Raw genomic sequence first — 72,089 nt, 5'->3', positions numbered from 1 at the left:
GTATTGATTGAGCTCATATTCATCTGCAGCCTGGTTTTCCTGTAGCTTGTATTATATCAATTAAATGTGTGATGCCAACTCTTCCAACAAGATTTAAAGAGAAGTAGCTTGTAGAGAATGGGGGTGGGGTGGGGAGGGAGTTAGTTTGAGGAATGAGTAGGCAGACAAAATGCTACTTGGAGAGGGTTACAGGGTGACAGTGCCCTTCTCTTCTCCCTAATCATCATGAGTTTTTTAGGGGGAGGGACTTCAGACCCTGTTCCTGAAATGTTAGGACTAGCTTGGGCCACTCTATACCTATGCAGTCTCTTCCTGACTCTGTTATCTGCAGAGTCTGGGAGATATTGAGTATGCCCTACATTTGCCTAATGTTATCATTGATCCTGGTGTGAGGTGGATAAAGACTCTGTCTCTTAATAAGAGGGGAGGGCTATATTGGCACCAGCCTTACCTTCCTAAAGATCACTTGGTCCCACAGTCATGGAACCAGGCCATGGAGCAGATCTTCATAACGTGGCTTCACAAGATTTGGCCACAATATCTCTCTTCCACTACTAATTTCTATGAAGTGGTTGAGACCAGTTACTACTTTTTGATATTCTGATTAATTTGAGCTAGATTTTTCTCCTGTTCATGTCAAAATAAATCCAGGGTTCTGTGATTACATTTGAATCCTTACAGAGCTTGAGGCAGATGAAACAGATTAAAAGAGCTGGATCCTCGGCTGTTGTAAACTGGCATCGCTCCACTGACTTCCCAGGGTTGCCGTGCCTCAGCATTCCTACAAGTCAAGTGGCCACAGACCAGTGAGAGCAGCGTGACATCTGGGGCTCATGTGGCCTATGTTTGTTATTCTGATATTTGATTTTTCTTTCTACTTGCCCTATATAAATACTGAAAAGAATATTTTAAGTTGTCCTACTTAGAGAGCAGACCAGAAAACTGCCTTTTCCTTTGACTTCTGCTTTACAACACAAGGCTCTGACTGCTGCCCCTTTTTGTTCTTATTAGAGAATTTTCCTCTTCTTGCTTCTACTAATATATTGAACTTCAGTATAATATTGCAGAGCTATGCCAGGCAAATAAGTTTCTTTAACCTATTCTGGTGCTGTCACCACGTTGAAGGCCTATGATGCACTTGCAGAAGATGACTCAGATCAATTTGAATCAAGGGGCAAAAGAAACTAAATGTTGATTTAAAAGATCAGTACTGTGATGAAGGGTTTACAGTTTCTCTATTTTTTACTATATTGTCAAGGTTCTAATGAAGCTTTTTTTTCCCTAGTTTCAACTGTCTTTCTGAGACTCAAGACAAAAATTGCTGGTACTACTAGGCTTATGCTATGATTGTAAATTGCTACCACTTTACATTTGCTCATATTCTTATATCATCAATCACCCTCTCTGATTTAGCCCCAGCTGAGCTGGGCCTTCTGGGAGAAAGTGCAAAGGAGTGGATAACTCCTTCAGAGCCACGTGCTTTCTGGATCAAACTGGAGAGAGGAAGCTTCATCAGGTAAAATAGTTCTCATGGGTATACCTACACGGCGATGTAAGCCTGTGCTTGAGCTTGGGCTCAAGGCTATGCCTACACTACAATTGCACTAACCCAGGACTCAGTTCCAGAAGAAAAGCAAAAGTCCAAGCAAAAGTCAAGCCGGGACCCAGGGTTCATACCCTATTGCTTTGCAGTATAGATGCAGCCCCACTTGACTCATGTCCCAGGAGTCTGCCAGAAATATCCTATAATTCCACGGGACAACTTCCTTAGTCTTTTCTATCTCAACAATTTGCAATCCACTGTATTGAAAACCGAATACACCCCACTCCTTGGCAAACAGCAGCAGCTCAGGTCAGCATTAACACATTCTCTTCTGATCACTGGTCTGCAAGCACTCTCTCAGAGAGCCTGAGTTCACAATGGAGAACGAATCGATTGAGCCTTTTGCATATTGAGCTGCTTCATGGTCATGGCAGGACAGCCAAATTTTGGTGAATCTGGGGTGCCTGGGCAGTAAAACTGTGGACTTCAGTAAAAACACCAGGAATGACCACACACACTAGCAGATAGCTCAAAAGCTGACAAGTGATCAGTGCAGGGAGCGTATAAACAGGCTGAGGAGAGAGTACTGGACAAGGGTCCAGGGACAAGAACCGCACCTTGGGCAACTCACCAACAACATGCCCATTCTATGATGACTTTGACCAGGCCAACTTGGTCAGCTGGGATGGTGACCCGCTGGCCCCTGAACCCAGCATGGTAACGGATGGCAGCCAGCAGCAGGCTCCCCGTGAGTGACTTTTTTTTTTTTTTTTTTTTTTTAATGAAAACAGTGTCAGACCAGGCTGTGGATCAGGATCAACAGCATATTCTCGGCTCCTATTTGGAAAAGCTGTTTGATTTTTCTCACCCCGCACCTGCTCCACGCTCCTCCCTACCCTGCAAGAAACAACCCACTGCTGAGACTGCAGAAAACTCAATGGAGACAGAAGCTACCTCAGATCCGGTAAGTATATGACTCAAAATTACAGTTTATTACAGTAATGGGAGGGATTTCTGCTTTAAGCAGCAATACAAAAATGATAAGCCCTGGCTACCAGCCTTTGGCCACTAATGGTAGATTGTATCATAGGGTGTAGGCTTCCTCTCCTATTCTCCCTCCCCCTTCCCCCAGTGTTGTTCAAAATGGTGACTTGGAATTTTAAACATTCATAAACAGCTGTAACAGTTATTTTACCTGTCAAGTCACAGAGGTTTGCTAGGGTCGTTCATGTTTCCCTTTCAATAATAAATTTGCCACTCTCTAATAACTCCTCCTGGGTCTAGGGAACCTCCTGTAAACAATTAACTGAGTGTGTGTATGTGTGCATGGGGGGATGGGACGGAGAGTGTTTTATTTCCAAATCTAGTCTCTTTAAGTTAGAGGTAGTCCATGCAGTCTGTGGGTCATAAAATCATTTCTCCAAAGTACAAGTGGTGTGTCAGTCTTTTCCCAAACTGTGCTGGGTGCAGAGTGGGAGAAAGCTGCAGATTTCAGCATTTTTTTGCATGTAGCAATAAGAGGGAAAGCTATGTGTGAGCTAACACAGCATCATGTTAATTCCCTCATGGATTCTGACCCAATCCTGGCTGCTGATAGCTGCAAACTTTTTCTGAAGCAGGAACTCCAGGTAGTCTCATTGCAGGGAGGCCTGGGAAATATGCCTTTCCCTGTATAGCTGGCTAGTCCACTCCACCCATATGTGTGCTGTTTGGTCACTATATGTTTGAATACTTCAGTTGCAGACAGTGCAGATTTCCCTCCAGCAGCTAGGAATAACTTCTCCCTCTGCCAATAGGGCACCACAAGAACAGTTCTGTCTTCCAGAATATGCAAAGCCTGAAATGACAGAAAAAGCCTTTTGCAGCAAGGGCACTACACAATATGGCAGTTAGTTATGAAATGTTTTTGAAACAAAATTATTATTTTAAACTGCCTCCGCAGTCTGTAACTGCGATTAACTGGGCTGTGTACAGAGACAATATGATTGTTCTGTTTAGAAATGTTCCATTTTATGCCCTTAAGATTCCACAAAAATTAATTCTGTCCTCGTCCACTGAGCTAGTTTGGACAGTAACCCTGTTTCTTGTACTGTTTCAGGACCCTAAACCTATACTGCCTGCTGTTCTTCAGGAACTCGATCCCTGGCCCAAGGTACCTTCATGGACTGTTCCAAAAAGAAGTGTTTCCATGATGTCGTTATGGTCCATTACCCAAAGAAGAGGGACAAAAGACTGGAATGACGGCATGCTGATGGGCAGGAGGAAAGGCTGAGATTCGCCACCCAGGACAGGGTTTCAGAATGGGAGCAGGCACTTGCAAAGCAGTTCCTGGGATAGGAATCATGGCTAGGGAGGAGGACAGAACTCAACAGAGAGAACTGTTTCAGCAACTCCTGTCCATAATGGCTTCAAGAGTCCCATCTCCTGCTGCCTCCCTAGCACCATGGCATGATCACCTTGCAACATACCCGCAGTCCAGCACAGGTGTTCAGGACAACTCCATGTTGGGGTGCCCCATGCATTTAGAACTCATGAGCTGGGCCATTTAGCTGGGCCAGGCAACTAAACTTCATGCAGTCTTCTTTCTTCAACTCCTCTCTGGTGGCAACGTTCCCTGCCCACCCCCCAACACCAAGTGAAATGTAAAGAAGGGAAAGGAGAACATGGGGTTAGGGGACACATAGTGTTATGGGGATTGTTGTGTATTAACTATTTCTTGCACTTTTCTTTGTGTGTGTGGTTTTGTAATCACAGCTGCCCTGCCCAACACTGTGTGAGTGTATTACTGTTTTTAAGACCTGCTCACAAATAAAATGTGTTTATGCTTTCAAGAAAGTTTATTGCTCTTACTGCATCACATCATACAATCATAACTGTGAGATGATAAAGCTAAAAACATGTTGAGGAGCAATGAATCATTAGTAAGCAAACAGTATTCCTCTATTTAGCTAGGTACATTTCAATAAATTCAATCTGTATACCCATTCTGCACCCATCCACCAAAATTCATTATTCACTATGTCATTCAGACTTACACTGAGTGGCAATCAAGCCCACCCCAAAAATGAGCCACTTTTTCCCCACAGTCACATTCCTACAGCTACTATTCCCCCTTTCTCATTGGGCCATGCAAATCCATAATGTGAGAACACAAAGAATCCCTGACTTCTGCTCTCTGGCTGCAACCAGCTCCAGCAGTGCTAGCTGCACTATCTGGCTGAGGGGACCGATTCACTAGCCCCTCACTGTCACAGGTCCATTCAGAGTGAAATGGCTCACCTCTGGCTTCACAAAGGTTGTGAAGGGTGCAGCAAGCCACAGTAATGTGGATAGCATTCATGACCCCAGCATCCAAATGGGTTTGTAGACACCTCCAACGTGATTTTAATCTGCCAAAAGCACATTTAATAACCATTCTGCACCTGCAGAGAATGTAACCGAAACCATCTTTTGCCAGGGCCTCTGAAATCAGGGTATGGTCTCATAAGTGAAGGCAAAAGGGGGTAGAGAGAGTCCCCCAGAATAACGGTGGGAACAGACATCATTTATGACAGCAGTCAAATTTGTGGTGTGTGTGGCGGGGTAGGGATTCTGGGATATGAGTACTTTGACTCAGGTCTGCACACTCCAGTGTGGATGCCAGAGCCCCAGGTGTAAGCACAGGTTAGATAAGTCTTGACGTAGGGTTAAAATACAGCGTAGACACTCAAGCCCAGGGTTCCCTAAAATAGGTCAGCTGACTCGAGTCCCACTAACCCTGGGCTTATGTTGCAGTGTAGACATACCCTTAGATTCAGGGGCTGATCTAAGCACTTTTCGCCCTTTCAGTTAGGAATCCCTGCCCCTTCTCCCTTGCCCCCAATTTAGCTGATCTGCAGCCAAAGTATATTACTCAGTTATTCAATGAATCTCTTATATTGGGCAAAACAAATAAGCAAGTAATCCTGAAATATATATATATATTAAAAAAAAAAAAAAGCTCTTTTTCCTCTAGGCTGTAGGGGAGGGCTGGACAGAGAACTTTTCTTCAATTTAGAGAAGGGAAAGAGAAGAAAAGTGAACTAACTGAATACAAATACTTGCAAAGGTTCCAAGAGCAGGAGAGGTAATGAATGAAATTAGTTGGGCAGGCACATCCCCAGGGTTGTGTTGGTGGCATGGTAGGATTTTCTAAAATGCCCAAGTGGTTTAGGAACATAAACCTAATTGAATATCAGCTTTTTTCAATGGGATTTCACAGATTTTAAGAAGTGATCATGATGGTCATCTAGTCTGACCTCCTGCGTACTGCATGCCATTGAGTCTCACCCAAAAATGCCTGCATCAAGCCCATAACATGTGAATTTGTATTCATAAATCACTTACAGCCAGATTTTTTTATTTAGGCAGGTAGGTGAGGGGTTTTTGTTTGTTTGTTTGTTTTGTTTTTGAAAATCCCACTAGGCCCCCTAAATACCTTTAAAAAATCTGGTCCTTAGGCACTCTTGAAAAATATTACCATGTACTCCTTCAGGAGTTCTACTGTAAGGAATCCCTATTAAAAACACATGCACCAACAAGAGGATGGCAAGATATCGCTTTTTTTCTCATCATGGAACTTTCCTCAGAGACCTTCCTCTTACAACTCCAGGGAACTAAAGGAGCAAAACCAAACACATACAACATGTTCTCTTAAAAGGATAAAACCCACCCTCTCAGTGGTCTTGGTAAAATCACTAGTTGGTTAGTCTTATGTTGGTTTCTAATGGTGCCAAATGTGGGAGTAATTTTTGTTGCAGAGTCCTCTATCGGGCAGCCTTTTTAGCAAAGATGCCAAAGACTGAACTAGCACTTTTACTCTGGTGGTTCCTTTAATCATGAAGAAATTTGAAGGGGGAGAAGCAGAGATTGTTGCATTCTTTATCCCACTGCCTCATGTTCTGTAGATAAAGGGTTTTGTTCTTGGCCGTCAGTCTGACATATTTCCTGAATGAGCACAGATTCACTTAAAATGTGGGAGAATGCATATTGTATTATATTTTTTTAAAAACAGTGACGCTGCAGAGATGTGTCCATTTCAAATGGAGATAGGTGAGCAATAAATTACAGCAGCCTCAATTTTCTTGAACACAGAGCTTCATGTTTAACTCTTAGTTCAATAAATGAGGCATATTAATGAAAAGTAGGCCTTTGTGGTACATTGCATTATAATATAAAACTACAGTGAGTCACGACTCCTAAAATACTGCAAATATTTAGTTAAGTAAAAGAATAATTGAGGGAGTAGTTTTGACTAAACTGTCACAAAGAGTGTCTGCAATACTCCTGGATTAATCAGCTAACCTTTTCCACGTAGGTCCACTATAGTTTGGCAAGAGTGCTTCTGAAGAAAGGCTCAACAAGATCTCTCATGTTGACTCTTTTACATCATCATTAACAGTGCTGTTTCCTTTCTTGATGTAACAATATGCTTTTCGGATCCACGCAACTCATGAAATTCAAGCCAAAGCTGTTTTATGGGATCCTTTATTCTGGGGTGGGGAGAGTGCACAAAGAGTAGGTTTGGGTAACATAGCACTTTTGTGATAGATCCAAGTGGCTGCAGTTACTTTTACATCATCTCCTCCTTCATCTCAAACACTATCTGTAAGCATAAGAATAAAATTTAAAAAGACAAATCTGGATGTACAGTAATGTGGATTTAAAGTGTTTTTACTTATATACAAGCTCAGCTAGGTGTGCTTAACCATCTGTTCAACTATTGCTTTAACAATGTGCTAGTTGTCAACATTCAGCTAGGTCTCTCAGAATGATTCTGTAAGCAATTTAAAGACCACTTAAGAGAGAGACTTTTGTAGCCCTCTGGTGGAATGCAATTTTACTTTTCCCCATCCCTATTTATCATGATCTAGAGTCAGTAAAGTTATGGTAGAGAGGCTCTGTATGTTAGCAAAGAGCACTGTAGTGAGGATAGCGGGATGAACTCAATTGAGCATCAGTACAATGGGTAGATTGCAACAACAGTAACTATTTAATCACTTCCTGAGAGAGTCTCTTAGGCGCTATTGTCACAGCCTCCCTATTGAAGCTAAACAAAGTGGGGTGGGGACACTGGATCAATTTGCTACTTTCAGAATAGGAATTCATAGCCCTGTCCCATGGGTATTTTTAATTTGTGGTGTTTTTCTCTGATGAACACATATAGTGTTTTGAGTCTCTGCCCAATCTCCTTTGTAGTTAGTGCCTGCCACATTTCCAAGAGGCTTGCTTAACTAGCTTTTTGCCTGGTTGCTCTGGTATGCACATATTCCAGAGTTGGTTGCTACAGTATCTGACACTACATCTAATGCCTCTTCTGCTTGCAAGAGCTTTATGAATGTGTGTGGTGTTATACCACTGGTGTATGCAGCTTATTTGATCTTGGTGTGCTTCCTGCAACTGTTTCCTGGAGATGTTTATCTTCATGCATTTCAATGTGGCAGTAGCTGTGCATTGCTCTCCCTCTTTTCCAAGTAGCTCATCAATTTTCCTTGATTTCTTTTTGTGTGTGCAGCAGGGGTCAATCTGGCTCAGTGTATTTTGTAGACGTGCTGTGCTGGATATGGGATAGGGAGGGCAGAGAAAGAGGTTTTAAGCAGATAGTTTAGTCAAGACTGAAATCACCCTGTGTTCAAAATCACTGAGATATGTCCATGTGCATTTTAACGTTCAGCTCTGTTTAAATGTAAAAGGTAGAGCTGCAGGATCTGCACAAGGGAGAGCCCTAAACTGGTCCTCTATCTTACTTTATCATGCAGCAAAAAGTCAGCAAATGCACTTTAAAATTGAAATATGGTTCAGCCAAAGGCGCTCGACAATAATCACAATATAAGTTGTTTCTTTGTCTTTTTGTTAATCTTTGATGTCGTGGGCCAAGAAACATAGAATTAGCCTTAAAAAAGCCACTTCCTCTCTTAGGACTTAATTCTTCCCTTGGTTACACATGTGTGTCTCATTGACTTCTCCGGTTGTTATGCAAGTGGAATCAAGGTCAGAACATGACCTGTAGATTTTGAAAACAAAAGTGGAGTTTCATCTGTGTTCATATCCTTTTAAACTAATACTTTGGAACTACAAGATACTGTTATCCATAAGGATGTTTTGTAGTCTGTACGCTCCCTTGCTGGCACTGCTGTAACTTCCCTAGATTTCCCACAATATCCTTATCTGACCACTAGGTGTCACTGAAAGACTGAAGTAAATATCTGAGATAAATGTATATGAATTTCTCTCAGAATCTGTGGGTGTTCTTTATTTAAGGTGGCCCAGAAGAGTTTAAGAAAGGTGACATTACCCAGCAAGTATGTATGCATAATAATAATAAAAGCCAAGCGAGACGTTATTTTTGCCTCACTAGGTGTACTTGTATTGTTCTATATAAAATATTTTTATGAGCAGTTTGTTAATATGTATTAAAATTATAGCTATTTCCTCTTTCTCTCATCTACACAACACCCAGTGTAATACACAGCTGTGATACTTTATTGCTTTGCACACACACTCGCACGTACATTAAACATCCAATGTAAAGCAGTGCTCTACTGCTTCCTATTGCTATCGCTGTATTGCTAGCCCAGAACTTCCAAGGTTCTGAATACTTCCTGAAAGGTGGCGAGTACCCTCAGCTCTCACTGAAATGAAATGAGAGGTAAGGGTGCTCAGAAGATGCACGTTCAAGCTTTCATATTCCTCAGTAAACTGGACTAAACTCTAATGCACGGTCCCTGGATTGTGTGGCATCCTGGTACGACAGACTGGAATACCTGGTATAAAAAGATAAAACACACAAGCCTGAAATTCTGTGGCAGCTTCTTTTAAGTTAAAAAGGGAGTGATTAATTGAATTAAATATGGCAAAAGGATAATATCCATATTGTAGCCCAATGTTTTTTCTATATAATTGAATTTTATGGTGGGCCATCATTTCTGGTTTAATATCCCATGGATAGTTGTAAATGTATAACAGAATTATAGACGGTGTTGGAAGGAAGCTAAGTGATTCTGGAAGCAAGGCAGGAGATGATCGGGACTGTTGACACTGGGTAGGTGTCAAAGGCAATTTGGGATTATGTAATTTTTGGCTAAAATGATCAGCATTGCCATAGAATTAAAAAATACACAAGGTCCTAGTCAGAGTAAAAACAGAAAACACTAGACAAATGTTTTCTTACTTGTTCCACAAAACAATTTCTTTCAATTACATGTCTGGATATTTTCACTGTTTATAAAATGGATATGGCAAGATTTGAATATTTTATATTTGAAATCTCACTTGAGTACATGAACCTTGATAGCGTGGAGCTGCTCTTAGAGTGGGGATTTATTTGATCTCAGTCTAGTTTTATGATTTTTTTCTCTTCTGTTAATATTGTTCAACCTAGTAAGACTAATATCCAAGCACTTCTGAGTTATGGATTTTTCTTCTACGATTTTAAATGTAACATTTTCATTAGCCTGAACTTAGAGTTTTGCCACTAGAGGCCCTTCTATCCTAACAAGATAGTGGAACCATTTTACAGCTGCTGCATCTGTATATAGGGAACAATCATGTACCCATTGCAAAACAATGATGAAATTTCCATTGACTTTAGTGGTGTAGAATCCAGGCCTGTAGGCCAGAAAGATAACTTCTAGGTAGCCTAAGTTAAGAATCAAGATTACTTTATATATCCTTGACAATGATATATTGGTACTGAAGTTAAGAGGAATGTTTTACTGTAGAAGGCTACATTTAAAATCTAGTGCTTGGTAATATAATTCTTCTTAGGCCCCAATTTAAGAAAGCACTTACACACATGCTTAATTTCATTGACTTGAGTGGAATTTAGGCACATGGTTAAGCATCCTTCCTGAACACTGATGGTTCTGTTAATTACATAAGTGAGTTCTGAAAAAATCTTTGTATAAATGCTTTTTTATTCAGTCAATAAAATGCAGTTATTGCTAATAGGCAGAACTGTCTCTTCTCTTCTGCTGTCATAGGAAAATAGGATTTGGGATGTCTTTTATATGTAATCTGGTTTCAAATGTTTTAGGACTATCTGTAAAATCTAGTCTCTTTCAATATTAAGGATTACAGAAAATTGGGATCACTGCACATTTAGAGAAAGGATTTTATTAGAGCTGAACAGAACACATTTCAAATTAGATTTGTGTAGTGGCAAAGTACTGGAAGTTTGGCAAACGTGTGTATAAAGCTTACAGACTGGAAAACTAATAAACATTTTGAGTTAGGCATCCTTTAGGCCTAATATTTCCTCAAATATTTAAAATAAGTAGCAATAAGAATGTTATTAAAACCCAACTTTTTATTTCTGGTTAATATTTTAGCTCAGAATGTGAGAAAAAGAACTGAAATCTTACTGCAGTGAAGAAAATGAGGACTAAGTATGCAAAAATGATAGTTAATGTTAATGTTGTGCAAACTATATAGAACCTTTACCTTTAAACCACTGCAGTACATACTTATTGCTCTTACCTCTTTTTTTATTTACGTTTTGTAAAAGACAGTGCACACCTGTGTATTAGGGGACAGGGGGATTGGGAGGATCAACAACTAAAAATGTTGGCTGCTATAATTTGTGCGAGAAATTGTGAAGATTTTTCTAGCTGTAGAGTTTGGCTTTAACTTTTTGTTGATGAGATATTCAGTTTGAAGGGTTTTTCCTGTTTCCCATATTGGTCTGTGAGTGGGTGTTGGGATGGGGAGGTACTGAGCACCAAAATCCAGTCATGTTGCATGCTCCCTTCCATATCACAGCACCGATATCTGCTGATAATGGCACAGGAGGCTGTGAAGAAGGAAGTTAGGCAGTATATTCCTCTGGCACCACACATCAGCCCTCAGCTTCTCCATATCCACATATGGTCTCAGCATCAAGCGGTGACATGGGGAGTGTGACTATAGAGCAGGAGAGGAGTCAGGAGCCAGATGTTCTATTGCCTTCCCACAGTTGACTTCTTTGGAGAGTCATTTGTGGCCTACTGGGTACAGGACTGAACTGAACAGGAGGCCTGTCTTGCCATTGACCTGCTGTGTAACCTTGGGCAAATCACTTCACTTCTCTGTACTATTTTCCTTCCCACCATTTGTCTGTCTTGTCCCCTGCCTTGAAGAGCTCACAATGTATTTGTGAAGTGTATAACACAATGTAACCGTAGGTGCTATATTTATACATATAAAAACAAAGTAAATGTGGCTCCAAGGGGGTCACGTACACAAGGGGAGTCCATTTGCAGTGGTGAGTAGGTTGAACCTATGCCATGAGCAAGAGAAGCTGCCTTTTCCCCCTTCTTCATATATGTAAATGCCACAGTTTCAGGAAGATTGTGGACTGCATTGGCAGGTTCAGAAAGCACCATTTTTTAAAATTATACCCTGATGGAAAAGTCCTACAGTTTTGCATGGAGAATTATATTTTTCTATAGGTTTCATCATCACCTAGAATTTAATGGACAATTATATCCCTGAGCTAGGATTCTAGAAAGGATTCTTTAGGGGTTTTAGTAGTCTACTACTAAAATTTTCTATAAAGGCAAGATGTGTGAACTCTTCAGGGCAGGGATTATGTCTTCACTTATTTTATATGTCTATAACTTAAGATTGACAACATTCATCCTTCTGATATACTACTTCATAGGTTGTGAAGAAAGAATGCACATTGTTTAAAAACAAAACTGAAAAAATAAAGGCCTATGATATCTCTGACATATAGATACAGAAGCTATCAGAACACTGTTTCTTAGCTAATAACTTCCACTCTGGCAGTAAAGCCATGGCAATCAGAATGGATGAACAACATACTATATGGACACCACAGTATTATGCACCAACAGTTTTTACAGTTGATAATCAAATGTGCAAGTTAAAGGCTTGGATTCTCACATTCACTAAGGTTATGTCTACACTGGAATCAGAGATATGATTGTAGTACATGTAGGCATACCAGAACTAACTTTGATTTACCTAGTTTGAACACCAATCAGTGTCAAGCTTCGGCATTATGGACTAGCTGCTCAAGTATGCACCCAGAGTTCCATGCTGCCACAGCTTCATAGCTATTCTTATTTGTGCTAGCTAGATGAAAAGTAGCTTAGCTATGTTTACACGTGCTGCAGTTGCACATTTGATTGTAGTGTAGACATAACCTAACATCCCTCTCCTCTTCTCTGGCTTAAAGGAGGCACAAATTCACAGGCAAAAAAACTTCCTTAGCACAGTTAGCTGCCTGGTGTTATAGTCATATAGCTTAACGCCAGAAGGGACCACTAGATCATCTCATCTGACCTTTTGTCTAGCACAGGTCACCAGCATCATCCAGCACCCGCACATGAAACCCAAAAACCAAAATGAGACCAAAGTACTATAACCCACAGGTGACTAGACTGCTATGTGCCACAGGCAGAGAATAGGAGAGACCAAAGTGCACCGGTGCTTGTGGTTCCTGCAATGGCAGGGAAAGGGAAATGATTAATTGAGATATACCCAAATAATCCTGGGAAGTGACCCACACGCTTCAGAGGAAGGTAAAAAAAAAACCAAAGTTACTGCCAATCTGACTTGAAGGAAAATTCCTTCCTGACCCCACATATGGCCATCGGTTAGAACCAGCCAGCCAAGCACCTGAGAGAGAGAATGCTTGGTGCCACCTCAGAGCCCTGACCGTTCCTGCCCAGTGACCCATTTCCAGCCGTGGCCATCCCTGATGCTCCAAAGTGAGGTGATTTAAAGAAAAAATCCTCCCAGAATACATGGAGGGGAGGGGGAGATCACTTCCTGACCCCTACTAGTGGCTGGCTGAAACACTGAAGCATGAGCTTTAGGAACATAAAACATAAACCAGAAGTATGTCCCAGTGCTGCTTCTATCTATCACAAGCAACCTCATCATACAACTGCATTTGCAAATTTGTCTAGCTCTCTTAAAACTAAATTGTTTGCCCCCCCACAACTCTTATTCGGAGGCTCAGAACCTCACCTTTCTGATGGTTAAACCTTCTTCTAATTTCCAGCGTGAATTTGTGCAAAGGGATATAAGGTTGCCATGGTCTTGTGCCAGCATTGTCCTTTAGCTTAAATAGTTCTTTGCTGTCCTGGGCATTTACCCCTCCCTCAATGTAATTATAGAGAACAATCATATCCCCTTTCAGCCCTCTTTTTGCTAGATTAAACAAGCCAAGCTCTTCCATTCTCCTAAGGAAGGCTCTCCATTCCCCTGATCCTCCTAGTAGCTCTTCTCTGCATCTGCTCCAGTTTAAATTCATTTTCCCTAAACTATGGTGACCAGAACCATACATTGTATTCCAAAAGCAGTTTTACCAATACCAGTGGTTCTCAACCAGGAGTATGGCGTATCCCTGGGGATATTTAGAGGTTTTCCAGGGGGTACATCTACTCATCTAGATATTTGCCTAGTTTTACAACAGGCTACATAAAAAGCACTAGCGAAGTCAGTACAAACTAAAATTTCATTCATTCAGACAATGACTTGTTTAAACTGCTCTATATAGTATACACTGATATGTAAGTACAATATTTATATTCCAATCAATTTATCTTATAATTATATGGTAAACGTTGGAAAGTAAGCAATTTTTCAGTAACAGTGTGCTGTGACACTTTTGTATTTTTATGTCTGATTTTGTTTTTAAGTGAGGTGAAACTTAGGGCATGCAAGACAAATCAGACTCCTGAAAGGGATACAGTTGTCTGGAAAGGTTGAGAGCCACTGCCTTATACAATGGCATTAATACTTCTCTATGTTTACTGGAAATACCTCGCCTAATAGATCCTGGGCTCATATTTGCCTTTTTCACAGTCGCATCTCATTGGTGGCTCATAGTCATCTTATTATTGATCCACACACCCATGGTTCTCTCCTTTTCTGTGATTTTTTTGACACAGACAGATTTCTGTTTTGTCCATAGTATCACTTGTATTTCCTTACAGCTTTCTGCTTCATTGATATACAATGCTACCCCATCACTTTTACCTCTTTATTCCTCTCTCCTAAACAGCACATATCCTTCAGTACCCGGATTCCAGTCACAGGTGCTCTTCCACCATGTTTCTGTAATCCCTATTATATGTGGTTTAACCTCCTATACCAATTCCTCCATTTTATTTTCTGGATTCAGTGGTTGCATCTCCGTGGTTTCCCTTGGACCTCCCTGAAGTTTTCTAGCTTGTAGCATTCCATTATCCCTGACCATATCTTCATTTAGCTGATTTTCCTCCTCCTGTGTATTGATCTGAGGTGTGGAGAGTTCATGAGTCTCTCTCAACCGTCTCCCCTGACCTCTTAGTTTTAAAATCCTTTGTATTAATTGTGACAGCCTTGATCCCAGAAGGCTAATACTCCCAGTTACTCAAGTGGAGTCCATCAGCTGAGAAGAGTTGTCTTTCTGTAAATGCCTCCCAATGGTCGATCATCCCGAAACCTTCCTCATGATACCAGTCCTTGAGCCATCTGTTGTCTTGTCTTTCCAGAACTTGGAGCTGGCAGTAGATATTGGAACTAAATAAAATTTGATCTGTCCCTAAGAAATCTGACCATTTCCTGTGTCGTCCTATTAGGAGCACCTGAGTACTGAATGCTTCTGAAAATCTGACCAATTAACTCTTTTACATTAAAAGAAGCAGGACGGTCCAGTAATTAGGGTACAATTCCTTGCACTACCAAGAAGTTCCAGTGTGATCTTGGGCAAGTCCCTTAGTCTTTCTGAGCCTCAGTTCCCCATCTGTGAAATGTGGATAACGACACTTCACAACCCTGTGACGTAGGGAGAATAAACACATTAAAAATTATGAGGTGCTCAGATACTGTTTAAATAGGGATCTTTTATTGTTTACTCCATGGGGCAAACATGTTTTGGAAACCATAAATTCTCTATTAAGATTTGTCAGCTTGTCTCAAATAAAAAGAAAACTTTCCACACTGTGGTTCCTACAAAGGATGACCTCATGAATACCAACTTGAGTGCTCCCATATTTTTGGAAAGAATTGAGGGATATCTAGAACATACAAAACTAGTAAAAACATTAGAGGCCTAAGGCATGAGTCTCCATCATATGTAATGATTGCCCTGCAGGAACATTCAGTGGTGCCTCTGCCTCTAAGAAGTGCCAAAGCCTTAAAGGATTTATTTCTGTGGTTTTAGTCTCAGTTGGATCATATACAATATGCCAACACTACAGTTACACATAGCATACAGAAACAAATGTATTTTAGGCCACATTGATTCTGTCATGTTGTGAAAACAAATCTGAAACTGAAAGTCCTATTAATTCATGTTTTATTATTAACTATTATTATTTATTTATTATTATTACTATTAGTATTAGTATTATTGTATGGAAGTTACCGGGGGTAGAGTTAGGGGGAGAAGTTCGGGGTTTTTTTTTACTTTCAATGACTCAAAAGCACAGATTCATCCAGCTGTTTTCTAAAGCATCAGCATTTAATAAATACTTTGGGGTCTTATTAGTATGATGATATTCTGGTGATGCAGAATCAACAACACTTTATTATGGTGATTAAATTAAACTGCTTTTCATGCAAAGCCTCATTCAGTGAAGTTCTCTGGTTCAAAGATTAAATTCAGCCTGAGCAATGATAGTACAGTACATGCACAGGAACAAAATGCAAGGACTGCAGGACATTTTCTAAACTGAACTTAGTCCTAAAAAATATTTTAATATAAAAACCATTGTGTGGCTTGCAGCTTTCCCATTGCTAAATAACCATGTTATAGGCAAGATGAGAAACATAAGTTTTCACTGCTTCTGCTTGTAGCTTCTATCTTATATGGGTTATTTATACTGCCCTCATCACTGTACTATATGAGTATCTTTCAGCAGTGCATTAAGCAATGTGATGGACATCTATCATGTGTGGTTCATTCTCTCTCATATCCTCTCCCCAGAAGTAGAACTGTGTGTGTAGATTCATGTTTAGTTTTGTTTAGAATGTGTATGGCACTCTGTGGTTATATAAGAGAGGACAAGCTGAAGAAGGGTGGGCACCTTGCACTTGGAGTAGAAGGTAGTGAGGTTAGTCAAGGTCCTTAGTTTCTGTTGAAGTTCATTCCACAGTTTTGGACCAGCCCTCAAGGAATCTTTTATTTGTAGAAAGAAATGCAGCCACAGATGAAAGTCCATTAGAATCCTGGCAGAGGTGTCTTGGTTTTCACTGAAAGATCTGTAGCCCAAAAATGCATTACCCTATTCCAAAATTGGAACCAGTAGGAAGCAATGGAAAAAAGTTACCTGGAATGTCCAAGAAGAAACAGCCCAACTGATGCCCATTGGGATTACGGAGGTGTAAAAACAGTGCAAAAATTGATCATTATTTGTAATGCTTAGTTTTTGTCAACTGCCTATTTTCTGGAAGAGAAAAGCAATAGTTATATCTCAAACTTGCATAATAACTATAGTTAGCTATATATTCTGGCCAAGATTTTCAAGTGGGAGCCTAATTTTAGGCTGCTAAATCTATATTTGTGTATTGAAATAATAGGCCTGATTTTTGAAAGTGTTAATCAGTCTTTGAGTTCAGTGGGACTTACTGGATCCTCAGTACTTTTGCAGATTGGGTCATTTTTCAGGTACCCAACCTAACTTTAGGCTTCCAGATGTGAAGTCTTGGACTCCATCAGTAGTGATTGCATTTCTCTTGTAGAAAAATGTAAAATCAAATGATTCCATAGATGTAGATATTTATCTTAGTGCTCGTTTTATACTATTAACTTTTACATTTTCCAAGTTTTTCTTTCCTGAGTTGTTCAATGAGTTTAATTGGACCTTACGTAACACAAAACATGTACAGCAAACCCGCAAATAGTGTGGAGATAACTACTGGCATTCATGTGGTCACTTACGGTTTGAAGAAATAAATCTTTTAATTAAATTCAAAGGATTTTCCAAATGGGAAACAAGAACACACATATTGGTAATTAAAAAAAGATCAGGGAGATAGGACCAGCTAGCCTCAAAATGCAAATTTTTAGGCAGACCAGAAAAGCAGCTTAGGTTTTGGGATACTGCACCTTAATACATAACCCTGTTTAATAATATGAGCTCCAAAAATGATTTTTCAGCAGCTTTCTAATACGACATTAATTACACATTTTTAATCATGAAACTTGAATAAGAAAGTTTATGTCTTAGGTTCTATTCGGCTTCAAAGTACTCTCTATTCATAAATTAACTAATTATAGTAATGCGGATTACCTTTTAAAATGATTTATTGCTAGAACAGATTCACCTTTAAAAACAGATCTACCTCCTGAGAAATAACCTGTGTGAAAAATAATGGATTCTTGTTAGCAATCCTTTAATTTTGGTGAGCAATAAGACAGACATTAGGACTGTACCAAAGTAGGTCTTAGGTCACTTGATCCCCTCCACAGGAGTGAGATGCTTGATATCTGCCTGAGACACTCCAACTGCTAGTGTATCTGGAATCGCCACCTAAACTGGGAGATTTGGTAAATTTAGTGCTGTTTTGTTAGTAAAGTAATATTAACACAAAGTGCCACAGGTTTCAAGGGATACAGTGCCATCTCCCAACTCCTGGCCCCACACATAGGGTGTGTCAAGAGTGTAATCTTGGGGTGTGATTCCAGCTCGTGTAGATGTACGTGAGCCAGCTTTAATCGAGCTAGCAAGGGTATCAATAGCAGTGAACCTGCAGGAGCATGGGCTAGCCATGAAAGTAATTACCCAGGGTTCTGGCCAGGCTTGTACAGCCCACGCTGAAATTTGTGCAGCCACTGCCTCATTGACACCAGAACTTGAGCTAGCTGAATTAAAGCAAGAACCAATATGTCTAGTCAAGCTGCCATCAGACCCTGTGACTGTAATGTAGACATACTCCTAGGTCCCCAGTTGCTTCTGAGATTTTTTTTGCAGTGAAGTGGAAGTGGCACTCCCTCTCCAGGTCCACCCCGCCCCATACTAGGACATACTGGATCCCAATTGGCTTTGCCCCGTGAAGGGACAATAAGGATCTGTTACTAAGAATGGCTACCTGATTAAAAATATCTTAATCAGAAATTTCTTACAAGATTTTGGACCAGATCCTCAGCTGGTACAAATTGGAATAGCTCCAATTGACTTCAGTGAAGCTACAGTGACTTACACCAGCTGACTCTGACTTTCCACATTAATGTCCATGAGGGGTAGAATAAAATGTATTAAAAAATCCCTTATGCTTTACGGGAATAAGGTTTCTGGCATGGATCCAGCTTTCAAGATTCAGCAGTCAGCTTTAATAGAATGGGTTAGATGGAACGTAATTAATATAGATACATCAGAGATGTGTAGATTGCAGAAGAACATGAGGAAGCTGTTCTTCAGTTTTTCTTGCTCATTTGCCATCTCTCTATCATTTACTTTCAATTAAAAGATTAGTGGGTAGGTTAGGTAACCCCTGCAGTATGAGGTTCTTGCCTTCTCCAGTTATCAGGGAGTAGCGAGAGCTAAAACTAATCTTTGTGGGGCTTGGAGATAGTATAGTTCTTATTGTCATAAATGGTGTTTTTCCTGCACTCTACTGTTGAAAATTAATATTCCATAACAATATATTCCCTTTTTGACATGACCGGTAATTTCTTTTACAATGGAGCCCCTTTAAATAAATCTTACCCATTTCTAAGTGCCTGATCCAAAGTCCATTGAAGTCAAAATAAAAACATGCCCATCAAAGGTGAGGGGAGCCTAAGAAGGCCTAGCTTCTGCATGCATCCTGGCATGCTTCTGGTATCAGTCAGTTCTCCCCACTCCATCCCTCCCCCCACCCCAATGGCTCTCTAAAAACTGCTTGATCTCTAGCCATAGAGAGTCTTTTAAACCAGACAGAAGTCCTTTGTCTGAGATTCCCAGGCTTGGATTCCACTCCTCTCCCCCTTGCCAAACCAATCAGGTGAAGCAGAGGTACCGAGCAAATGGCTCTTGCTCTGTTCCTAAAGTGTTGGTAGATGGTGACTATCTGAAGCCCTTGTTCTCGTTGCCGCATACCTGTGGTCAGTTTCTTTTTACGTTAACCCTATGCATTCATACAATAAACCTTTTTACAATGATCTGACAACATAGAATGCACAGTATTAATAAATTATTACAGAGTGTCCCACTTGTGTCTCAGGGTTTCTCTAATGTGCCAAATCAAGCCTTAAATCTGAATAACTCCTCTAACCCCCTGTTTTGCACTGATTGAAATCAACATTCATACCAAGAGCTGAATGTTGTGATTTGGATGCTTTACCTTGCAATGTGAATTACTGGAATATCCATCAGAAAGTTCTCAGTAAAATAAAATGAACTTCAATGGAGTATTGTAGGTTTTCTCCTTGCAGAGGTGCTGGAACAATTTGTGGGGGTGCTGAGAGCCATTGAACCAAATTGTAAACCGTGTATATGATGGAAACCACTTCAAGCCAGAGGGTGTGGCAGCACCATCAGCACCCCTATATCCAGCACCTCTATCTCCTTGAAGTCAAAACCTATGTAACATCCTTGAGCTTGATGGGTCCCTTTACTAGTTGTGCCAAGACAGCATGTGAAATAAGATTTCACAAGTCTCACCAAGTCATGATCTTTAATACAGTTTTAATTGGATAGTTAGACTACATTATTTAAACACCAAAAATCTTATTTTAAACAACTTATTGAGAAACCCCATTTATAACCGTCATACAGACTTGTTAATAAACCTCAGTAAAATGTGTCAAATAATTGTATTGAGTATTGCATAAAAGGGCTTTTATTAAACTGAAATTACATTAATTTTGATTGCTGCAGTACATGGAACGCATTGGCCAGATCAGTATATAAATAATGATTGTATTTGTTTAAGGACATGTGTTTTGGGATAGATCCTGCAAATCTTACTCTTGAAAAGTCCCATTGAAATCAATTAAGTAGAGCTGAGCAGGTCTGAGAAAAGCATTTAGTTTCAGAAGCATTCAGTCCTAACTGAATCTGGTCATCCTATTTCATGGAGGATAGGTCCATCAATAGCTATTAGCTAAGATGGCCATGCTCTGGGTGTGTCTAGCCTCTGACTGACAGAAACTGGGAGAGGACCACAGGGGATGGATCACTCAATAATTGCCTTGTTTTGTTCATTCCCTCTGAAGTGTCAGGCATTGGGCACTGATGGAAGACAAGATACAGGCTAGATGGACCAGTATGGCCATTCTTATGTTTTTAAAATAAAACTCCAGATCTGAATTTTAAAATCAAGATGATAACTTCAATAAGAGACGTGCTCTCTTCAAGCCCCCTAAAGCTTGTCATCTAGACATTTTCCCCTACATTTTCAGTGCTATGTGAAAGTGAAAATGCCCATTAAGCTCTATGGAGAGCATGACTAAAAAGAAATAGGGTAGGAAAGAAAGCCATCCCACTGAGCAAGCAGGAAATTCAAGTTGCTCCACACATCGGAACTAACTTAGGTTTAAAGACTGGTCATGTACAGATTACCATACATCAAACAAAGTCAGAACATGGCTTGCTTTTGGAGACCTGAGTTTAAATGTCACCTTCAATCAGAAGTCTCCACATCACAAGGCAACCTCACAATTTGGCAGGACTAACAATCTTTCTTTCAGAGCAGTCTGGACTGAAGTAACAGAATGTTGCCCGTCAGGATTGTGATGCACTGACACAGCTGCTTGAGCAAATTTACAGAGTGTCTCCCAGGCTATGGGCTAAATGCTTCTCTCAGATCTGCACAGCAGTACTTAATATTAAAACTCTGATTTCCCTTTATGAGCCAAACTCCAACTGAAGTCACTGGGAGACCTGCACACATAGGCAGAGCTGATTCTCAGTGCTGTGTTACAGCCATGTGGACAGGAGAGAGAAATTTCTCTCCATGATTCACTCAAATCAGTGCTACCAGTTACTTACTTCATAAACACTGAATTCACTGGCAATCTTTTCCAATTAGAGAAAGCCACATGTAAACAGGGACCATCAACATTCTTTCAGGTATTAGAGGCAGTAAGCTTCAGCGTATAGGAGACCTGATTAGGGAGTCATGAGAAGTAGAGGCTCTTCCTGGCTCTTTCAGGAAGTCACTCAAATTAACTGGTCAAATTTAATTTGCGGGGACCAGGGTGCTAAGGTGTATCCAGAAGAAAAAGCTGCTCCTCAGTTCCCACAGGGCACTAATCACGCACTGCACAAAAAAGGGGACCTCTGACTTACAGAGCTGGAGATCTATTTCTCTTCTCTGTTCTGATTATATATAAGACTTTATCCATGGCCTTAGCTAACTGGCTGAAGGTCTGCCTGGACTCTTTGATACACCCTGATCAAACATAATTAAATTAAAGAATAGATCTTATCTCCTAGAACTGGAAAGGACCTCTGGAGGTCATCTAGTCCAACTACCTGCTCAAAGTAAGACCAACCCCCATACAGATTTTTGCCCTGGATCCCTAAATGGCCCCCTCAAGGATCAAACTCACAACCCTGGGTTTAGCAGGCCAATGCGCAAACCACTGAGCTATCCCTCCCCCAATGTATTCCTAAACACTGTATTTTTGATGATTTGTTTTTAATTCATGATGTTTTACTTTTAGCAAACTTTGTAATCTGGATGTAATCTGCATAGTTTCAATGGACCAGGAGAAGTTTTAAGTGTTGATAGCATTAACCATAGATATCTTTTAAAAACATTGGAAGCTTTTGGGATTGGGCCAGTGATTTCTTCATACGTTACTTTATTGTACCATAATGTTTTTAGTGTCCTAAAAATTAATGGGCGGCGGTGGGGTGGGGGTTAGCTGCTGCTTCCCAGTTCACAGAGGCATTCATCAGGATTGTCCTCTGACTGGGAAGCTGTTTGGAGGCACTCCTGTACCACCTCAGAAGCTGTCTGACTGGCCTTTCCGTGCCAGGATGCCGGATGCTTTCCCAGTTCTATGCTGGTGATATCTCAGTTTTTATCATGTCTGACAGTGACGTGTAGGCACTTTGTGCTTGTTTACAAGTGTGTGAATAGGAATCTTCTGCTCACATTAACTGGGCTAAGAGCAATTGGATCTTACTGGGCTCTTGCCAGTGTGGCGATCCCCCTTCATTGCCTCAACAGTTACAATGGGGCATCTCTGGGATTAAGGTACTGGCCGTCTTTTTCTGATCTGAACAATATATGCTCAGGAACTGGGAGTGGGCAGAGAAGAAGGTGAGAGAGTGCTTGCAGAAATGCAGTGGGTCCGCCCTGGACTTTCTTTTCAGGGATAGGTTTGATTAACAACAGTTTTGTGGCCTCAATGTTGTGGCACCGGCTAGTGTGTCTGGACCGTCCTCCGGACCTTTTGGACAAGATTTTTTTGAATAGTTACCGCTGGTTGCACCATGCTTTGCTGTTCCAGGGGCTCATTGATTTAGTCAGCACATGAGTCACTGCTGCTAACAGATCTGAGTCAAATGCTTTTTAATAAGCACATCCATCACATCAGCATCAGCGCTTGATGATCTTGAACAACTTCTAATTCAAGACGAACTCTCAATTCTGCCACACATATCTGAAGTGTGGAAAGCTGTCAAGAAAATATTACTAAGGCCTTTGACTTTGTAAATCAAAATAGCCTGTGGACAGACCTCTGTAAGTTCAGCTGCCCCAGTAAGTTTGTCAATATTATTAAATCTTTACATGCAGGGATGCAGTTTTGTGTCCTTGGCCAAGGCTTCTTCTCAGTTCCCTTTGTGTCACCAATGGAGTAAAACAAGGCTGTGTTCTTGCTCTGCCATTACTGAGCAAGTTTTCAGCTGTTTTAATAGATGCATTGAGAAACACTGATAGTAGCATTTACATGAAGTACTGCATAAACGGAGGTGTCTTGAATCTGCATCACTGGCATGCAAAGATAAAGTTATGAAGACATTATTCATGAATTACTGTTTGCTGATTAATGTGCTTTAATGGCCCATAACTTCAAGAGTTTCAGTTGCTCACTGACTGCTAGGCACGTGCAACAAAACATTTTGGCTTAATGATCAGCCTAAAGAAGATACAAATCATGGTCCACCCTCAACTGGGAGCTACTGCAACTAATCTAATTGTGTCCACTGACCATGTACCACTCAAGGTCATTGACAGATTTTGCTACCTAAGCAGTGTTGTTTCATGAGATGCAACGGCTGATGACATTACAAAGTGCATTGGGCAGCCAAAGATACCCTCAGGAAAATGTCAGCATTGTCTCTGGAATAAACACTGTGTCAGACTGCAAACAAAAAATGATGTTTACTGTGCTGTCATCATGATAGCTCTGGTGTGGCTGTGATACATGGACTACTTATTGACTCCACGTGAAAGGCTTGGACATGTTCCTCCTATGATGTCTATAGTGGATAATAGGAATTAAAAGGCAAGATTTGGTTCCAAATGCCTGAGGTACTTGAGTGTTGCAACATCATAGGCACTGAAGATTTTATAGAGAGATCACAGCTTAGATGGTGCAGTCATGTGGTTCGTATGTCTGGTAGCAGAATTAACAAAGGCTGTATTTTACAGAGAACTGCAGACTAGAACTTGTTTTAGGAGCAGACCAATAAAACCATTACAAAGACTCTCTAGGCCAACCTCCAATCTTACAATTTTGACCTTAACACCTGGAAGCAACTCTGCCACCTTCATCTGAAATACATCTAGAGCTCACAGATTGTTGTAATCAAAGAGAGATGTGCAATGTGTAAAGCTAAAAGCAGCACACATTCATCTACAATTGTTTTCACCTGTGGCACTTGCGAACAGGGCTGCAGGTCCAAAATTGGTCTTTGGTCTCATTTCAGGACACACAGTAAGTGACTGTCAACTCCATGGAAAACTCAGACATCAGCAGATGACCCAAAAGCCACAAATGAAGAAGAAAGCCATATTGGCTTTAAAAACCAACTTGGTTTAGAGGGGAAGTGAAGGCAGCCATAAAAATTTATAAAACAAATGGAAAAAAGGGGAAGCTGATAATAATGAATATAAATCAGAATCTAGGAATTGTAGAAAATTGATAAAGGACGCAAAGGGACAAAAGAAAATCTATATCCAGCAGGGTTAGAACAATAAGGAATTTAGGTATATTAAGAACAAAAAGAATCCTAACAATAGTATTTGTCCATTAGTAGGTGGAAAAAGTAGAGTTATCAATAATAATGCAGAAAAGGCAGAAGTGTTCAATAAATATTTCCGTTATGTATTTTGGGGGTGGGAACAGATGATGTAGTCTTATTAAATGATAACACACTTTCCATTCAATTAGTATCTCTTGAGGCTGTTAAATAGCAGTTACTAAAGTTAGATGTTTTTAAATTGGCAGGTCTGGATAACTTGCATCCATGAGTTTTAAAAGAGTTGGTTGAGCAGATTAACATAGCACACATTAAATAGATTAAAGATGGCTAATTGATTAATAGATTCTAGGACTGGAAGGGACCTCGAGAGGTCATCGAGTCTAGTCCCCTGCCCGCATGGCAGGACCAAGATAGGTCTTAATATAATTGTAAATGTTGAATCATCATTGAGTGTTTGTGTTTCAAGTGGTGTCCTGCAGAGATAGGTTCTTGGCCCTACACTATTTAATGTTGTTAATAACCTGGAAGAAAACATAAGATCATCACTGATAAAGTTTGCAAGTGACACAAAAATTGGAGTGATAAATAATAAAGAGGAGTGGCCACTGATACAGTGGATCACTTGGTAAGGTGGGTGCAAACAAACAATATTCATTTTAGTATGGCTAAATCTGAATGTATACATCTAGGAACAAAGAATGTAGACCAGTGATGGGCAACCTAGGCTAGTGAGTGGGCTGCATGAGTGGCCTTCCTTCATCTCAGTGGGCTGCAAGATTGAAATCGGGCATGTGCACTAACCATGACCCCATGAATAAGATTTCAAGACCCCATAATTAAGATTAAATACATTTAATACATGCCAAATATTTCATAACAAGTTATAGAAATGTTTAATCATTCATATATAAATAGAACTGTCACCAACTTCAAATAGTAAAAAAGAGAAATATTTATGCTTGCCTACATCATACTCAGTGTGACTTCTGGTTGGATCTGTCCTTCAAAAGCTTTCTTAGATTAGGAGTAAGGGATGTGCAGATGATTTGCATTTCAGCACTGAGGTTTCCATCCCTTAGTCTGCTGTACTTCTTGCATTTGATGTGTCCCATAGCAGAAAAAGTTTGCTTGCATGTATATGTTGATCCAAAGATTGACATCAGCTTTACAATGCAATTCCAGAGAACTACACCAGGGGAATTCAACCAAAGTCCTCTGTTTGCCAGAAGCTGGGAATGAGCGACAGGGGATGGATCACTTGATGATTACCTGTTCTGTTCATTCCCTCTGGGGCACCTGGCATTGGCCGCTGTTGGAAGAGGCTAGACGGACCTTTGGTCTGACCCAGTAGGGCCATTCTTATATTCTTATACCTTTCTCTTTAGCTAGTTCATTTCATTTTCATCCATGGCACGAACATGAATTAATTCCTCTTCAAACTTCCTTTTTATCAACCCCAAGCCATTGACATACTACCCATATCTTCTCAGATCAAATTCAAATGGATTTAAGAGCAACGAGAGGAAGGGCTTCAGATCTCTCAGAGAAAAAAAGCAGTTCTCGAAATGCTCTGCCAGTGTACACAGTGTTTGTATGTGAACTGATGGATCATATTCACTTCCTTGATCAGAGTGTTTGTCTAGCATTTTTTTCAAATGTGGGAAGTGAGTGTAGTCACATGAAGATAACGGAGTTGACATTAACTGCAGGTGTAGCATGAATTTTCTGACATTAGCAATTATTGTGGGCAAGAGGTGATTTTTCCCCTGCAACAACTCATTCAACGCATTCAGGTGACCAGTGATGTTGACTAGAAATGCCACATCCAAAATCCAGTTTTCATCTTCTAACTCTGGGTACACTTGAGATTTCTGAGCAAGAAACTGCTTGATTTCTGGTAGAAGTGCCAGGAAGCAGTCCACTACTTTACCACTGCTTAACCAGCGCACTTCAGTGTGCATGATGAGGTCTCCATATTCTGTTTCAATTTGGTCCCCAAGTTCCACAAACTGATGGGAATGCAGGGGGCGAGCGCATATGAAGATAACAATCTGTACTACTTTGTCCATTACAGTTTTCAGTCTGTCTCCCTTGTCAAGTTTAGCACAGAGCACTTCTTGGTGTATTATGCAATGCACACCAAATATGTCAGGTACACAAGTGTTCAGCAAAGCCACAAATTCATGGTGTGTTCCTGTCACGGATCCTGTTGTCACTGATACATTTTTTTCCAAAGGTAACTCGTGCTCTTTGAAAAAAATCAGTAAATGCCTCAAAAAATATTGAGTCCTGTGCTCAGCCATGTATTCCCAAGAGATCTAAAAATTCGTCTGTCACGTTCAGATCCCTGTCAACACAATGAACCCATACGCAGAGCTGAGCAATGTCATGAATATCTTTGCATTCATCCAGCGCTACACTGATAGCCACACTTGAACATACAGTTCTGAAAAGCTGCTCTGACAGATCGGCAGCTATTTCTTGCACTCTGTGACTCACAGTACGCCTGCTGAGCTGCAGCCGTTTAACACATTTGATAATTTCCGCTTGGTTTTTAAACCCATCAAATAAAACATCTGAAGATTTGATGATGCATTGTTTCACTAATTTGCCATCTGAGACTGGCTTTCCATTTTTTGCAAGTAACCAGGCAATATGAAATCTTGCCGAGGTTACTGCATCACTCTCATTTAATGCTCATCTAAGCACCTGCCTCTGCATTTCCCTGGCTTCCTTAAGATTTGAAAGCTGTCAAGCACGTCAGGCAGAACCTACCAGAAATGTTGCTATGTGAGAGGAATGGCTAGATGTTTCATAATGTCTCCTAATGGTGTATTTTTTTGGAACTGATATCACCTCGTTGCAAATTAAGTAAAATGGCCCCCCTTTCTGTTCAATAACAAAATAATCCAGCTCCCAAATCTCTTTTTTACCATTCTGCTCTCGTCACCGATTTTCCTCTTTTTGGCTGCTACTTCTTCCTTTGTACTTTTTGATTTTGCACTTGATTCTCCTTCTTTATCATGCCTTTTCAACACAAAGCGATCCATTATATAATCAGGGGCAAATTAAATTACCAGCAAAAGTAACATAAAAAAGCACAACCTCCCACGTCTACCAGTGTTGTAACCAAGACTGTCTCCCAAAATAGGGTAGTTTTGCTAACTGCGCTTGCATACCTAGAATTTGTGGGGTGTGCCAATTGAACCGTAGCAGTGCTTTGATTGGATGTCACATATCTCACGGGCCACACGTAGAACCCCGATGGGTCGCGTGCAGCCCATGGACCACAGGTTGCTCACCACTGATGTAGACCATACTTACATGATATAGTGGAACTCTATCCTTGGAACTCCGAAAAAGATTTGGGAGTCATGGTTTATAATTAGCTAAACATGAGATCCAGTGTGACACTGAGCTCAAAAAGGCTAATGCAATCCTTGGATGCATAAACAGGGGAATCTTGAGTAGCAGTAGAGAGGTTATTTAACCTCTGTATTCTTGCACCAGTGTGACTGCTGCTGGAATACTGTGTCCAGTTCTGGTACCTGCAATTCAAGAAGGATGTTAATAAATTGGAGAGAGTTCAGAGAAGAGCCACTAGCATGATAAAAGCTTAGTGATTAGGATGGGGCTTGCATTTGCAATTGGAAAACTGGACAGGACTTGGAAAAATGATGTGGGCAGCTGGGCTTTGACTGTGGCCAGGTGAACAAGGATACAGGGAGTTCAGGAAAAGATTCTATAGATCTGAAGAGTCCTGTGCGGACAAGTTTTTTTGCTCAGACGAGGAAGATAAAGTAAGTATTGTAGATTCTTTTTATAGTTGTTAAGAAAACAAGTATGACTGCTGCATGATTTAGGTTGTGAAATTTGACAGTGCAATAAAGTAGCTGCTAGGAGAATTGCCCTAGGAAGGATTTTATGGCTGTGAGCCTTTCCTCTTAAGGTTCTTGGAAATACTGTACAAGCTTAACTTTGTTACATGCTTCTAACTGTATGTTCTGTTAATGGTAATATCCAGTTTTAGAGGCATATTCTAATTCTGATAAGCAAGGCTTTCATTTAATAGTTAAAGCCTCAAGCATGGACTTGAGAATAAACCCCTTATTATAGTCTGAAAGTGTGGTTTGTTGCAGGGTTTATAGTGACTGTGACAGGAAAGAGCTGCATATTAGGATTATTTACAGTGTTCTATATTCATGTGAGTGCATAAAGTTGAATGATAAAACAGACAGCACAATTTGTGACATTGTGACCTAGATTACACCAATCCAAAATGGCTGAAAACACAATCCTTCTGATTTGGTAACACCAGTGTAGGTAGTATTTTACATCCACAGGCCCCTCTATTCGGGAACAGCAGGCACAGAGTAATTTTGACGGAATCTCAGAATTAGACTATGAAATGACTTCTATAGTAAAACCAATGTAACAAGTTGTTGCTAGGGTTGCCAATTTTGGTTGGACATATTCCTGGAGGTTGCAGCACATGACATAATCTTTAATAAAAGATTAATCTTTAATTCCTGGAGGCTCCAGGACAATCCTGGTGGGTTGGCAACCTTAGTTGTTGTAGAAGCTGAATCATCTGACTGATGAGCTCAAAGATTTTGATATCACTGTCTTTCATGATAAACTAATTTACCTGTTGCTTGGTTCCCATATTTGCTTTAAGTGTATCAGCTGTGCAATAAACAATTGTCCAGATAATACACATATGCTGTCACAGAAATAGGGTTGCCAGTCAGCTGTGCTGATCGGGCCACTAAAAACCAAGTTGGCAGCAGCCGGAGGGCCACTGGGTGAGTGCGGCGCAGGCAGGTGGGCTCTGCCTGGTGACCATGCTGCTGCTGGAGGCCAGGAGCTGCGCACTCTCTGCAGCAGGCTAAGCTGCTTGCAACGGGTGGCGGCAGCTGATTCTCTCCAGGGGCTCCTCTTCAGCGGCCGTGGATGTTGTTGCTCTTGCCCCCTGAGAGAATCCTGGGCTTCTGTGTCCACACCACTCCAGCGAACCCCACCCCTGTCTCGCTGCTGCTGAAGCCACTCCCCACCAGCCCAGGGAGCATAGGGTCCCAGCTGAGCATCCCTGAGAGGATATGACCAAGTCGCAATTGCAAGCGGGGCCATCCTTAGGCATATGCAGCATACACTGCTGCGTTGGGCACCTGAGCACCACCCCTCTCTGTTCCAAGCCCTGCCCCCACTCCCACCCTTTCCCTCAAGCCCCTGCCCTGCCTCTTCCTGCCCTGCTCCACCTCCGCCCCACCTCTTCCCTGCCTCCTCCCTCTCCCTCCTGCAGCTTGAATGCTGCAAATCAGCTGTTCACGGTGCTCTGGAAGCACTGGGAGGGAGGGGAAGAGTTGGTAAATGCAGGGCTGCCAGCATGCGAGAGGCACGGGGGGAGGGGGAGGAGCTTGGTGCTGGTGGGTGCTCTGCACCCACTAAATTTTCCTTGGAGCACCCACCCACGGAGTCCGCGCCTATGACTGGGACAGCAGGTAAGAGCGGGTCAGTTCCCGCACATCTAGCACATGCAGTCTCTTTACTTAGGCAGAAGGTAGGGGCCTACTCACAGAGCCGATTGTGCCGGTGTAGGGGAACCGGTTGCGTTAGCATAGGGGCACCAGTACGCAGCATAGGGGCACTGGTTTAGTGATACCAGTTTAATATAGGTGTTCAACTGCCTAACTTGCTTGTGGGCCTGATCCACTTGCGTGCTGGCTTTTCTGAATCGTGGTTTAAGGTGCCTATTTCTCCCCATTAATATTAGGGTTTGTGAATCAGCTTTGTTCCTGTGATGTTGCAGGTGCCTAAAAGTATCTTTTAGAATCTAGACCACAGGTTCTAGGAAGATATTGTTTTCACTCTTTATTGCCCATCAAATACTATGATGAGGGTCCAAGGAGGCCCTACCATCGGATGACTCACATCTTGAAGCTAAGAACATGTGTAAGTGCTTCTAGGATCATATCCTTGAACAGTTCTTGAGACTGATGTACACCTGAAGCTTTACATGCTACACCATTTCTATGAATGCAAATATAAAGATTCAATATTCCTTTAAAAGTGTATTTTGCCAGATACTGCAGTCTTTACTCAGTCAAAACTGCCATTGTCTTCCGTGATAGCTTTCTCTTCATTAGGGAACGCAGCACTGGCCCAGTAACAGTAAAGTTGTTCAAAATATCCAATACAAATGGTAGCCCTTAAAATATTTGTGTGCTCCTCCAACCCATGATCCAGGGACTACTGACGAACTAAACTCAGCTTGAAGCATTACACTATACAGAACAAATGCATTATCTGAAAATGTTAAAGTTGCTGAGAGAGATCTATGAGTTAAGGCCCTTAGTGTGTTCCAGCTCTAGCAGGAGTATTAAGGTTAACAAAAGTAAATCCCTTTGAAATTATATAGTTCTATTAAAATCCAAAGCTCCGTGGACTCATTGGAAACTCATCTTCAGTGGGTTTTGGATGTTTTTAAACATTTAAAAAGTGACTCTTTTAAACAATGACTTCATGGTTTTCACAGTCTTTGTACTTTAACATATTTCTCTTTTTAATAGTGAGTTGGCAGGTAAATGGATGGCAGTATAGGCTAATAAATAAATCAAATGACTAAAATTTTAGGATTTGTGCATGTACAATATTGTAAATTATTTAGATTTTGCACACTTTTTCTGCAGGTATGTAGTGAAAATGTTGTACAAAATCTAGCAGAACACTACTTGCATTTTTGAATCTGAAGAAACTGTTATGGCACAGAATATGAATGTATATTGAGCCTGATCCAAACTCTATTACAGTGAATGGGAACATTTCTATTGACTTTGATGGGCTTCAGATCATTTGAATAATTCCATTAGGAATAATATTTCAGCTACATCTCAATGGTTCACTTTATATAATCTTAGTTCAAAAGGAATCTTAGACCCGTTTCATCATGTTGATGGGAAATGTTTTTTCTTATTGTTACTGTCATAACCACTATTAAAAGCCAGTAACGCTAAACAACACCATTCATCACTTAAACTATATCAGCGCTTTTACTTAAGGTCAGACCTAAGGATTAATTTTATCTTGTGTCAGATTGCATCAGTGTAAATTCACCTTTGTCACAGTCATTGGGATTACAAATGTGTAAAATGTTCCCAATAAATTCCCTACATTTGAGGAATTTGCCTAGTTTTGTGTCCTAACAGGAATCAAGTAAACCTGGACCCAGTTTTCAGTTAACCTGTATACTTGTACTGTTGGCAAAACATAGGTAGCTTGTCATGCCATTAAGGCCTCATTGAATTCAATAGAAATTGTGGTTTTTTCATAGAAATGTTGCCAACTTTGAATTTTGGCTGTAAAGCATGTGGAAATGAGGTGGTTTTAATAGATGTTCTATTTGAGAGTTTGCATTTCAAACATGAAACAAAAAAGCAAAACTTGAGGGATATGAACTGCATATATCAAAACTGAAGTCAGCTTTGTGTGAACTCCTGCAAAGAGAAACTGTCAAGTTATGCACAGTTCTTTGTGGTAAGAGATGCTGAGACGCTAACGCTGAAGTAGTTTCCTGTATATGGGTGTATATGAAGGCACAGTTGACCCAAGTCATCCATAGAGGAAACAGGCACATCTCCAACCGAAGACAATGGAATAGGTAAAGGATAGAGCTTAAGCTATATTTTTCAATTTTTGTTAGGTCTATGAGTTTTAATCAGAATTTTAACATTATTTGAACATATTAGTCCAAATTAAATCTGTTTCAGTTGTGTAAATCTAGATTACTTACAGCAGGATTTGGCCCATTTCTGAACCCGATAGGACTTCTCCCATATGGGGTACAGTGTATGTGTGGGGGAATGGGGGGAGAAAGGAAGGGGGTGGAAGAAAATTCTCATCACAGAGATTCTTCCACCGGGGTCAGGTTCTTCTCTCCAAATTTCTGCCACCATTCATAGAGGAAAGGATTTAGTTACGTTGTGGTTCCCCTGAGATTTACTAGAGATATGGGGTCAGAAGCCCAGAGGTCCTTTGCCTCAGTGCTGGCTCCTATCCACTTTCAGTCTCAAACAAAGGCTGCCCCTTCCCAGCAAGATTGATTCCAAAGATACTTTAGCTTGGACCTGTATTGCTATTACCGTCTACCCCTTTCTGGTTTCTCTAGAGTGTCCTCTCCTCAGATATCAGGCCTCTTGCCTTTATCTGTCCTGGGATGGGATGCTATGATTCTCACACTCTCAGGCTGGGTACCCACGCTACAGCACCCATTTACCAATGGTGGTGACTCAGCATTCTTGACTTGGTTTAAATCCTGCAGTTCTTCCCTTCAGGAGCTAGCCTGGGATCAGTATGACAATACATTGACTTAAAACAGCTCCTTCAAAACAATGTATTGTATAATTTCAGCAGACCTGATCTTAGATTCCTTAAATTGAATGTGATTGGTTGTGTTTAATCCATACAGTGTGTGTGTGATTGCTTTTTAATAGTTAGGAGTGAAGCTCTGTAGTGAGGTGGGATGGTTCTCTGCTGCCCCTCCGGATGCCACAGTGGGTGGAGCCAGTGGAGTTTGCACCCGCACCCCAGAGGTCAAGGCGCAGGACAGGAAGTACAAAAGCCCAAACCCAGAGCTCAGTAGAGGCCTGGCTGCTGGAGAAGCCAGACGCCTGTGGCCTAGCTCCCAGTTGGGAGACGCCTGCCGTTTGCAACCAACCCGAGGACTGGCCAGACCAGCCAAGGCCTGATGCCGACCAGGCCCCAAAGAAGCTGTTAAGCCTGCCCATGGCAAGTTACCCTGAGGCGCTGCCAAGCCTACCACTCACCGAGTACCCGGAGAAGCCTATGCTGCTTAATTCCTTGGAGGACACCATCCAGACGCAGGTACCTCTCCGAGGCCCTCCAGAACCAGGGCCTGGCCTAGGGCTTCACTGTTTGCTCAGCCCCTGTCTGAGGGCCTGAGCCTCAACTGTACTGCCCCACCCTGCCCCAGGGCCTGGGCTTCCCTGAACTTATTTGTTTGCTCAGCCCCTGCCTGAGGGCCTGAGCCATGGACTCTTTGCTGCCCACCCTAACCCAGAGCCTGGGCTTATTGCTTGATGGTTTGCTCCATCCCTGTCCAAAGACCGGAGCTTAGGACTCGCTACTGCCCGCCAACCAGGTGTGAGTAACCATTGTTTTGCCTCTACTGCTGCTGCAGTGGGAGACCCCGCAGCCATACTAGTTCCCTGAAGTAACCAGACGGACGTAGCAAGGCGGTGTGGTTCCCTGGCGCCCCAGAGAGGGACAAGCTCCGGCCGAACCCTTCTACAAGCTCATTTACTTGAAATGCAGATAGGAGAACTTACACTTTAAACATTAATGTTAGGGTAGGCTTGGCAATAGAATGAGCTCTAGTGTGGCTTAATAGTTATAGACTTGTTGCTGTAAAAAGTCTTAGCATAAGTAAGTGACCTAGGGTTATGAGATTTAGCAATGAGTTCTTATCACAAACAAGTTAACCACAAGAAAACAAGAGATTGCATTACAAATGGAATTTTTTTTCGGGGGAGGGAGATTGAGTAACATGTGCCCTTGCAGTTAACTGCATTAACATATTGGAAACTTAAGTTATTTGTATCAATACAATTTATAACATCAGCAATGGGAACCCCAATTATAGTTCCCTGGATAGCCACATATGGATCGGGGGCTGAGATTTAATCAGACATGATCATGGAGATGCTAGTGTAAACAAAAGGGTATAGAAACTAATACATGTATGTTTATCAATGGGACACTGGGAGCGATTGAACAGGCAGCAGCTCAAAACTTCATCTCCTCTCATGGTTTGCTCCACTGACAATTTCTTCCATCTTTGTTTCTAATGTCCTGCACAAGGTTGTAAGTATGTCAACTTTGGGAGATTGCTTTATCTAGGGCTAGAATCTGGGACCATGGGGATTCTGGGCCACTGATGCCTCCCCATCACCAGCGGAGGCTTTGGCTGGGTTACCGCAGGATAACCTGGGAGTCTGAGCCAGCAGGAAGTACTACCCAGCAGGACCTGAGTGGCAGCTCCTCACAGCCCATTGATTGGCTGGCACTAGCACTTAAGCCAGGAAGCAATGAGAGAGAGTTGTCTGAGCAACAATACAGACTGCCTTCTTGTCTTGCATCGACCCCTGCATGTGAGAGATCCCAGACTCTGATTCCTGACCCTGCTGGCCTCTTGATGCCTCCCTCCTGGTTTGTCTGCTGGCCTGTCTCGGAGTCTAACCTCTCAGTAACCTGACCCTTCCTTACGCCTGACTCTTGATTTACCCTCAAGCCTATCTCGGGCTCTGACTCTCTGGTATCCAACTTGGCTTGACTCCTGTTTGGACCACTAAGTCTGACCATCCACGAGGTGGTTATGCCACATGGGGTCATTTTGCTATACTTTTTGTATATCCATCTTATTTTTCTGGAATTTCAGTTACACTTGTCTGTACTAAAGCTCCTAAAGTCTCTGTATGTCCTTCACCAATCTCAAACTTAGTGACATTTCTTACATACCCATCTGAGTAAAAGAACCTGTTTTTTGTGATAAGTGCATTTGTGGAGTGGAGTTGAGTTAGCACTTGAGTTGCAACTCTAGCTAAACTGTTCTATGAAGACACACCCTTAGGCTATGTTTGTACTTGGAGCCAGAGGTGTGATTCCCAGTGTGAGTAGACATACTTATGTAAGATCTCATAGAGTGATCATGCTAAAAATAGTGTTGCTGCAGTAGTATGGACAGTGACAAGCAGCAGCCCGGGTTGGCTGCCCTGAATGTAAACCAACCCGGATCACGTGGGTGTATGTGTAAATAGTCAGTTAAGAGCGGAAAGCATACACATGGTCTACAAATTACAGGTTTGCAGGATATGGTATAAGCAATGTAGAATCTAGGCCTATTGACTTCCCTTTTATTTTAACTGCCATAAATAAGGCTAGCTGCTGAAATGAAATGGGAAAGTTCTCTGAATAAAATAAAATTCTCAAATTTGCTAAAGCAGAATTAGTCTCATGCCAGCTTCAAAACGTTATTACTCATTCCAAGAGTTTGTTTTTCCAGTATCATGAAGAATAATTTATGAAAGAATCATAGCATTGGATCTGAAATCCTAGTGCATTGAAATTGATAGAAGTTTTGCTTGTGTGAAGACTACAGGGTCAGACCAATCTAGAGTAGTGAAGGAAAATGCCCAATAAATCATCTTGTCTGCTCTACTCCCTGAACATGCAACATTGTTTCCTAAATGTAACCCTCTAGGACTTTATCAAATGTAATTTTAAAATATTGACGTAATGGGGCTTCTGGGGCTTCCTTTAAAAGACTGTTTCCCAGTGCAATAACCATTTGTTAGGAATTGTTCTTCCAGTATTTAGTTTAAATGCCTGGGAGATATAGTCTGGATGGCTTAGAAGAGAATAAGGGCATGAGATACCCAATCTTCAAGGACCATGAGGCATTATGGTGCTATTTCTGAATAGAACTTTTTTGGTTTTGACTGAAGTTTTATTTTTTTATTTATTTTTTTTGACAAAAGATCAAAATTTCCCCACAGAAATCAGACATCCTTTACATAGAAAAAGGGTGAAAGTCCAAAGCAGTTTTAAGGGAAATTTTTCTTAATAGCCCTTCAGGAAAGTAAATGGCACTAATATAATTCATGCAGATTGGTTCTAGTGATGGAATGAGTTTCTCTATTTTAGTCACATCCATAGCAATAATCCAACAATTTTATATATTTCCAAGTCTTCAGTTTTCATGAATCATCTCTTTGGCCTAATGCAACTTTAAAAAAATTCCAACTGCCAAGCATAGAGAGTGCATCACAAGCCATTTTCCATTCCTCTAGAAGAAATGTGAAAAGCATCTGAAAGATACATGGATGTATGTATTTTAATTCTCTCTTCTGGCAATGGTACCATGGGATTTTAAAATTTACAGAGGCTCAGGCCTGCATTTTGGTGAAGGTGTTCAGTCATCTCTAGTTAATGACACTTTTTTGATTTTTACTTGTGATCTTGCTATTTATATTTGTCTTGTCAGCTAACACAGTGCTTTTCCATCGTCAGGAATATAATCTCAAAAATTAAGTCTGCTGTGAAATTTCCAAGATTCTAGTCACTAAACCAGAAAATAGCAGTGTTAAATAGTAATAGCTCATAGAATTGAAGACTGGCTACAGAACCTTTCCTTCCTAGGTTACTGGTTCAAAACCAGTCAAATTTAAAAACAACTGCACTGTGTTACTATCTGAAATTAGTTAGCAGGCTACATGAAATGAGTTCATAGTCTGAGTTTAGTTCTGAATAGAGCTGTCTACATCAATTTAAAAAAAAATTACTCAATCACAATGGATACTAAGTTTAATATTCTCTGTTTCATCTGTTATCTGACACATCCTAGGAAACAGAGACCTCATGGACTGAAGAAATAATAAATGTTAGAATCCTCCCCAGGGAGGCTATTTGCTCTCATACCACAAAGGAGTGGGATATCATTTAGAAAGTTCCATGGTGCTAGTTCAGGAGTCATAATATTTACCACTATCTGATATCACCATGGTTTGTACATCTGATTTAGCGTGGAGGGAGCAAGCTTTGTGATATACACCAGGCAGTAGGTTTCTCCATTTCACTTGGGAATTCATATTCGCCTTTAGGCAAGTGGATTGCTATAATTAGGATGCCTTTATGCAACATCTCTTAAGTCAACAGACACACATCAGGGATGAATATAGTTCCATGTGTTAAATAAGAAGGATTCAATCTTGTAATTAGATCAGGCCAAGCAGGCCTCTGTACTAATTCAGAGCCCCTTTGACTTCATTAGATCTTACTGATGCAGGGTCTGCCCACCTGGATCAGATTGCAGGATCAGGGCCTATATTACTCAGCTATCTGTTTCAGCAGCAGCAGCTTGGATGGGGACTCTTATTGAAACAGCCCTTTAACCTCTTTTCTACTGGAACTCCAACACACAGGTGTCCAGAAACAACTTTTTCAGGGAACGTCTGTTCAAATGACTAGAATGTTAGAACAGAATCAGGCAATTTTGGATTGAGAGTTTAGCAACATTGGCAGTGCACTAGCTGGAGGACCTGTACCTTCCTTAGTGTTAGCAGAGAAGTATTAAATTAACTAGGTTTCTAAGTGTTTACATTGATCAGACATAATATTTCATCTCTAGTGTAGAGGTGTGCCAAGGTTATTTGAGGATGCAAACCCTGGCATTCTTCAGTTTATTCATTAGAGCCAGGTCCTGGGATGTCCTTCAAAATTTAAAAGCTGCATACCATTTAAGCAAGGAGGATAAGAGACTGAGACCCTGCACAGGGGATTCTGCACCACGTGTGCATGAAGAATATCTCCATGATGGGTCTCTAATGCTCAGAGTGGGAGCCAGGATGATATGGCCAAGAAGCAGATCAGTACTAGGAGCGGGGGGAATCACCTTTTTGTGAAAACATTTTTTTCACAGAAAATTTTAAACTTTTCAGTTTTTCATTTAAAAAGAGACCCTGAAAATCTCTGAGGAAAAAGTCTCAGATTTTCAGTAAAAGTTTTCAGTGCCTGGTTGGGTTTTCAGTAAATATTTTTGGTTTTTGAAAAACATTTTTACTGATTTCCTCCCCCCCCAATGCTTTTCAAACACTGATTTTTTTTGGGGGGGGGGGGAAGAGTTGATTTAAAAAACAATTGTTTTTGTTTTGTTTTTTTTCAAAATTTCCCATAAAAATAATTAGCATTACTGGCATTTGTATCCAATAATCCACAACCCTGTGTGGAACATATAAAGCTGGATCACATATCTCCCTCTTCTCCTTCTATAATATGATGAAACCTGCACTCTTTTTTGTGTGCCACAGTAAAGCCATACAATACAATAGCTAAACAAAAAATTACTAAAAGGTAAGAAAACAAATGAAGGCCTTTGTGAGGTCTGTATTGCCTTATTAAAAACACAGGATGCATGTACACCATAAACTAAGGCTTGTAAATTGGAGAAGAACAAAAGTAGTAGTTCCAACTTCTAAGACACTACTCAGACAACAAAACTTAACAAAAAAGGAGTAAAAATATTATACATTTTCAAAATGGACTGTTCTCTGCTGTACTTCAAATGCATTGCACCTGTACCTGAGAAGTATACAACTAACCCAGAAGAACATAGAGAGTATTTACATCATCTTCTTAGTTACACATAACTAATAGAGACTAGGATGAGACTTATGTGTGGAGTTCTTCACCTTCCACAGAAGCCTGTGGTAGTGGTCCCTGTAAGAGCCAGGACACTGGAAAAGGGGGACTTCTGGTCTGATCCAGTATGGCAATTGGTATGTTCCTATGAAAGTACATTTTTTGTGCCCTATTGGCTCTAATGGTTCTTTGTTACCTTTTATATGCAATACAGATGCTCAGACTTTCATTATATACTTCGTGGCATTCTACTATGAAAAATGAACTATATAAAAATGTGGCCTTCTTACTCAGATTTGCTCATTGGGGGTCATGTCTTAACTGACAAGTGTTTTCACTAGTTTTTTTTTATTCCTGTTAGTCTTGCTCAGCCAAAACATCTATGGGCAAGTGAGCTGGATTCTATTCTGATGAACACATCAACAGATGCTAACTGAGTTCTGATTATGGGGTCAGATTCTTCCATTAGTTGTATCTGTGTTACTACACTGAAGTATGGAGTTAAAGGGTGTTCCTGAGGTAATCATTTTTGTTGTAGGACTTTTATTATTGATGAGGGTACATAGACAGTAAAGAAGTCAGCTGGACTTTCAGATCCCTGGTTGATTTTACAGGGCTGTTAGGAAAGGGTGGGGGACAATAACTTGTCAACTGAGCAAACTTGATCTGGACTCACTGAGGCACAAAAAAGATGGAACTGTCACAATGACATGCTTATAATGGCTTTTCAGAATATAAATGAAAACAGTGGCCCATAACAATCAACCTATCCAATGATCCAAAGACTTTTTAGGGGCATCTTGGCCTCATTGAAATAAATGAGAGTTTTGCCACTGACTTCAGTTCCCCATGTCCATATTCCTCATGTTCATGCTAGATCAACGTTTTCCCAGTTACGGATGAGAAAAATATATATTGAGTTCTTCTTAACCCCCACTTTTGAGGGTTGTGGGGAGGGGGACAAAAAAGAACCATGTGATCAGCAGTTTCTGCTCAGGAAAGTTCCAGGAATGTAATAGCAAAACTGAGCTTCAGGTGAAGATGTAAGTGCAATAGCAGAACTACTCGCACTTTACCTTCCTGTTCTATCCCTGATTTAAAACTAGGTCTGTCGGTTCCTAACTTTCATGAACAGCAAATTCATTCGCAATTTTAAAAAAATGAATCAGATAATAGCTTATAAGAAAATGGATTTGTTCCACTGAAATCTCAGTGACTGATGGCTACTGATTCTGGGGGGAGGGATAGCTCAGTGGTTTAAGCATTGGCCTCCTAAACCCAGGGTTGTGAGTTTAATCCTTGAGGGGGGTCATTTAGGGATCTGGGGCAAAAAGTCTGTCTGGGGGTTGGTCTTGCTTTGAGCAGGGGGTTGGATTAGATGACCTCCTGAGGTCCCTTCTAATCCTGATATTCTTTTCTTGACTGAGATGTGACACCTCCCATGACAGTAACCACAATTGGGAAATGGATTGCAAAGTGAGAGTGGGCAATTTAATCAGAAGTGTGTGTGTGTGTGTGTGTGTGTGTGTCTGTGTGGGGGGGGTGCAGGGGAGTGAGAGAAATTGGGAGCATATGCAGACACTGGATTGGTGTGGCAAGAGCAGCGTAATATACACAAAGGAAAGTGTGATGAATGGGTTATGTTGTACCCCTTTAAAAAATAAAAACCTGCAAAAACATTCTATTAAACAAATGATCTGGGCTTGAATTAAACCCACAAGACTGAAGAAGTTTGACATTCTAAATTCTAACCTTCATTCACCTTAGCTTGCTTGACTTGGGCATATGAACTGTGTAAAGTTCATATCTGATGTACAGTACAGCAAAACTGGTCTGAAGCCCTTTCACTGTAGGACAAGTTCAACGGTACCTGTAAATTTCCATCCACGTTTAAATCTGACCCTTTACTATATTTTACAGGGGTTTTGTACTTTGTGATTATAATAGATTGTTAAGCGAGACCCATCTTGAAGAAAAATAAATGAAAGTGTTATTTTCTTAGTTTGTGGCAGGCATTCAAAATCGTCTTGTAAATGAGTTTATTTTTAAAATCAAAATACAAAGGATCCTTTTAAGTATATGTTTTCCTACGTTGAGACTTAGACTGAAGTTTTTGTATATGATTTGTTGATACAAAGGTTAGATCTGGCTTCAAATATGGCAAAATTTCTTTACGTAAAGTCCAAATACGTCAGTGTTCACACACTGCCCCCTTTCTAAGGTCTTGTAGAACCCAAATCAAAATGTTTTCTTAAACCTGCTCCTTTACTTCAGAAAGCCAAAAAAAAAAAAAAAACACAACAAAATTTAAACGGCAACACCTCAGTTTGGATCCTTTTTCCATGATGGTCAGGAGAAAAAACCTCTTTCCAAAAACATTTTTACAAGAAACCAGAACTCCTAGCTTATCTTGGTAATTTGGTAGATTTCCAGGAAAGACAGATTCTGCAAACCTTGGGTAGGTGGGTTGCGTGTGTGTGAGTGAAAGCATATAAAACTTCACACAGTGTGAAAAGCTATTACCTATTACACACATTTGTATGTGTACTGTATATTTATACACATTTCATGTATGGGTGTATATTATGGTGGAGACATGATGCCATGGTTAACGATGTGTTCTGTTTGGCCCATAAAGAGGGAGTTAAACCTGTTTTCTTTATAAGAAATACAGTATCTGCTGCAAAAGTTCAGCACATAATCGCTGAATAAAGCTTGTAATTTCTTAGAAAATTCAATAAAGTCAGGTAATTAGTTTGAGTTTGAAACAATTAAAAATTGCCTGCCAAAACTTTGTTTTCTGAACCTTGTGATTGTTTTGGGCTCCTTAAAAGCTACAAACTGGAAAAAGGGGGGGAAAGTGCACATATTTTGTGGGCTCTCTGAGGGTACATAATTATTTTGTTAATTAATAAATAAAAATATTAGCACTGAATCAGAGCTGAATTACTCTGTACTGTGGTTAGATGGAGAAAATAGCCTCTGGTGATGATTTTCGTTCTTCACTGCATTGTGCATAAGCCTTTTTAAACAGATTAGGAGGAGAAAACAACTTCCTTTTCATATATGCCATATATGCCTTTTGATGAATAGTCAAAATTGTGTGCAAAAAGCAGATACTTTCCATGAAAAATTACTTTTAGTTGAAAATCCATCAAAACTGTTTATTTTCAGTCAGCCCTGGTGCTCAATAATATTCTCCTAATCCAAAATGGAGGACACATGAAATGGATTTTGCGAGGTTGTGGGCTTTGTGTTGCGCTGAAGATCATCTTGGATGAAATAGCTACTGATTTGTTGAAGCACCTCAGTGAAGTTGTTGCCACTTCTGTAGCTTCCTTTTGCTCTGCTCCTGCACAATTTAATGAAGAGCAGGATCTCTGACCTAGAAGCTCTTTTAACAAAACAGGATGGTGAAGGTCCTGTTCTCATGAAAACATAAATTGTTGCTATGTTGAGGAGCTTATCTTTAAATAAAAAAATCCAAAACACTGGGAAGCACGTATACAGAGACATTGTTGATTTGAAACCTCTTAACTTTTCTTAGAACTAGTCTGTGCAGCCAAGTTCTATCTTGGTTACATCTTGTCTTAATTTAGTCTGTAAGCTCTTCAGGTCAGGGCCTGTTCATTTCTTCTTTTTAATAGGTGTTGGTACAAGTGCCTAGCACAAAGGAGCCATGCTCTGAGGCCTTTTGACATTAGTGTAATTCAGTTGTTATACTGATTCAACTATTTCAGACAGACTCTTAAAATTGCAAATGTATATCCGCTAGATAAAAACTTAACGGAAGTGATAAGATTAGTCACAACACTGAGGCAATACTGTTTTATTTCCTCTATGAAAGTCTATATCCTATCTGAGCTAAAGTACCAATCACTAAATCTAATTCAAAAGCCTCATGCTAGAGCCAAATTGTCTGCTGATGTAAATGGGTACCACTGAAGTCAATAGAGCTCTGCCCGTTTACACCAGCATAGAATTGGTCCTGTAGTGGTCAGAGTAATTTACTAACCTACAGAGGAGCTGTTCCTCACTCCAGATTTACAGTGGCACTTCTCTGAGCCTACTTGCCCCTAAATTAAAAGTGTTTTGGCTTGTTCTACAGAAAATGATTCTTACAGTGTACAGTTACAACACTTGCTTCTGACTCAGTGCTCATTCTTCCACGTATATAGTCATGAAGTGGTTAAATGCTATTTATAGTCCTTGTACATTCTTTAAAGATGAACACAGTTACTGGAAAAACAAACAGTCCCTGGTGCTAATGGGTAATTTATGGCAATTTTAAAGTTTGGAGAAAAATGTGATCTCATAGTACAACCTGGAAACTTGTTCGTGCATTACTACATTGTGAAGGAATTTGGTTTTGAAGTTGAGTTAATCCCAAAAAGGCCTTTGAAATTCCCAGCATTCAGGTAACACTGAGGGGGAGTCACTCAGATGTCCTAAGAAATTACATCACTCTTCTTGTCATCATTTTTATGGTAGGCATATATAGCATGATCAAAAAGACCCTGGACATTTTTCAATATGCTTTATAGATTCCTCTTTCACTAAAGATTTTATTATACTAGTGATGGAACTACATCACACCTGTGAAAAGATATTGCCACAATCTGGTCTGTCCCACTCCCTTAACAGACAGGAGAATGGTGTGCTGGGATCTAACCACTCAGTCATACATGCTGCTGAATCCCTTGGGTCTGGATAGTAATTGGTCACTCTTCCAACCTCTGGATCAATCAGGTGCGTTTCCAGGTTCAGACCCCATCTCTGACACCCTTCTTGGCAGCAGGACCCCACAGTCTGCCCATCTAGACTGTGAAGCTAGTGCCTTGGACCAGTGTTTCTCAATGACTGGTCTGTGGACCAGCACTGGTCCCTGAGATCTCCCTGGCACTGCTTAGGGAGGCAGCAAGCCAGTCCCTGGTATCAAAAAGGTTGAAAAACACAAGCCCAACCAAGCCATCAAGTTGCTTAGATATGGTTCTGGTTTCTCTAGTTAAACCCTTCAGGTACCAAATGTCAATAAAGCAAGGAAACACAGGCTAGAAAGCAAAATTTCTAATCTCTCTCTCTCTCTCTCTCTCTCTAGCGCAGGGGTTGGCAACGTTCGGCACGTGGCTCGCCAGGGTAAGCACCCTGGCGCGCTGGGCCAGTTTTATTTACCTGCTGACGCGGCAGGTTTGGCCGATCGCGGCCCCCACTGGCCACAGTTCGCCGTCCCGGGCCAATGGGGGCGGCGAGAAGTGGCGTGGGCGAGCGATGTGCTGGCCGCGGCTTCTTGCCGCCCCCATTGGCCCGGGACGGCGAACCGCGGTCAGTGGGGGCTGTGATTGGCCGAACCTGCCGCATAAGCAGGTAAATAAAACTGGCCCGGCCCACCAGGGTGCTTACCCTGGAGAGCCACGTGCCAAATGTTGCCGACCCCTGGTCTAGCGCTTTTAAAAGTTAGATCGATGGAACCCCTTAGTGTGTTCTCACCCCTATTATAAGACTCTAGGTTTGGTCCAAGTTCCAAGAGAAGGAAAAGGTCCCTCCTCCACCCACCCCCACTTTTTGGGTGTTCAGATTCTGGTGATGAAATAGCTTCCTTTTGGCTTAGAGAAGAACCTCTTTTAATAACGGTCTCTGCTCCTCTTTGGTCAGTGGAGAAAACTGCATCTCTTCCAGTCATGTGCTTAGGCATGGAGAATTGCACCCCACTCCCTCGCCCCAAAACAGATTTCTATGACGAGATAGTCCGTTGGAAAGCAAAGGCCCTGTTGGCACAAACTCCTTGTTCAAGCTGGTGAGAGCCATTCAGTATTGATGTACCCCATGATTTGTCACACCCTTTGTCACACACACACACACACACACACACACACACACACACACACACACATACACACAAACACATCCTTCTAGACACAGTGAGGAGCTATGGCTATGGTTGCACAGCAGCTGGGAGGGTTCATCCCAGTGCAGTTAGACAGACATGCACTAGCCCTGCTCAATCTAGCACACCAAAATATCAATGTGACCACAGCAGCGTGGGCAGTGGCTTGGGCTAGCTGCCTGAGTACAATCCCCCCAGACTCTCTGGGTATATACTCAGACAGCTAGCCCAAACTGCTGCCTGAGCAGCTAGAGTGAGACTGCTATTTCTACTGTAATAGCTCTTGTCTGTCTATCCTAGCTGGAAAGCTTACTTCCAGCTGCGGTGTAGCCACACCCTAAGTACCAGGTTCCTACCTCCAAATGGATGACCTATTTCACTATGACTGTAATAAATACAAAGAGTGTTCATAAAACAGAGCAGAATATATAACTGGACATAGCTATAGTCCCCAAAAGGTCATAATGCCATTTTGTAAACATGTCTGTTATTGTTTTATTAGTCTAGTTTATGAAGAAGCTACTAACTTTCCTGGTGATGTGGAATATCAATGCCTTACCTTTTGAAATGTAATTGGATTTTGGTGCCTAACTCCCTTAGGCTGCTTTGAAATTTCCAGCCTGAAGCTTTAATCTCTGTCTCGGCATATAAACAATGTAAGCACATAACTCGTGCTGAATAGAAGGCTAGTTATGTCTTGATTCTTTTAGTTTACATAATAACCACTGTTTAATGTTTATGTCAATATCCTAGGAGACGTAAAGTTTTGACATATAGATTAACTTTTTAAATTTAAGGTTTGACCATTTAATGCTAGTTCTGGAAATGTTGCCAGCTGTAATGCCCATTATCAGACTTGTTCTGATAAGTAACTGGGAAATAGTCAGCTTCTTTGGAAAGCAAAAGGTGTTCTGTTTAAAATGATATCACCTGGGAGTGAGCTGCCAAGGACATATTTCATAAGAGAATAAATCAGAGATAATTCATTGTATTGCAATTTGTTTTAATTGTCAACCTTCTCCTGGAACATAAACAGAATCTGCAAAGAAAGAAGTATAGTCTCACTCTCTTAAAAACAAGATAGTTTTTTCCTTCTAAATTTTTGAATTAATTCTATTTGCTTCACCAAAAGTACCTATTATATGTATCTTCCTTTTAAAAGCACATTTTAAATAGTGCTGAAACCACTGAAAATGAATATTTTAAACAGGAAAAAACTATTGACATTAATGTCAATATGAATTGATATGAAAGCAACTATGAATAAATTCTGTTTATGCTAATGATTTCATAATAAAGCCCTGATTTAAGGGATTTATTCTACAATAAGTATGTGAAACAACGATGCAGGATGAGAATAAGCTGAGGTATTGAGGAAATAAGTATATGCATACATACAATATTTGAGAAACTGGCCGCTATTTAATAGCCCAGGAAATAACTTGTATCACTATTGTGCATCTAAAAGATTAAAAAATTCTGAGATAATGAAAACCTTTGCATTTCCATTAATCCACACCTGCTATACTTACAAAAGAAAATAACTTGATTGTTAATGAATGGATATAAAGATGTCTCTATATGTTTATTATTTTTTTAAATTTAGCTGTTATTTCTCTATAGTCTGAAAATAACTGATCCTAATTTGAGAACAAGTGAAAAATATCCATTAGCTAAAATGTGAGGTTAAGGATTATGGCTTAGATAATGCATCTCAAATGTGATGAGACACTTGCCTATTATGACTGAAATTATGTTTTCTTATAAAGAAGATGATGAGAAAGTGACACATGAAAACTTATGTATAGTGGGTATGTTACAAGCCTTAAACATCATCCATTTCAAATGCTCCGCAAATCAAGTGATGCTTCTGGTGGCTGGGAAGACTAAGGCAGCTGGGACATTAAGGGAGTTAGCCAGCGGGTACTCTACATGGTAGAACCTGTCTTGGGAGGAAAAAGGTGTATCGCCAACAGCGGTGCTAGCTCTTCCTCTGCAGGGACTCCATCCAGACAGGCATCCTGAGATGGAAGTTTCCACCCAGGCCTTAGTTGTGACTTGCTGGGAATGCAGCCTGCATATCTTCACCAATGACAGCTAGGCAGGGGGAACCACAAGGTGTGAAAGGTGTTTGTTGGTGGAGTCCCTGAAGAAGCAGGTAACAGAGCAGAAGGAGGTGGCTCATCTATGTAGCATCCAGGAATACAAGGACTTAGGACATATATAGAGACATCTGAGATGGAGGATGCTAGCAGACTACAGATGACTATAGCAGCACCACAGGAGAAAGAAGAACTGGTTGCTCTGCCAAGAGACTGGTGGCTGGCCACCTTGGCCAGTTGATAGCGCTCTACCCCCCACCAAGGTCCTCCATCCATCAAGATAAAGAACTGGTATGCTGTAATGGCAACAGGAGATAAGGAGCAGACCTCAGTGGCCGAGAAGGAGCCATTCGCCCCCACCGCTGGGAGACTTGTGGCCTCCACACCCAAAGAGAGGAAATATAGAGCTGGTGGGTGGGGACTACCTTCTGAGGGAAATGGAGGCAGCCATCTGCTGACTTGACATGATATCCTGGGAGGTGAGCTACCTGCCTGGAGCCCACATCCAAGATATTATGAAAAGGTTGCCAAGGCTCATCTGTCCCTCTGATCACTACCTCATGCTTCTCATCCACGTGGACACTAATGATACTGCCAGGTCTGATTCTGAGCAGATAAGCAGTGACTAGAAAGCTCTGGGAACTAGGTTGATGGGGTCAGGCATGCAGGTTGTGTTTTTGTCCATCCTCCCGTGTAAGAGCCCAGACAAGCACATGCACATTCTGGCAATGAATGGATTGCTGAGTAGACAGTATCAACATCAGGGCTTCAGCTTCTTTGACCATGGGATGCTGTCCCTGGAAGAAGGTCTTCTGGGATGAGAGAGGGTCCACCTGACTAAGAAGGGGGAAAGCACCTTCATGCACTGACTTGCTAACTTAGTGATGAGGCTTTTAAACTAGCTTCAGAGGTGTCAGATGACAAAAGCCCACAGATAAGTATAAAAAAGTGACTTTAACAGAGCGTTAAATGTTGTGGGAGGGAGGACATGGAAAATTACAATAGGGTTATAGGAGCAACAGGAAGGAAATCAATGGGGGAATCTGCTCAACATCTTAGATGTCTATACAGAAATGAAAGGATTATGAGGAATAAACAGGAAGAACTAGAAGTCTTACTATACAATCTAAATTATGACTTTATTGACATCACTGAGACTTGGTGGGATAAGTCTCATGACTTGAATATTGGAATAGAAGGGATATAGCTTGTTTAGGAAGGACAGGCAAGGTAAAAAGGAAGAGGTGTTGCATTATTCATCAAGAATATATACACTTGTTCTGAGGTCTGGCAGAAGGTGGGAGGCAGACAGTTGAGTGTCTCAGGGTAAATAATAGGGATAACATCCTGGTAGGAGTCTACTTGGTAGGAGACCACCAAATCAGGAATTGGGGGTGGATGAGACATTTCTAGAACAAATAACAGAAAAATTGAAAACAGAAGATCTAATAGTAATGGGCAACTATACCTACCGACACATCTGTTGGAAAAGTAATATGGCAAAACCACAATTTCCAATAAGTTCTTGGAATTTATTGAGGATGACTTTTTATTACAGAAAGTGGAGGAAGTCATCTGGGAGACAGCCATTTTAGACTTGATTCTGACCATCAGTGTAATGAATCTGGAGGTGGAAGGCAGTTTGGGTGAAAGTGATCATGATGATAGATTTCATGACTCTAGGGGAAGGAAGGAGTGAGATCAGCAGAATAAGGACAATGGACTTCAAAAAAAGCAGACTTTAGCAAAGTCAGAGAACTGGTAAGAAATATCCCATGAGAAGAAAATCTAAGGGATAAAAGACTTCAGGAGAGCTGGCAGTTTCTCAAGACCATATTAAAGGTACAACTGCAAACTACCACAATACAAAGGAAAGGTGGGAAGAATAAGAGGCCAATAGAGCTCCATCAGGAGCTCTTCTATGATTCGAATCAAAAAGGAATCCTACAAAAAATGGGAACTTGGACAGATTGCTAAGGAGAAGTACACAAGAATAACAAGCACGTAGGAACAAAATCAGAAAGGCTAAGGCACGAAATGAGTTACATCTACCAAGGGACATAAAACACAACAAAAAGAGGTACTTTAAATACATTAGGTACAAGAGAAAGATGAAGGAAAGTGTAGATCCTCTACTTAGAGGGGAAGAAGGGCTAATAACAGATGACATCAAGAAAACTGCGGTGTTTGATACCTATTTTGCTTCAGTCTTCACTGAAAAGTTTAATGGTGATCAGATTCTCAACACAATACTAACAACAAAGGGGAAAAAATACAAACCAAAATAGGGAAAGAACAGGTTAAAGAATATTTAGACAATGTAGATGTAGTCAAGTCAGCAGACCCTGATGAAACTCATCCTAGAGTACTTAAGGAACTAGCTGAAGCAATCTTGGAACCATTAGCAATTATATTTGAGAAATTAGGACCCAAAGCACTGGAGAGGGGCAAACATAGTACATATATTTAAAAACAGGAAAAAAGAGAACCCAGGGAATTATAGATCAGTCAGCCTGACTTCAATACCTGGAAAGATACTGGAACAAATTATTACACAATCAGTTTGTAAGCACCTGGAGGATAATAGGGTTATGAGAAATAGTCAGCATGGATTTGTCAAGAACAAATCATGCCAAACCAGCTTAATTTCCTCCTTTCACAGAGTTACTGACCTGGTTTTATAGGGTGGAAGCAGTAGATAGGTAATTGTTTTTAGTAAGGTTTTTGCCACAGTCAAAATGACATTTTCATAAGCAAACTAGGGGAATGTGGTCTAAATGAAATTTTTATAAGATGAGTGTACAACTGGTTGAAAGACAGTACTCAAATAATATTATAAAGGGTTTGCTGTCAAACTGGGAGAGCATATCTAGTGGAGTTTGGTAGGGGTCAGTCCTGGGACTGGCACTAGCCAATATCTTCATTAATGACTTGGATAATGGAATGAAGTGTATGCCTATAAAGTTTGCAAGTTACAGGAGGTAATTGTCCTTCTCAATTCGCCACTGGCAGGGCCTAAGCTGAAGTCTCTGTCCAATTCTGGGTGCCATACTTTAGGAAAGATGTGGACAAATTGGAGAGAGTCCAGAAGAGAGCAACAAAAATGATAAAAGGTATAGAAAACCGAACTTATGAAGAAAGGTTAAAAAAATAAAGCAACAACCTGGGCACATATAGTTTTGGAAAAGAATACTGAGAAGAGAACTGATAACAGTCTTCAAATATGTTAAGGGCTGCTATAAAGAGGATGATGATCAATTGTTCTCCATGCCCATTGAAGATAGGACAAGAAGTAATGGTATTAATCTGTAGCATGGGAGATTTAGGTTAGATATTTAGAAAGTTTTTCCTACTATAAGGATAGTTAAGTTCTGGAATGGGCTTCCAAGAGAGGTTGTGGAATCTCTAATTCAAGATCATGTTGGACAAAAACCTGTCATGGATGGCCTAGGTTTACTTGGTCCTTCCACAGTGCCAGGGCTTGGATTTGATGACTCTGAGATCTCTTCCAGCCCTATGTTTCTATGATTCTCTCAGATGGTAATTATAAAATGAGTATATATAGTAAAAATTTCCATCCCAGAACAGCTCAATGATACATTTAATCTAGTACCCTACCTCTGTTAGTGGGCTATACCTAAGCTGTCCACAAAAATATGAAATACACTCATAATTCACCCAATATAGGGCCAGGTTATGCCATCCTTACTTACATTGAGTAGCACCCTACCTCTGAGTCGTCCCATTGCTTCCAATTCTGTAGTGTATATAATACAGGAATAGTGGTTTTGCAGGGGAGCTAAAGGGAGGAAGTACCTTTATGACCCCATCTTATCCATTTGTGTTCTGAATCATGAATACTGATCACTATTGTGAGGACTGTTAGTTAGCGTAAGAGTATGTCAGGAAAGACTCCCATTGAAATCAGTGGGCTTTCAATCAGACTCAGAGCACATGTTGTTCAAATGTAGATATGACTAATTTCTTTCGACTTCTACACAGTTATTTGCTGAAATAATATAAGGCCTGATCCTACACAAATTGAAATCAATGGTAAAACTCCTATTGGCACAGAACCAGGCTTATCCTATGGCAATTAAGTCCACAGCTTAATTATACTTATACCAAGCTAATATTCCTCTGTGTCTATTCTACATGCATTGCTTTTAATTACTAACTTATTAATGATAAGAAGAATTTGCCAGTGCAAATTACCTTCTGTAAATATTAGAAGAGAGAATGATGGATATAAAAAGTGAAAACAGCATAGCTGAGGCAGTATAGTTTATGGGTCTCATAGACTCATAGACTCATAGACTCATAGACTTTAAGGTCAGAAGGGACCATTATGATCATCTGGTCTGACCCCCTGCATGCTGCAGGCCATAAAACCGTCCCTACCCCTTCCATGGACTCTGCTGTTGAAGTCCCCAATCCTGTTTTAGGTGACTTCAATCGGCAGAAACCCTCCTGCTAGAGATCCCTGCCCTATGCTGCGGAGGAAGGCGAAAAACCTCCAGAGGCTCAGCCAATCTGCCCTGGAGGAAAATTCCTTCCCGACCCCAAATATGGCGATCAGTAAGACCCCGAGCATATAGGAAAGAGTCTCCAGCCTGACCCCTGTCAGCCATTATACAATTTACCTACCATTTCTTGGTTTTCCTTGACTACTATGTTTTACCATTAAACCATTCCCTCCATAAATTTATCTAACTTAATCTTAAAACCAGACAGGTCCGTCGCCCCCACCGTTTCCCTCGGAAGGCCGTTCCAATATTTCACCCCTCTGACGGTCAGAAACCTTCGTCTAATTTCAAGCCTGAACCTCCCCACGGCCAGTTTATATCCATTCGTTCTCGTATCCACATTAGTACTAAGCTGGAATAATTCTTCTCCCTCCCTCGTATTAATCCCTCTAATATATTTAAAGATAGCAATCATATCCCCCCTCAGCCTTCGCTTTGTCAGACTAAACAACCCAAGCTCCTCTAGTCTCTTTTCATACGACAGGTTTTCCATTCCTCTGATCATCCTAGTGGCCCTTCTCTGCACCCGTTCCAGTTTGAGTTCATCTTTTTTAAACATGGGAGACCAGAACTGCACACAGTACTCCAAATGAGGTCTCACCAGCGCCTTGTACAACGGAAGCAGGACCTCCTTATCCCTACTAGATATACCTCGCCTAATGCATCCCAAGACAGCATTGGCTTTTTTCACCGCCACGTCGCATTGTCGACTCATAGTCATTCTGCGGTCTACTAGGACCCCTAGGTCCTTCTCCTCTTCCGTTACTTCTAACCAATGCGTCCCCATCTTGTAACTAAAATTTTTATTAGTCATCCCCAAATGCATCACCTTACACTTTTTACTATTAAATTTCATCCTATTCCTGATACTCCAATTCACAAGCTCGTTCAAGTCTCCCTGCAGGATATCCCTATCCTCCTCCGAATTTACAATGCCTCCCACCTTCGTATCATCCGCAAACTTTATCAGCCCACTCCTGCAATCGGTTCCGAGGTCAGTTATAAATAGATTAAATAAAATGGGTCCCAAAACCGAACCTTGAGGCACTCCACTAGTAACCTCCCTCCAACCTGACAGTTCACCCTTTAATACGACCCGCTGCATTCTCCCCATTAACCAATTCCTTATCCACCTCTGGATTTTCATATCGATCCCCATGTTTTTCAGTTTAACCAATAATTCCTCATGGGGTACAGTATCAAACGCTTTACTGAAATCCAGGTATATTAGGTCCACCGCATTTCCCTTATCTAATAAATCCGTTACTTTCTCAAAGAAGGAGATCAGATTCGTTTGGCACGATCTGCCCTTCGTAAAACCATGTTGTAATTTATCGCAATTGCCACTAACCTCCAGGTCCTCAACTAGTTTCTCTTTCAGAATTTTCTCTAATACCTTGCACACTACAGATGTTAAACTAACAGGCCTGTAGTTACCCGGATCACTTTTTTTCCCTTTCTTGAAAATAGGAACCACATTAGCTATTCTCCAGTCTAACGGGACCACCCCCGAGTTTACAGATTCATTAAATATTATCGCTAATGGGCCTGCTATTTCCCGCGCCAATTCCTTCAATATTCTCGGATGAAGATCGTCCGGTCCTCCCGACTTAGCCCCCTTAAGGCATTCAAGTTTTGTTTCTACCTCGGATACGGTAATCCCCCATCCTGAATGCCCCTCTGTAGTAGTGCTAGTATCCCTAATACCTTCATTGGCCTCATTAAACACCGATGCAAAATATTCATTGAGATATTGCGCCATGCCTAGATTGTCTTTAATCTCCTCTCCGGCAATAGTCTTCAGCGGTCCCACTTCTTCTTTCTTTGCTTTCTTCCTATTTATATGGCTGTAAAACCTCTTACTATTGCTTTTAATTCCCCTCGCTAGGTCCAACTCTACACGGCCTTTGGCCTTTCTCACTCTATCTCTACATTCTCTGACTTCGCTAAGGTAAGTTTCTTTACTAATCCCTCCCCTCTTCCACTCTTTGTACGCTTTCTGTTTTTTCCTAATCGCCCCTTTGAGTCGGTCGCTCATCCAGCTCGGTCTAAATCTCCTGCTTTGTAATCTTTTTCCCTTTTTTGGAATGCAGGCCTCCGACAGCTCATGCATCTTTAACTTGAAGTAATCCCAGGCTTCTTCTGCCTTTAGATCCATTAATACGTTTGCCCAATCCACTTCCCTTACCAGTCCCCTTAATTTGTTAAAATTGGCCTTTTTAAAATTATAAACCCTAGTCTTTGACTTAATTCTGTTACTCCTCCCATGTATTTTAAACCGAATTAGCTCATGATCACTGGAGCCCAAATTGTCCCCCACTACCACTTCCTCAACGAGGTCCTCACTACTTACCAGAATCAAATCTAAAATGGCCTCCCCCCTCGTCGGTTCAGCTACCACTTGATGAAGGAATTGATCAGCAAGCACATCTAGGAACATCTGAGCCCTATTATTACTACTAGCGTTTGTGCCCCAATCTATATCTGGGAAGTTAAAGTCCCCCATAATTACACAGTTTCTATTAGTAATTACTTCTCTAAACACATTAAATAGTTCCTTATCCATATCCTGGGTCGATCCCGGCGGTCTATAGCACACTCCGAGCACTATCCCCGGAGAGGCTCTAGTAGTCCTATTACCCAGTGTGAGTATTGCCCAGACGGACTCTGTGTTATCTAATCCATCAACTATTATTTCTTTACAGCTTATTTCACTATTGACATACAATGCCACCCCCCCACCTTTACCTTTGTTCCGGTCTTTCCTAAACAGCGCATACCCCTCCATACCTGTGTTCCAGTCGTGACTGCCATTCCACCACGTTTCTGTTATTCCTACGATATCTGGTTTCAGCTCTTGGACCAAGAGCTCCAATTCCTCCATTTTATTACCTAGGCTTCTGGCATTGGTGTATAAACACCCTAATGTATGTCGTTTAGCCTGTCTCCCATTCGTAGCACTATAAGTTGCGGGCCTCCTTGCGTCCGTCCCCCCTGTCCTTCCTATGTCCAATCTCATCTCCCCGGCTATGTCTCCTCTCATTTTACTCACCTTTTCCATACTGGAATCTGGCGTGGAGATTAACTGTGCATCTCCCAACCTTCTCCCCAAACTTCCTAGTTTAAAGCTCTTTTGATAAGATGAGCCAGCCTCCCTCCCAGAAGTCTATTTCCTTCCCTACTCAGGTGAAGCCCATCCCGCGAGAACAGGTGTCTGTCCCCAAAAGCCTCCCAGTGGCCATACATCCCAAAGCCCTCCTTATAGCACCACTCTCTTAGCCAACTATTTATTCTCACAATCCTATCAGCCCTTTGCTGCCCTTCCCTCGGAACGGGCAGAATCCCACTAAAGATAATCTGAGCCTCTATCTCCTTGAGCGTCTTCCCCAGCCTAGCATAATCTCCCTTGATTCTCTCTAACGAGAACCTAGCCGTGTCATTCGTTCCTACATGAAGGATTATCAAGGGGTTCTTACCTGCTCCTTTTAGGATCCTTTTCAACCGCAGGTCCACATCGCGTATCTTTGCGCCCGGTAGACAGGGTCTTAGTAAGTATATAATGTGGTTATAAAAGTTACGCCAGCAAGCGTTATCAGATCATCCAGTTTGGCCCATCTTTCCTCAAATAGTTCAGTGGTTAATCTAATATAGACAGAATGGCATTCCATTTCTCAATATTTTTATTGTGGTCAACATTCTCCAGTTGGTATTTGTTTTTGCAAGCACAGTGATGAAATGTGTTGATAGGCTGCAGTCATAAGAATTCTAAATAGGTGACTAACTGTTAAATTTCAGTGAATCAGGACATTTTCCTCACATTCTACTAACAACAGTTATTTAGGGGCTATATCCCTCAAATAGCACTTCGATCAATTTTCTAACATCAGACCAACGGCCTGTAGTTCTAGAAACCCTAAAGCTGCAGAAACCTGTAGTTCCCTAAACCATAGAATCTCCTCTAGACATTTACTTATGAATTTTGTCTCTTGTTTGGAAAGACTGAAAAAGTACCTGACCATAATTTTCCTCCACTGCTATTGCTTCCATGGGAGGAATTTGTATAGCGCATAGGTTCTCATCTAGCCCAATGAAATCAATAAAGAAGCTCCCATTTATTTCCACAGCCTTTGGTACAGGCCTCTAGTATCTACCATTATATATTCCAATCTTCTGGAGAGATTTCCTGGTTCATTTGCTTTTCCCAACTTAACCTCATATTGTCAATATTGCTCTGCAGCTCTGTAGAAATGCATCTGACCTATTTGCATTTGTATTTTCAAGCAGAGAGCAAGTTATTTTCTTTACTTATAATCATCAAGTGTCCCCTCCTTTCTTGTATTATGGGAACAGTTAAAAAGGAGCACCTATTTGGCTTTCTGTATACTATGATCTTCTTCCACATCTTGATCATATCTCCTCTTTTCTTGTCCAAGAGAATTAATTTTTAAGAGATTAGGATTAGTTAGTTTTAGATTGTGCCTATTTTAACTCTATGCACATTACAAACTTGTTACATAAAATACATTTTCTAAATAATTAGAAGCTAGCAATACTCATAGATCTTATTGTGGAAGAACAGACATCTTGTTGTAGTCCTACACACCATACAACCCAGCTACCCTCTTCTTTAAACATATGAAATATCTGATGTGCCTCTGATTGTTGTTGTTACTCTTTTCAGGGCCTTTACTATTCCTGTTATGTCCTTTGGAGATGAGCAGTCCAAACAAGATTCATCATTAAAGATGAAAATATAGAACTGATTGATATACAGTGTATATGCTTTTCCATTTTGTGCTCTCTCTCTTTCTCTCTTTTTTTTTTAATACCGTCCAATATCTTGTTTGCCTCTTTTCACTGTGAATTGAGTATAAGGCTTTCTAACATACCTGGTGTTGTTTCTGGATCTTCTTCCTGAAGTGTTACACATAATTCGGAACCCATCAGTGTATAGGAAGCTTAAACTGTGTATAAATATTTGTGGTTCTTTGTCAAATTTCATGGGCCATCTAAACTGTTGGTTCTTTTGAAGACTCTTGCAATCTATGTTGACTAAATTCAGTGATTTAGTTAGCAAATGTTGGCACCTTGCTAAACACAGGCTTCTAAATCTTTGTGAGTATTCTGAATGCCACTGGTCTCTATACTGAATGCTGGAACCTCTCTATTTTTAAACTCTTTATTTTGAGATTTGGACATATATTTGTACCAGGACGATTTATTCAGTTTTTAATCTATATTGGGATTCAATGACACAGTTACAAAATGTCCGTAACAGCTTCTCCTGAAGGACATTTCTATGCAATCAAAATTCTGGTTTTTAATATCAGTTCAGTTGACTTCAGATGCCTTTCACAATAACACTCTTACTGATGGAGATTTGGCTTAGCCCTAGAAGCAGAGATAATGCAGGCTCTGAAGGCAGTGTTTGTGGGGGATTTTTAAAGCTAAAATGTGTGACAATCACCTAATTGTTTATTTGAACATTGTAACCATTTCCTCACACCCTTTAGGCTTGTCAACACAGTCAGTGTACAGCAAGCCAGGCTATAATCTACAGCACTAAGTGGCAGTGTGGATCCTACTATCATGCACTAAGTTCTGTAGTACACTTTGACGCACTATACTGTGAAACAGCAGTCTAGCAAAGTGCACTGTGGGACTCTTAATGTGCAGTACCTGGGATCTCATGGCCAGTGTGCGACGAGCTGGTGACCTTTAGATTTACACCTTGGTTTGCCATGCAATAACTGAGCATATAGACACTTGTATTTTCAACCAGGTAGCAGGTTACTGTCTTTACTTAAAATCCTCAAGTGCCCCCTTGTTTTGGTTTGTTCTCTTTTTGCCTTTTATATTGTACATTTTTCATGGCAGGGAGAAACTCTTTCCATCTGGCTGTACAGCACTTAGATCAGAGGGCACCTAATTCTGATCAAGACTTTTGGAGGCTATTGTAAGATTAATGACACCAGTGATGATATCAGCTAATGTCATTTGTGGCTGGTATAAGTCAGTGGATGAATACATGAGAATGCTTTGAAAATGTAGGTCTCTGTTTTAAATGTGAAAGTTCAGCAGTCTGAATGTGTAATCTCGAATGGATTTATGTCCATAACATAATCTGGCTGAGCTTTATACACGTGTGGCCTATGTGAGAGAGGTAGTGAATAATAAATGGAATGTAGGGGTAACAGCATGTTCCTTTATGGATAATTCCTCATTGTTCGTGACACCCATCACTGCAGAGAAAACAAGATATCAATGGACTGTGGAGCAGTCAGTTGTGGAAGTGGCAGGCCCTTTTATTTTCTAAAGATAATAAAAAGTCACAATCCCATAATTAAGAAAGAAGGCTGTATTGGTTAAAAACATCCCTGCTTTGAAGCAGCAGTAAAACAGTGTACTAGGGAACTTTTTGTGCATAGCAACAGGGTCCAGAAGGCCAGTTACTGTGTGGCAGGCTAGTTTGAGGTAGATTTACACCCCAGCTTGCTGTGCACTAACTGTTTATATAAACACGCCGTTAAAAGATACCCAGTCTCTTTGTCACTGATTTTATCCTCCTGAGAAGCCGATCTGCAAGGCCACAAACATCTGTGATCACTTGGCACAGGACAATGCTGGTTTCAGAATAGAACATTAGAAGCAGAAGAAAGGGTAACAATATTGAAAGAGAAAGAATGTAACATAGAGGAGAAAAAAAGAGAATAAAAAGGAAATGGAAGAAAAGGTTAAATGAGGCAGGAAATTCTTTCTCTTCATGGCCTCTGATCCAATTTCTGAGAGCGGGAAGCCATCTAAGCAAGTGGTGGCCTTAAGTGACTTTATGGGCTACGTATTCCAAACCTTGAGAATCAAACCCATGCTTCTGAAGTGGCAAGAGATGGACTTGTATTTTTGATGAGCCATGTGAGAGTTTGAATGCATGGCACATTCAGACTAATACGCAGAATGATAATTCTCATTCTTTAAAGTGGCATAGCATGGTTCATGATTAGAGCTGGTTGGACATTTTTTGATTAAACAGTTTTGTCAGAAAATACTGAGTTGATGGAACTAAAACTTAAGTGGGAACATATGTCTGTTGAAAGTTTTAACGGGAATCAGACAGAAGTATGCCTGCTTTTGTAGAAGCTCACTGCCCACATTCTCAGGCTCCACGGCTCTTCAGATGCCTAACTTGGTGGACTGCCATGAATCCAGGACTTCCAGCTCCCTGGCAGTCCATGTGGCAGGCTTACTGTGCTGTCCAGCTCCACAGATGCCCAGCAAGCAAGCAGTCAGGCAGCCAGGAAGCTGGCCTAGAAACATTCTGAAAAAATGTGTTTTGGTTTTTCCAAAATTGATTTTTTCTTTTTTGGTAAATTTTCATTCGGTGAGAAATTTTGCATTTGACTTTTTGTTCTGAATTGGAATTAATTTTTTTTTTCTTACAAGACTCAGATTCCAGCCATTGCCAAAGCTCTAATGAGAATACCTAGACACATAGATCAAATCTTTAAACAAAGATTTGTGTGTGCAAGAGCTGTTCTGGTCAGGCAGATCACGGGATGAACAAACCCATCTGGATAAATGGCTCAGATTTACATTGATGATAATCAGCTCTGACAATATTTTCATTCTTTAGAAATGAGATGAAGATGTGATTTCAAATGTCATGCTTTAGCTGTATTGTATTAGTGTTATTCGCCTATCACTCACCCACAAAATTTGTATTATCTTTATTAATACACATAGTAGGCACAATAATAACTAATCCCCCCCTTCTCTCCTTTTCTATTGACAATGCTCTTTCTTAAGCTCACAATCTTGGTGACTTATTTAACTCTTTCCCCCTACACATCCAGGATGTCAGTACATTTTTGTCTCCTGTTCTCTTTAGAAAAAACAACGAGGAGTCCTTGTGGCACCTTAGAGACTTAGTCTGTAAGATGCCACAAGGACTCCTCGTTGTTTCTGCTGATACAGACTAACACGGCTACCACTCTGAAACCTGTTCTCTTTAGAGTTTCTTGCGGGGAATCTGAGGACTGGGATCATGACTATGACCTGTGCATAGGCAGGAGGCCTTTTTTGACTCCTCCACCTTTAACCTTAATTACCATTATGTACCCTGCCACAACCAGTGACAACCTATCCCACAATCTATCCAACATTGAATGAGATCAAGCCATTTATGAATAGCTTCAGATCTAATTGAATCTTTCATTTATCTTTTTCTAAGGCCATATAGAAATGGATATCCAAGTTGGAAGAGGGTGGCCATTACTATAATTGAGCTCAGTTTTAGTTTCTTGGCAGCTATGCTTGACGACTTCTAGGAATTTAATGAAATTTACATAAAACAAATTACCAAGAATATTAATTAATTGAGCAACATCCCTTGTGTTTTCCTGGAACAGAAGCATATAATGAACATCAAGAAGATAATCTTCAGCTGGTGTAAATGAGTGCTGTGTTGCAATCAATAGAGATTTACACCAGTGCAGGATCTGTCTCCCCTGTCCTCAATGTTTCTCATAAATAAAAACATCCGTAGCATAATTAAAGCCAACTCCAATTTAAAATTGAAATGGAGAAGATGAAATGCCATTGGAATCTCTGCCTAATATACTTAAGGAACTAAGTTTATTAGTTCAGTTTCTCTTAAAAGATAAGGTACCAGAAGAAAAAAAAGTACATAAGAATGTCCATAATGGGTCAGACCAAAGATCCATCCAGCCCAGTATCCTGCCTACCGACAGTTACCAATGCCAGGTGTCCCAGAGGGAGTGAACCTAACAGGTAATGATCAAGTGATCTCTCTCCTGCCATCCATCTCCACCCTCTGACAAACAGAGGCTAGGGACACCATTCCTTACCCATCCTGGCTAAGAGCCACTAATGGACTTAATCTCCATGAATTTATCTAGTTCTCTTTTAATCCCTGATATAGTCCTAGCCTTCACAACCTCCTCAAGCAAGGAGTTCCACTGGTTGACTGTGCGCTGTGTGAAGAAGAACTTCCTTTTATTTGTTTTAAACCTGCTGCACATTAATTTCATTTGGTGACCCCTAGTTCTTATATTATGTGAACAAGTAAATAACTTTTCTTTATTCACTTTCTCCACACCACTCATGATTTTATATACCTCTATCATATTCCCCCTTAGTCTCCTCTTTTCCAAGCTGAAAAGTCCTAGCCTCTTTAATCTCTTCTCATATGGGATCTGTTCCAAATCCCTAATCATTTTAGTTGCCCTTCTCTGAACCTTTTCTAATGCCAGTATATCTTTTTTGAGATGAGGAGACCACATCTGTACACAGTATTCAAGATGTGGCATACCATGGATTTATAGAAGGGCAATAAGATATTCTGCGTCTTATTCTCTGCCCCTTTTTTAATGATTCCTAACATCTTGTTTGCTTTTTTGACTGCCACTGCACACTGCATGGACGTCTTCAGAGAACTATCCACGATGACTCCAAGATCTCTTTCCTGATTGATTTTAGATAATTAGCCCCCATCATATTGTATGCATAGTTGGGGTTTTTTTCCAATGCACATTACTTTACATTTATCCACATTAAATTTCATTTGCCATTTTGTTGCCCAATCACTTAGTTTTGTGAGATCTTTTTGAAGTTCTTCACAGTCTGCTTTGGTCTTAACTATCTTGAGCAGTTTAGTATCATCTGCAAACTTTGCCACCTCACTGTTTACCCCTTTCTCCAGATCATTTATGAATAAGTTGAATAGGATTGGTCCTAGGACTGACCCTTGGGGAACACCACTAGTTACCCCTCTCCATTCTGAAAATTTACCATTTATTCCTACCCTTTGTTCCCTGTCTTTTAACCAGTTCTCAATCCATGAATGAATCTTCCCTCTTATCCCATTACAACTAAATTTACGTAAGAGCCTTTGGTGAGGGACCTTGTCAAAGGCTTTCTGGAAATCTAAGTACACTATGTCCACTGGATCCCCCTTGTCCCTTCAAAGAACTCTAATAGATTGGTAAGACATGATTCCCTTTACAGAAATCATGTTGACTTTTGCCCAACAATTTATTTTCTTCTATGTGTCTGGCAATTTTATTCTTTACTATTGTTTCAACTAATTTGCCCAGTACTGATGTTAGACTTACTGGTCTGTAATGGCCGGGATCACCTCTAGAGCCCTTTTTAAATATTGGCGTTACATTAGCTATCTTCCAGTCATTCCAGTCAACCAGAAGCTGATTTAAAGGACCGGTTACAAACCATAGTTAATAGTTCCACAATTTCACATTTGAGTTCTTTCAGAACTCTTGGGTGAATGCCATCTGGGCCCAGTGACTTGCACCTCCCTGCATTTCCTTCCATTCCAACTTCCAGCTTCCTTTGTTTTTGTTTTATATTATGAAACTTCACTGTAGCTATATTGTGGTGCGGTTTTGTATATCAAAATATCAAGGGGACCAACTGTTCTGCATTCACATATTGTAGTTTTAAAAGGAAATGAAACGTGTAGCTGAGGATAAACAAAATGATTCTACCACCCATACACTGTGTAGTATCTCCTCACATAGTCGTAGTGAAACCAGGTAAAGGCGTCAGAATTTGGATTACAGTGATCTGAGTATTTGTTATTCTTAAAGAGGCAGAGAATTGAAATGAGTGGAGCTCACTGATGTACACGGCATTTTGAAGATAGAGGATAAAAGCTGATTTCCCGAAAAGTACTGTTCTGTAGCTTGGAAAAATACTTAGCTGAGTGTTTGGAAGGGAAAATACAACTGGGTTAGAACTACTAACTCACGGTGAAGTTCAGCATGTGTAAAAGCAGCAGAATACTACCTTATTCCAGGACTTGTCCCAGTGGAGTCAGTGGACCACTAACAGAATTAAGGTGCTGTTAAATATGAGTAAGGATGTCAGAATCTGACCCTTAACTGGAGAGATACCATAATATGAATCCTGGTTTCCTTCATAACTAAAATGCATTATGCTTTCATTTAAAATAATTTCTCAAAGGCCCTCATGTATTGCAATTTAAGCCTACAATGAATTGTTATGAAGAAACTCTTATGTGTTCTTTGCTTTGATTCAAAGGATTAAAAATAGAAATCTTTCTGAAGTGATTTTATGTGACCGTCAGCTGCTGAACTTTAATGATGAAAGCATAAGACTGATGTAATTTGGTGTAATATAGGGGCAGATTCTGTAATTCTGGAGTAGCTCTACTGGATTCATTGTGGACTTACACCAGGGTAAGTGAGATCAGAATCTGGCCTACTGTCTAGTGTTCAGAGTAGAGGCCTAGGAGCCAGAACCCTTGGGTTCTAATCCCAGTTTTGCGACTGGTTCATGGTGTGATCTGTGACACGTCATTTAACCTCTCTACCTGAGTTTATACACAAGTAAAAAGGTATAGAGATACCTTGAATATCTGAAAAGGTGTTGAAAGCCTTCTTTGTAAAATGTTTTGAGATTCTCTAGGATAGTGTCTATATATAAAGTGCAAAGATCCACTACCCTTTCTTTTTTAAATCAACTGTTACATTAATATAAATTTTATTGTCTATGATCTCCCCTCTCCCGATGTCCACCAGTATCTTAATGGTTTTTATTTTCTGAGTACTGTGTCAAAATCTTGTCACTGAAACATCCTGAATTTGATTTGGTGGATAGATTTGATTACAAATCTGCCAATTCTGCCTTAATAGGTTTGACTGAATAGGGCTGATGTTGGAATATTGTTCTGTTAAAAAGGATACCTGAAACAGTTTTAAAGAGTTAGGCTCAAATTGTACTCTTGGTTACTCTGGTGTAAATCAGATTAATGCCAGTGAAGTATATTGATTTAATCTGGATTTAAGCCAATGTAACTAAGAGCAGCACTTCCCCCTTAGTGAGTCCAGCTCATCACCCTCTCTGTTTTATTGATGGTTAGGAAAAAGAGAAAGACAAGAATGGCACACTAACTCAGGTAAATTAATATGGAGATACTTACTTAAGCAGTAGACATAATGGCAATTATTGCAGAGATGTCCATGGGTGAAAATGGCTTCGTAGTACTACTTTTCTTTGAGACGTAAAATTTAGAACAAGCAGAAAGCAGAACAAAAGTTCTGAACCGCTTCCCCAACTAAACTTCAGATAACTTTATGTGCAGATCATAAATTCGTTACTTGGACCAATAACTTGATAAACAGGACTTGTGGATTTCATGAGTGAAAACCTCATCACACTGTTCTCAATGACAAAGCAGCCATTGAATTCAAGGGAGCCAGGATTTCACCCTTGTCTTTAAAGTAATATTTAATTCCGGCATAGTTCACACAGAACCAGTAGAAATAGTTAGGTTCTCTGGTTAGGTTCTCTGCAGGATCATAATTTATTTTTTTGTTCTTTGTTATGTGATGGCTTTTTTGGTGTGGTGGATTACTTGTTTGGATTTTTTTTTCAGGTTTTAGTAGGCTATATAAAAATATAGTTAAGGGCAAAACACTGAGATTTATCCAAATTGAGCAGGAATGATTATCAGCAGGATACCTTAATCTTCCTCAGGTTTTCTACCCTGTTTAGTTTCTGTAAGGAACCTATATTAATGGGTTGGTACTACCCCATTCTAAGACTGGTGCCCTGGCTTCTCGCTAATTTCAGGATCCAGTTTAAAATGAACTTTTTAAAAACCGTCTATGGACTTGTTCCATCCTGTCTTAGACATTGGACCAGATCTTCAGTTGTGCCCCCTAAAGCTCTTGGCACACCCCCAAGAATCTCCAGTACACTGGGTAGGAGGCAGGACCAGATATCAAAGCTGGTTATGCTGGTTTGATTTCACCCAGGACTTCCCTATGCAAGAGGACTAACTAGTTGGCTTTCTAACTCAGCTGTTAGCACCTTCAGAACAGTGCAAACAGGGCCAGAGCAGAGGCTAATCTGGCCTATTGTTTCTCTCAACTCCATCCCTCTAGTGTCCTTTTCCTTTGTGTCCTTGCCTTTGCTGGTATGAGAAACTTGTCCTCTGAAATTCCTTCAGCTATCTTTCTGTCCCAGCATATCTCCTCTTTTTTAAATTTCTGAAAATTTCTCTTAAACCTCCCAATTTATCTTTTCTCCTATCAGTGTTTAAAAATGCAAATACAATCTCAAAATTAAAAAAAAAATCATTTGAATCTGGATTCAGCTCTTGTCCCAACTTTGGACTCGTCAGTGATGGAAAGAAGAATGCCGTTGTAGTTCAGGCACTAGACTAGGACTCAGGATATAAAGGTGTCGATTCAGTCTTCACACAGACTTCCTGTGTGACCTTTGGTAAGTCATGTAATCTACCCTGTTCCTTAGTTTCCCCATCTGTAGAATAATACTTCAGAACATTGTGAAGTAGGGAATATAAAATCCATTAATGATTGAGGTGCTAATTTGAAACGGGAGAATAACTGTGGTGGTTTGACACTTGTGAGAAATTGGGGGGAGGGCGGGGGAAAAGGTCAAGTTGAACTAACTCTGACACGTCTCAGACCCAAAATGTTTTGTTTCCAGCCATTTCTAAAAGGCCAAATACTTGAATTGATGATGGTGGTTGGGGGGGCATGAGAGACTCTATAGCTCAGTGCTAGTGCACTGCTGGGACAGGGGAGACCCAGGTTTGAGTCCCACCTCCAATGAATACTTAAATATATATACAAAGTGGAACAGCTTCAAGACAAGAGATGGAGGCCATACCTCAAACTATACTATAGACTGCTAGGTAGGGGACTCGTCTAGAAGATGGGAGATCTGGGTTCAAATCCTTCTTTCTTCCAGAACTGGGATTCAAACATGGGTCTTTCTCATCAGAGGTGAGTGCCCTAATCACCAATCTAAAGGTTATAAGGTCCTCAGACCTTGTGAATGGCGCTTAAGGCCCCTTTGGGACACTTGTTACTGAGAGTTGTTTTGGGTACTCTTTGTTCGAAAAATGCCATACAAAATAAGGTTGTATTGTACTCTACTCTGCTTTCTACCAGTACTTAATTTTCTCTACATATTTCACCTCTTAAGAGAGAACACTGTTGAACACCATCCTTTCTGGTTAATTTCCATGTTTTGAGGGCAAACCATCCATCTCAGTTTGAATTACAGATGTACCTTGGCATTTAATATGAGATAGTGACCTGGTTTTTGACCCCGATAAGAACAGCTGTTCTTTATTATGTGGAGAGGATCAATTCAAAATGCTAATCAATCATTCATTTGCAGCTTTAGAGGCATTTTATTTTCTTTGTCAATATACTTGCTGATAATTAATCCATCTGCTAGATTCTCTAAAAACACCACCAAAGGGTTTCCTTTCCAGATCAGATAACTTCCATTGTTTGCATGATTTATGGCTAATATTAGTTCCACTTCAGTCCCAGAGTGGAAGGATTATATCTGTAATCTAATAAACTGCCTTCTTTATACACTTACTGCACCTCATCTATTTTACTAGCAGCTTTTATGGTACTCTCAACTAGAGTACTTGCATGTCAACATGATATACTAACTCCACAAGCTTTGTCAGTGTTCTGTACATCTAGTCCTTTCTAATTTAGTTAATTGGGTATCTTCCAGTTGATCAATATTCTCGGAACAGCTTCTTTTGTTTAAGTGGGTTGCACAATGTCAAGCTGATGAAAAATGTTACACTTTGAAACTGGGTTCTTACATAGTTTTTTTTTTATTTAATTATATACTGTATTAAAAGAATGTTAAGGTTGCAAAGTCAAACACTCCAAAGTTAATAAATGCCTGAAATAAAGTTGCCTATGCAGTCTTTATTTGTCCCCCTTGTGCATATGTATTATGGTACAGTCTTTAGTTATATGATCACATGCAGTTGGATATAATTTCCTAAGTTTTTTAAAATACTTACTGCCACATTTTTAAGGGTGCTTGCACCTTTTACCCCCACCCCCAATTGTCCGCTCCAGGAATTCCCCTGAGGTTTCAGGCCTCTAACTTTCACCTATGTCTGGGTAGGGACTCATTTCCCACTCCCTTTTAAATGGGGTTTGTAGGCTGCAGTTCCCTGTAGTTCACTGTAATATTCCTAGCAAGGCAGTCTGGCTGAAAGACCGACACCAGTGCTTTGCTTTCTCTCTCCGAGGGCTATGAACAGTGTATGGCAGCAGTTAAGTTGCCACATAAATCTTCCTGAACATTTATTCAGGATAAAGAGCATCCAAACCCAGAAAAACAATAAAAGGTTCTAAGCACACACTAAACAGACCAGGAATCGGCCATCATTCCTATAGGGCTTTGTAGGCCAAAGTCCTTTCGACCCTTCAGAAAGCGTTGGAGTCCCCAAAGGTCATGTCCATTTGCTGAATCAAAAGGAGGACCCTGAATCTCTTTATACTCAGCCTTTTATACTTTTCAGGAGTCTCCCAGACTACTGAAAATAGGTAAATGCAGTCCATCCACATCCGTTGCCCAGGAGATCAAGTTTCAAAGCCAGCCAAAATAGGATTTTGCATTAAACACCCTCTAGTGATCCAGGAACATACAAACACACATCACCGGTATTGGTACAAGAGGCCATGAACATTCTGCAGTTCAGACCATCTGGCCCACCTCAATATAATGGCTTTTTAAGGTTTTCATGCTTTCAACATAAAATACAATATGGTCCCCAAAGATAACACAGGTGCTTGTAATATCTGTCACACTTACAAATAGAAAAGAACAACAACAACAAAAAAGCATCTTGTCATATTGATCCGTCCCATGTAGGTCATGAAGAGATTTGGGATTTTCAGATCCACAGTACAGTCCTCTCTTTGCTAGCCAAGTAACAGGTGGAAATGGAAGGTTATTACTTTCTGTGTAGATCAGCGCTAGAGGAGGATGGAGATGCACTCTTTGCTAGTGGGATTCATAGCTCTTTGCTGGCAGTAGAGGGAATGGTGAGGCCCAGGAATGATGGGCTAGATTCCAGGTTCTGTAATGGAGAGTCTCTAGGGCAAAAGGTTCTGAAATCACATGTCCCTACTGCCTCTACCTGTCGCCATTTCCCTGCCCCTGCTGCCTGACTCCTGCCCCTGTCCACCTTCCTCTACATATTCCCCTCCTTCTGCTTGTGCCCGTCCCCTCCCCTCCCCCCAGCTACCACCTCTTTCACTTCCTGGCTCTTATTCCCCCCCCCCTCTGCTCCTGCCCCATCCCCTCCTCAGTGCTCCTGCTCTGAACCCCTCTCCTCAGACTCCGATCCCCTTCACCCTTGCTCTTGTCCCACTTTCCTGCATCTCTTCCTTCTCCCTTCCCTCCTGTTCCCCACTCCTCTGCATTTGAGCCAGGTCACTTCCTTCTCTTGTTCCATACTGCCTGGGCATCAACAGCAGGAGCATTAAGGGCACAGGACAGAGTCTCCTTGCTCTCTGTTCCAATGCGCCAGTGGCCCTTGGTTTCTGGGAGAAGCCAGTGTTGAGCTGTTCAGCTCCTACATCCCTGGGCTAGAGCATGCTCAGTTGCTCTATGGAGTTACAGCATGTGCAGCCTGCTCTGTACGTAGGAACTATGAAGGGATGGAACATGCTCAGTGCAGATGGAATCTTCAGGGAAATTAGCTGCCAAACTCTAAGAAGTCTCTAATGAGCATATGCAAATTGAGATTTATCAGAGGCTTATAACTGGGCCATATTTGGGCTTTTCCCCCTCTCACATGTGACTAAAGGCTTATTCTGACACCAGGATTTAAATCCTTGCTCCACAGCAAAAGGAGCCTCTAGAGAGCGTCTCAATGATGGTTGTAAGAAATGTGACATGGGCAAGATATTGTGTTTTTCTCTTACCTTATTCTTGGAAACGTCTGAAACATTGTAGCTGAAACTTCCCCAAAAAGTTCAACTTGAAGCTGACACCAGACAATGAAAATTCAGCCTGAACAGTTTAAGTTCCACAAAGTTATAAACAGGTTAGGAAGGATTAAATTTTTATCAACAAATGTACATAAATGTCAGCTTCACAATACACACACACACACACACAAATGAACGAAAAATATTTGCATTGATAACTGAAATTTACAGACAGGCAACGTAAGAAAAATGCTGCTTGAGAAATTTAGAATTTTATTTAAGGATATTAATGTTGTATATTTTTGACACATGATTTTGACAGTGTGTTAAATATTTTGAATCTGAATGTCTGCTGTAGTTAATTATCTGATTCCCCTGTAATCTCCCACAAATGAAAATTTAAATTGATAAAAAATAAAAAACTTAATAGATATCAATACTTCCATCAACATTTATCAACCTCCCCCCCACAAAAAAAAAATCAAATTCTGCCAAACTTACTTATAATTCATAGAAAACAGGTCTGGCAATGGAAGTTAAGGAGCCTTAACTATAAGTGTTGCTATCTGCACTGCCTATATTGTGTGTATGTGACTATGTTTGTGTATATAATATAATTAATATAATAAAATAAAAAATAAACTGCCAAGTGATGTGAAGAAATGAGAGCAATGGGGGCTATTGCTACAGATAGAGAATTTGTACTAATAAATGTAAGATCCTGCAGATCTTCCACTGATTTCAGTGGTGTAGGATTTGAACTAAAGTTCTACATTTAGGGAACAGATGCGCACTGTGCAGATATATACAAGCAGTCAGACCCATTGTGTTTATCTCCTTCTTAATATACTAATGTTACTTTTCATGTAATCAAACATTATAGCCGCTAGAGAAAGGAGGCTCCTTTTCTATTTTGCTGAACTTCAGTGCTGGGACCTAGCTCATTGCCACCACTGCCTATCTTCCAAGCCCCAGGGTCATAATCACAACCCCATTAATCTAACCCTCTCCCTCTCCTCAATTACCCCAAATCTTTCATTTAACTGAAACTTGATCATGCCCATGTAAAGGATGTGTTGATCTTGCATTTATCGGTAATTTTGTTTTCAGAAGGTTTCAAATGTGTCTTAAACCTTCAGTGAATGGGGGTGCACACTTTTGATTTTGGATTAGTCTTGTATCACTAGTTTGTCACTGTGCATAAAAATGCAACCTTCACCAAGGTTCAAACACTAAGCAGAACCGGTACCAATGTTTACATTCCCTGTTCTTTGCTTTGTGGTCTCCTGTAATGGCAATAGGCTGGTTGTTGACAAATTAACTGAAAATATGCTGGATGCAATAGCCAAAGTTTTCAATAACAACCTAATTAAAACTGACTTATCATTGAGATCAATATTGGGAGGGAGTGTTAATCAATCATAACTTAGAAAAATGTGGCAAAGGATATCAGGTAGCTATTGATGTGAGTGGTGATCATTTGAGATGCAGATATTCACAAATCATCTGAGCTTACAACTGAAATGAACCCAGTGTTCAACAGATACAATTCTTATTTATTACAGTAATTACTTTTTATATGTAATGCCATAATAGCAATGATTTTACACGAGCTATTAGCAGATTATGGAAAGTCTGTTGGATAAGAAGATGCAATGTTAGCTTCAAAAGAGGTATTACATTTTTAATCTCCCTTGGGAAACGTGTAAATTTGTTCATATGATGCTGAAAACACTAATCTTCTCACCTTTAACTGTAGTGAAAAGCTTAAGGAATTCATATGGAGAAAATATAGCTTAAAAAGCCATTTGTAGGTTATTAATGAACTCCTGTCATCTCTGAATTCTACAATAGTATATGTGTTTAGATATGGGGAACACAGTAAAACAGGGGCAGGCAGTAAAAGAGGGGTAAACTATACTAAAGGTATTAATTGGCTTAATTCCCATAAAATAAATTAGCTGAAAAAATCTTAATGCTGGGGGAACAAAACCTTCTATATATATATTAGTATTTTTGTTGACCTTCTGTACTTCCATCAAATGTAGATGATGCTATATAAACCATTGTCGGACTTTACATGCCAAATCAAACCTTATCTAGAGAAAACAAAAATAATGAGAAAAAAATACAGTCTATCAAAAAAATGTTCAGGAAACAGGGTGTGAAAAAGAATGTACCGTCGACACTGGGGTTGTAACATTTATTTTGAACCCAAAGGCTATAAAATAGGTTAATAAGTCTTGAGGCACATAATCTTGCTCTTGCCTCCTGAAACAAGATAACGTCTCTCAATGGCTCAAACCTGAGGGTGACACAAGATCATAGGTCAGGTTTCTATCCTACTATGTCATGTGCCAGATCAGAATATATCACAAAATCTCTCCTTCCATTCAACAAGAAATATCCAGGCACACTGCGTATGAGGTCATGCAGGCGGGGGCAGGGCAGCTCACTCTGCCAAAAGGCATCCTCTGTGCAGCATGTCTGGGCCCCTGCATTCTGGTACCGTCAGATTTGGAACTACATTACTCCATACAATTATGATTAGACATTTTAGTGTTTGTGCTCCCAGATTAGATTAAACTGATTTTTAAAGACATTTGATTTTTTTCCCCATACTTTTCCCTCCCTGGTATCACTTAGACAGATATTTAAGACAGTTTGTGCGGGGGAGGGGTGACTAGGATTAGTGAGATGGATTTAAGAAAAGAAGAGAGGTGACTAAGGATGTGGACATTTACCTGGAGTGAGTGTTTAGAATTGGAAATAGTGTCCTAAGAGAACTACTGATTTTGATGTTTCAAACTGGACAGGAGAAAGTATTAGAAAACATACTGTAGGGGAATAATCCTGAAATTGCAGAGGGATGATCTAGATGATCTAAAATATTTTTCCTGGCACTAATTTCTATGCTTCTAAGACTCTGTTAAGGACAATGTTTCCACCACTCACACTGTTATTAATTTCCACTAGGGTGGAGGGATAGCTCAGTGGTTTGAGCATTGGCCTGCTAAACCCAGGGATGTGAGTTCAATCCTTGAAGGGGTCATTTAGGGATCTGGGGCAAAAAATTGGTCCTGCCTAGTAAAGGCAGAGGACTGGACTTGATGACCTTTTAAGGTCCCTTCCAGTTCTATGAGATAGATAGGTATTGACTGCATACTTTTGTCCCAACTCACAAGAACTTTTCAGAAAAAAATCTACTCTCTCCAAGAAGAGACCTGTTTCTTTGATGATTTCACTGCACAAAAGGGAGAGAGAGTGTCAGAGGTAGCCATTAATATGTTATCTTGTATAACCAATACAAAATAACAACTTTATTTTCAAGTGTTTATATTTACCTAGAACAGCTAATAGACTTAAGTGTAACTTCATCTAAAAATTTAGCTTCAAAAGTATACTGTAGCTCAGTGGCTCCCAAACTTGTTCCGCCACTTGTACAGGGAAAGCCCCTGGTGGGCCGGGCCAGTTTGTGTACATGCCGTGTCCGCACATTCGGCTGATTGTGGCTCCCACTGGCCGCGGTTCGCTGCTCCAGGCCAATGGGAGCTGCTGGAAGCGGCGCGGGCCGAGGGACATACTGGCTGCTGTAGCTCTTCAAAGTAGCCACAAAGCACACATTCTCTTGACAAAAGCTTCATGTGGTTGCCATCAGGAATTATTGCTTTTAGCAAAAACTATTTCTAGTGAGTCATAGCAATGTCAGAACTGTAACAAAATTTACAATAAAAATGCTGATGCGAACACTCTTGTTGTCAATCATTTTAAGGCACCATTAACACAATGCACTGTAACCGGCACCCTATTTACTATACAAGTGAGTACACTCTGCACAGCATCTCTTCGACTCAGATCCTCAGTGAGGGATAATCATGTTTTCCAAATAAAGCAGTAAACTGTAAATAAAGATAATATAAACACCATAGAAGAT

This window comes from Trachemys scripta, chromosome 1 (assembly GCF_013100865.1).
Source record: "Trachemys scripta elegans isolate TJP31775 chromosome 1, CAS_Tse_1.0, whole genome shotgun sequence".
Classification (NCBI taxonomy): domain Eukaryota; kingdom Metazoa; phylum Chordata; order Testudines; family Emydidae; genus Trachemys; species Trachemys scripta.
Note: the sequence above shows the minus strand (reverse complement) of the source record.